General features: G+C 44.5%; 5 protein-coding genes across 10 annotated transcripts in view; 3 read left to right on the plus strand and 2 right to left on the minus strand.

The window, feature by feature from the left end:
- The window catches only part of pnisr (PNN-interacting serine/arginine-rich protein), a 7315-nt gene extending 4465 nt beyond the window's left edge, over nucleotides 1-2850 (minus strand). The window contains exons 1-6 of one of the 3 annotated variants that reach the window (XM_030371261.1): nucleotides 2563-2850; nucleotides 1965-2076; nucleotides 1644-1826; nucleotides 805-1043; nucleotides 259-421; nucleotides 1-3 (exon numbers count right to left, since the gene is read on the minus strand). The exon at nucleotides 1-3 is cut by the window's left edge and continues 185 nt beyond it. In XM_030371261.1, coding sequence (XP_030227121.1) covers nucleotides 1-3; nucleotides 259-421; nucleotides 805-1043; nucleotides 1644-1826; nucleotides 1965-2052 — 676 coding nt within the window. In that variant the 5' untranslated portion in view covers nucleotides 2053-2076; nucleotides 2563-2850. Of the gene's footprint in view, nucleotides 4-258; nucleotides 422-804; nucleotides 1101-1643; nucleotides 1827-1964; nucleotides 2077-2562 lie in introns of all 3 variants that reach the window. The other 2 variants (XM_030371259.1, XM_030371260.1) reach the window with 2 other exon arrangements.
- Nucleotides 2851-4165: 1315 nt separating this feature from the next.
- Nucleotides 4166-32886, minus strand: usp45 (ubiquitin specific peptidase 45). Of its 4 annotated transcripts, none has more exons than XM_030371264.1 (18): nucleotides 32610-32886; nucleotides 32083-32191; nucleotides 31313-31482; nucleotides 31046-31146; nucleotides 30150-30250; nucleotides 21341-21492; nucleotides 18987-19082; nucleotides 17652-17782; nucleotides 12453-12540; nucleotides 10150-10231; nucleotides 9763-9854; nucleotides 9146-9202; nucleotides 8783-8914; nucleotides 7878-8595; nucleotides 7438-7535; nucleotides 6800-6886; nucleotides 6194-6338; nucleotides 4166-5673 (listed from the first exon to the last, which is right to left on the minus strand). In XM_030371264.1, the coding sequence occupies exons 2-18, from the start codon at nucleotides 32183-32185 to the stop codon at nucleotides 5543-5545; spliced, it is 2484 nt and encodes an 827-aa protein (XP_030227124.1). In that variant the 5' UTR covers nucleotides 32186-32191; nucleotides 32610-32886; the 3' UTR covers nucleotides 4166-5542. The 4 variants fall into 4 exon arrangements, 3 of the variants coding, with proteins under 3 accessions (XP_030227124.1, XP_030227123.1, XP_030227122.1); XM_030371263.1 differs by having other exon boundaries at nucleotides 7878-8598; nucleotides 32083-32185; nucleotides 32610-32884; XM_030371262.1 differs by having other exon boundaries at nucleotides 7878-8598; nucleotides 32610-32884.
- A 1-nt stretch (nucleotide 32887) lies between these two features.
- tstd3 (thiosulfate sulfurtransferase like domain containing 3) lies at nucleotides 32888-35116 on the plus strand. The gene is made up of 4 exons (XM_030371267.1): nucleotides 32888-33401; nucleotides 33509-33682; nucleotides 33903-34062; nucleotides 34324-35116. The coding sequence occupies exons 1-4, from the start codon at nucleotides 33266-33268 to the stop codon at nucleotides 34385-34387; spliced, it is 534 nt and encodes a 177-aa protein (XP_030227127.1). The 5' UTR covers nucleotides 32888-33265; the 3' UTR covers nucleotides 34388-35116.
- Nucleotides 35117-36559: 1443 nt separating this feature from the next.
- On the plus strand, nucleotides 36560-42206 carry zgc:172323 (Filament_head and Filament domain-containing protein). The gene is made up of 11 exons (XM_030371268.1): nucleotides 36560-36911; nucleotides 37533-37692; nucleotides 37944-38093; nucleotides 38642-38761; nucleotides 38862-38957; nucleotides 39207-39341; nucleotides 39449-39559; nucleotides 39682-39792; nucleotides 39937-40061; nucleotides 40182-41726; nucleotides 41828-42206. Exons 1-11 carry the CDS (start codon nucleotides 36685-36687, stop codon nucleotides 41925-41927), a joined length of 2880 nt encoding a protein of 959 aa, XP_030227128.1. The 5' UTR covers nucleotides 36560-36684; the 3' UTR covers nucleotides 41928-42206.
- A 5573-nt stretch (nucleotides 42207-47779) lies between these two features.
- prdm13 (PR domain containing 13) lies at nucleotides 47780-53567 on the plus strand. Its single transcript, XM_030371269.1, has 4 exons — nucleotides 47780-48042; nucleotides 49432-49563; nucleotides 49663-49783; nucleotides 51407-53567. The coding sequence occupies exons 1-4, from the start codon at nucleotides 47869-47871 to the stop codon at nucleotides 52873-52875; spliced, it is 1896 nt and encodes a 631-aa protein (XP_030227129.1). The 5' UTR covers nucleotides 47780-47868; the 3' UTR covers nucleotides 52876-53567.
- Nucleotides 53568-71202: the final 17635 nt, after the last annotated feature.

Genomic DNA, 71202 nt, shown 5'->3' on the forward strand with positions numbered 1-71202 from the left:
CTGCTTTTGTTAAAGAAGGGCATCAGATTGCAATGAAACGTCTTTTGCAAGATTTGAATACAACGCCTTTCTTTTGTGTAGAATGCGTTCAGAACATTGTGTAAAACTCAAACTGACTGGCAATAGTGTTATCCATTTAGTTCCTTATTTTGAAGTTACGTTTCTCAAAACTAAGCATTGACCATCCAAGGTATATATGCAGTTGAGGAGGAAGTATCCAGCAAAATAGCGGGCTGTACTGTGTATTTAGGGACTTACCCAATGCTGCTGCGGTCTCTTGCTTGACGGCAAGCTGGATGGGGGACCTTGGCCTCTCTCTGAAGCCAGGGGGTCTGTTGTCTCGCCTATTCTGGGGAGGACCCTGCCAGTAGGGAGCATGGAAGCCTGGAGGCGTGGGGCCGAAGGAAGGTGCAGCCCCATGCTGTAGAGAGAAAAGCACACGCTAAAAATTAAAGTTACATTAGATACAGAAACTTCTGCACTACAGTAGCTGCGTAGTAGTCGCCATATCCTTAAATATGGGGGTGGGTTGGGAGGTTGTTACCATATCACTGGAAATAACTTGCATTGACAATCTAAATAAAGAGTAAATAACTAATAAAGAAAGATGATAGCACTTTACCCCACCATGCCGGATTCGTCAACAAGCGAACATTCTCTGCACAGCATCAAGACAGCACTGACTAGAACTGCCCTAGACACCAGTACCCGGCAGTTTTCAAAACCGGATCCCGCCTTTTATACTTAGCAGGCTCACTAAAAACCAAAATGCTTTCAAACGATCCTACCGGGGCTTCTGCATACCTGATAATCAAACTGGTTCATGGCCATGGGGGCCATGGCGTAGCTGTCGGGCTGAGCCCCATACCCATGGCTGTTCTGGGGGTAAACCCCGTGGCGGGCTTCAGAGCTGAACTCCAGGCTGTCCTGGCTGTTGCTGTCCTCACTGGGGTTCACCACCTCCATCGGCCCCGAGCCGGGGGGGATCCACACTTGGTCAGGGGGCGGAGGGGGTGGAGGGGGCTGGCCCTGCATTCCCCATTCTGGGAATGAAGGGCAAGACAGAAGCGGAGGGGTCGGCCTCACTGGGATTCTGGAAACTTTAAGAAATGTACCCAAAGTCAAAGGTTATTTCACATTACCCAAGCTTGCTACCGTAACACTCCCATCAACACAACACATACAGATATAAATACTTTTCTTCTCAGTCTCAACCGCTGGCTCGGCCGCAAAAATAGTTAGGATATCATGTTTTAATTACCATTCCACCCTTACAGTTGCACTAGAGTGCCACAAGGACACTAGTTATTATGATATAATAATAATATATAATAGCCTGTTTGATTAAGTTAGGGTGTTACCGCTTACCTACACACCATATCTAACCAGCATTTCTCCCTGTCCGACCCACACAAACAATGTCACTGTCAATCTACCAAATCAGGTATAAAGACTGGTCCCCTATATTTACTATGATCTATATTGCAACAACAAATGTGCTTTTGGCATATTATTAAAACAAAGTAACCGTAGCCATCGTCTGCTAGTGCCACAAATAGTGAACTGTATCTTTATAAGGGCTGGGGATATCAAATAAAGTAAAATAAACATAACTTTATATGATGCATCATATGTATTTTTACCAGGTTGCCACATTCTGCCAAATGACTGGTTGCTCGGGAATGGTGGTCCATGGTTGCCCTGTGGGACGGGGTCTATGCCGGGGACCTCCTGTCCATTGGGTTGGATCGTGTTCTGCACCTCGGTTCCTGTCGAATCTTTCTGGGCTATCCATGCTTGGGCCAGGGCTGCCCAATCGACCTGACCTGCAGCACAACACAAATGGTGTGGATTTTAGGATAAATACTGACATACATGCTGCATCGTTGTCGATCAAATAATGCTCAAATTGGAAACCCCATGAGTATATGACATATTGTACTTATCCTCGGCTTTTGGCTTACTTGGATCTTGTTGGTGCTGAAAGGACTGCATCCATTGCTGCTGGCTCAGAGGCCACTGCGGCCACGGCTGTCCTCCCTGATCCCACATCTGTTTTCACGGCGTAATGCTCTGCTGCGTTCGAGTGTTCAGCAGTGGAATGATTATTCAATTATATTTGCATTTCATCCAATTTTATTGATGGCGCATGTAGGTTTCAACATACAAGCATGTTTTTGTTTTTTTACTAGGAGAAAGATCATTAGCGATTGCTACGGATTACATTCGTCAACAGTCCATACCGCAAACTACCTGATTCAAATTGAACACGTCTGTTTAATACTCAGATATTTAAGTATATTAGAGAACAAATACCTAAATAAACTTGATATTAGGGGAAACTACGTCTGGGAGCACAAATCCCCCTGGACACAGAAGAGCTAACATTACGGGTGCTAAGCTAAACAACACCAGTATAAGTGGGAACAAGATTAGCCGTTAGCTTACTATCTAGCATCTACTTGATTTATATCGGAATATCTTTATATTAGTAATCCTTCATGCATTTGGACCACGAAGTGGCGATGGCATTCGGGAGCGGCGAGATTAAGCTATTCCTACCTTTTAGAAACAGGTTTTGCTGCACTGGTTAGATTGAAAATCATAGATCGAAAGCAAAATGGCTCCAACGTGGGCCAGCGCTGTCACTACCCAATCCGCTGAGCTGCCCGGTCCGGCGTACGCATGCGCAGGAAAACAGCGCCTGTGAGGAAGTGAGAGCTATGGAGCGGTGTCTGGGACTAACTGTGCTAACCGCGTTCTAAAAATAGTATAGATATATAATTTGTGGACTTCTTTATGTTGTTAAGCGTAAGTATTCAGAGAATGTTATGAAACACATTCATTACCTTGGGCCAATTGTTGGATAGGCAGTTAAATATAACAGTCAACAGAATAGTGAATAAATCCCAAACATGTGTTAATTACTTTTACTTATCAAACATGCTGTAGTTACGGATACGTAAGAGGATTATATCACATGTGAAATATTGTTGAGTTCTGATTTAAATTCTGACTTTAACTTAGACCTCAGAATTTGTCCCTCATCCTCCTCCGTATACAATAAAGGACTTGAATAAATGTAATTCTAAAAACTAACATATTTGAAAATCAATGGAATGAATGTCGAAAACATCAATGTGTTAAGTGTCTACCGATGTGTCTAAGCTCCATGTTTGGTGTGGTATTGTCCAAACTGGTGTCATGGACACCAAAGGTTGGGGTCCATGGTCCATGCACGCTGAAGAGTTTGACGAGAGAATCCACATGGTGACGTCACGGCAGAATGTTTGCCCTTGTTTCTTTGCTGGAGGCTACTCCTCCTGGCTCATCAGCGACGCCGACCTCGAGTATGGTTCATCTGGAGATAGGACGAGGCGGGAGATCAAATCACATGGGCTTCTTGAGCAGAACAACCCCAATCGAAACGAAGCACCAGCAGTGAAACGGCCCTCATTTAAAAAATAGACATTCCTGAAACAATGTTATTTTGTTGGTGGCGGCAAGTGACACCCTGATACTGCGCGCCGACAGCGTGACAACAGATTCAGCGTTGAGGTCGGACAGATCCGATGTCTTTGGACGTTGCCCTTTTCTTGATTCCACACCCACCTTCCCTTCACCAGCCGGCGACATGTCCCAAAAAACAGAGCTGCTTCGCACCTGTCAGGCCGAATCGCCAGTCACCATGGACTGAATATGGCACTGTGGGATGCAGAGAGACAGCAAGGAAAAACCGCACCCAACACACGCAATCTTCTATAAAGGGCATCAGTGACATTTAGGCCAACGTTGAGGATGAGGCAGATATAGTTCCGCACAGGCTGGAGTCCAGTTATCCCCAGCCGTGGACATAAGGGTAACCTAGGGGTAGGCCTACGTGTGCAGGTTACTGGAAGAATGTTTATATCTACAGAACAAAAATTACGACATAAAATATGAATATTTGTTGAATTTCTCAAATAATAGGTTGATTGTTGCTGATCGTTAGTCAACACCAGAAAAAGAGCAATGTTTCAGCTTCTTCCTACAACTACAATAGAATGATTGCTAATTGATTATATATCATATTAGTTAAAAGGAAAACATTTAGCGTACATAGTAGTATTAGTGAAGTTGAACATCTAAATAGTTACCAGTTACCAAAAAAAATACATTTAAAATATGAAGTTCATAAATACGATGTTTTATTTTATTGTATTCACGTGATGTGACACACAGCAACTGTTTTACAGTTACATTGAATTGAACAATCCAAAAAAAAAAATTGCGCATGAACGGGTACAAACCCTGCACGAGTCTGCCACCACACGTAAATGTCGGTATCTCACATTTCCTCTTTAAAATCATGGTCTTCCTTGTACCATGCATGTTTATTTAACCTGAAGCATAGGCACTGAGTTGTGGGCCATTGGGAAATAAAAGTTGACTGTTTTCTATGCATGTATTGAAGAGGTAAATCACCTAAAAAATCGAATTGTTTGTCTATTTAAGATTAAGCAATATACATTCAATATACAATGAGCCTATGCACACAACTTTATTTTGGTAAGGCTTAAGCTGAAATACTATTTTTTTTTTTTACAATACATTTTTTTTACTCTGTAACCATAGTTGTGCCTGAGCTTTGAACTGACATTGAGAGGAACGGCAGGCTTGCTACTTGGGATACTGATACGATCAGAGTTAAAACCTAGTGCAGACAGAAGTGCTTTGTTAGCCTGATAGAAAGGAAAATCCTTTATTTAGTGTGAACCATCATGCATCAGATGGATGCCCTTGATGGAACAACTATTAAACATGTATACCAAAAGCAATGGTTTTCTGACAGATGTTCTTATGATACAAAATCCATTTTTGGGCAAGCTAAGTGATAGTCATACAATCATACATTCCAATGTACAAAAATCTGCAATACATTCTACCATACCTTGCAAATAACCACTTCCTTTTGCTGTACTTATACTTCTTCAAGTCAATACTCTTTTCTTTCTCAATATACACACAATTCTTTAAATAAATGTCAGAATACCTTTTGAAAACAGCTGTTATTTTGCAAACCCATGCATGTACGAGTTCTATGCAGGCCTTGGGAGCCACCTAAAGGTGTATCACTCTTTGCACTCCAGTTCAACACCACTTTATGTCCTGTCAGATAGAAGCATTTACAGTTCTTCAGCCGGCCAGTCCTCACTTGCATCGCAGATGAAGCGATAGTTCAATGCATTATATAGTATTTTGTAAAAAATAAAAATAATCTTTAAGTTACTCCACTTCACATTTAAAACATTGCATCACTGTTGCATCACGAAGAGACAGGTATCCACCCCTTGCTTGTAAAACTGCTGCAGGAAAAGAAGAAGCCCAAAGAGTTGATTTGTAAAAAAAAAAAAACAAGTCCCTCCTCCTTCAATAGTCTGCCGATTAAGTACAGTAGAAGGAGCGAGTACAGGCTGTATGCTGACAACAGGTAAAAAAATAAAGAAAAAAAGACAGACATGCAAGGAAAAAGAAGAAATGGACTGGAAACGTTGCGGGTTCGTTACAGCATTTCCTCGTAGAACAGCAGGTAGGCCTGAGAGTTGAGGACCCTGGATTCTGGGACCGTCTGCACTGTGGTGTCGCTGACGTACACCCACTGGCTCTGAGAAGGGCCGGAGGCTTCTCTTGCACCTGGCCACCCACACACACCCACACAAAAACACACTTTATTATCAGGGTATGGTTAGCTAAAATACATTGTAGGATATGACATCTACAAGGTTTGAATGTAAAATGCAGGGACAGCGAAGAATCAATGCAGGGAGCTGCAGGGGACTGAGACATGCCTTGTTTCCTAGATATGGACATCTTCTACCAAAGAAAGGCGTTTGCGTGAGTGGAGGCTTTAAAAAAGGGATTTTAATGCAAGTGTTTTTCTATAATGGCAAGGCTACACAGTGTTGATTAGAAACCTTTACAGACACTTTTTTGAAGTTTACTACTAGTGCTGGCCAAGTTTGTGCTTCGCTATTAGCCAGGTGCTTACAGATCCCTGCCTTCTCCAACATTATTGGTCCAAACAAATAATGAAGCGTAAAAATGTTAAACATCCAGATCCGCTAGATTGAAGATCGTCTAAATCAGATTTTAAATTAGTAATCGAAAAAGATTAATTGAAAGCCCTGATTTGTGAGACTAGTGGGACCCTTACCTGACGCATTCCTGCGCTGGTGTTCAGCCCTCCTCTGGGGCGGTCGGACCCTGACGTAGGCCGTGTAGTGGCCCCCGCGCATTGACCCACTGTGCTCCACGATGCCATACAGGCTGTAGGGAACACGCTCCCCAGAACCCAGGTTCTGCCACGACACAAACCCCCACAACCACAGGAACAAAGGCAAAGACACGGAACAACAACATGATCAACAACAGTAGCTTTAATCATCAATACTTAAATTAGTCAATCATTTCAAGGGATTTGGTAGCTGGATTAACCTCCATTTAAAACGCGTCAAATAATGTTTCTCATGTAGTGTTGTATATTGTGCTTCATTGTATTTGATTGTATGCTGCTGAAGCCTTGGCAAGGACTGTCTCATAAAAGAGAGTAAAATAAGGGTGAAATAAAATAAATGAATAATAAACAAACAATAATTAATGCACTGTAATTCTGAATTCTCACAGTTGTGCCAACCATGTCGTATTCCTCCGATCAACTTCTTCATGCTGCAGGAGCACTTCTAATTCAAAACACATGGATGTTTTTATGTTTTAGAGTTGTAGGCTGGGGTGTGTGGTGCAGCGCATTGCATTGGGGAACCTTGCAGGTAGCAGAGCAGAAAGGAGCCAGGTCCAGCACCAGGGGGAAGTCCACGTGGCGGTTCACCTTGCGCAAGTTCATTCCGGCCTTTGGAGGAGAAACACACATTACACTAAATGTCAAGCCTACTTTTAAATTGGGGATGTGGGGATGAATAGATTTAATGTTAGTATCAGGATTTTTGGACTGCTATACTCGTCAGGTTGACTAAATTTTATTTTTAAACCAGCATTGTCAACGTTTCCTGCAAATGAATGGCATAGTCCTGCAGATGGCGCTATAGTATATGGTCCTGCTGCGCACTTTACTACATTCAGTTTTGTTGTGCCATTTAAAAAACAATGACAAACACGACTGACTGTAGAATCTGAACCCCAATGTTACACCCGTAAATTAATCAACACACAAGATAAAATCACACAACAAACTAATTATGCTATCGCAATACTTAAATAATCACAATATATATCCGTGTGGTTGGGATATTCCCATCCCTACTTTTAGACTGCACTAGGAATATATTGTAAATTAACCTTATTGTATTAAGAGTTAGTATGCATTCATGCACACACCACATGACAAAAATAAGCGTCTTTAGTTTGAACATCATTAATGCAGTGCGTCCTAACGCCGTCTACCTGGTGGAAGCGTTTCAGGTGTAGGGTGACCACCGGAGGCAGCGAGGAGATCAGGATGTGCTTCCTAGCGCTGGTGTAGACCTTCTCAGACCTTTTATCTGTGCAAGAACATCATTTTTACAAAAGGCAAGTCTAGTAAGTAAGCGCACAACTTCGCACATTTATATGAGAAATCACATTAATAAGCTCTTCCTGAAGATCTTAAAAGCTCTTGTGACTTGAGGAGGACCAAAACCCCTGTAAACGGAGGAACGGTGTGTCGCAACCATGCTTAATCAGCAGATAACCCTATCGGCCAATCCCAGGTTATGCATGTAGTAGCCTCTGTTTAGCCTACAGAGGGAGTCCTCTGCACAGCAAACCAATCTAAAAGGTAGCACCGGGGTTTGGTTGTCCTTCAAAGCTCTGGGGCCTAACCCCATGACGCTCAGCGCTCTTACCGGCCGAGCCGCTCTTGCGCAGCGTCTTCTGCCTGCGCTCGGTGCAACTCTCACACAGCAGCTTGTTGTTGCCCATCAGCAGCTCCACGGAGGTGAACTGGTGCAGGCAGGACTGTACCGAGCACTCCTTGGAGCTGGGTGTGTAGCTGTGGGAGAGGGCCTGGAAAGCCCCCTGGGGGAGCGGGTGATGCTGCTGCTGCTGATGGTGGTGGTGGTGAAGGTTGTCTCGGGCCAGGGGCGCCGCTTTCTCCACGGTGTCCTCCGCGGGAAAGCGGGCCGCCGGGGAGCCCTCCCCGGGGAAAGAGGGGCCCAGGTTCATCTTGGAGACTGCGCTGACCAGCTGCTCCACCGCCCCGCCCGGCCGGGGCAGTGCGACGGAGCCGGTGGGGGAGGGCCTCAGCGGGGGGCTCGGCGACGAGGGAGAGGGCGGCGCCGGGCCCGCGCGGCCATACCTGGAGGGGGGCCGCGGGGTCCACTCGCTCTCAGAGGCCTCGCTGTCGGCGTCGTTGCTGCTGTCCTGAGCGCACGGGTCTTTGTCGCTGGAGTCCGAGTGGCTGCCGACCGACCCCACGCGGCTCAGGAGAGACCCGGCCCCGACCACTGGCCGCGCCGCCGCCGCCGCTGCCACCGCCGCCGCCAGGGGGGCCTCCTCCTCATCTTCGTGGGGCCGGTCGGCTCCTTCCTCCTCCACCGATCCTGAAGACCTCCTCAGCGGATGCTTCTGTTGCAGAATGATCGAGTCAAGACAATTGTAATTGAAGAGCCCTTCAACACTGTTACAGTCTCCAAGGGCTTCACAGGGCAAGGGGCAAGGAAGAACTCCTTGCACAAAGCTGAGCTAGCACCACAGTTGCACTCATATACACGCAGCCGGGGCCACCATGAAATCCAAGTGGCGGAGGTACCTGGCTGCTGGGCTTCCTAGTGTTCCTGCTCAGGGCGGGGGCAGCAGCGTGGACTGCGTCGGACTGGAGGAAGTGGACATCCTGGTCCCGGGGGCTTTTGCTCAGCCTGCCAGGGTTGGACGGTTTGGAAATCTGACCAGCAAAAAGAGGCAGATTCAGGTCAATGGAAATGCAGACATGGCCTATCAGAAAAGTTGCATATCAAACAATGCCAAAAACAATAATCCTTTAATAAACTAAAAACTAAGCAATGCACACAATATAAGCATATCTGTGTTAGTTAAAGAATGTATCCATCAATATGTATTCATTTGGTTTAATAGTTTATCAATTATTTTTATTGATGGGTATCGTAAGGCTCACCCTTTCTTCAATGATGGGAAGAGAGATGTCGATGAAGGCCTCTTTCACTGTAGAGATCTATAAAGGAACCAATCACAAAACCATTCGAGATAAGGGAATGTCTGCTTCTTATGATAGCAGGAGACATTTTGAAAAAAACACAGGATTGTACAAGCCTTGACTTTTTACAGCCCTTACCCGCCTAGATTTCAATTTATCTATCTATTTAGTTTGAGTTCAAGTTGGTCCTTGCTTTTTTTCCCAGGGTTTTTCATGGGCAATACCGTGAACACAATGACAAGTATCCGTAACAATTACAATTGGATGATTCTTCATTTGAACCCATTCAAGAGTTAGAAAAATTGAAAATGGCATATGCACAATGGACAAATGAGATGCACCAAGAAGGCTTGGATAACCAAGCAGTCTGCAAAAACAGAATAGTTCATATAGTTAATATGGTGGACGAATAAAGACGATACAAGCTTGACAATATGCTTATTTAAGGTCACAATGTGTTCGATTGAGCTCCTTCCAGTCAGTAGGCAACAGACTTTCAGAATCCTGGGTGCTCTCTTCACCCATGGAGACATTGTTATCAGGTTGAAATATTGACCTAATCTCCAAACTCGACTTACATGCCCGCATTCCTCACACATGATGGTGTTGGTTAACTCCCCCACGAAGATCCGGTCCACAAAATTCAGCTTCACACCCTCCTTTCCATACGCTGTATTGAAGAACACTTTTAGTTAGCCATCAAGCTAATTACCCCAAAGTGATTCTATTTTCTTGAAGCAAAAAATAAAAACGAGAAGCACTTTCCATTTCAATGAATGTTTTCTGTTCTGTTTAAAATAGTCTTTCACTAACTGTGGAAATATACCGTTATTTGTGTAGTACATGTACATTACTTAAATTATAAAGATGTTCCAAAAGGGGTCAATTCTGAGTTGTGTTCGCCAATACATGCCAACAGAGGGCGCTGTTGATCCAAGCTTTGGGTAGGAGAGGGGAAACACTACCTTTAACATGTCGTTTAGTCTCCTCATCTGCAGTCTTCTCTGTAGGGTTGTTAAAAGCTTTGAGGATGCTGGCCTTTACTCTCTGTGAATGCCAAACACAAAATGTACACGTGTGTTAAAAACAAGTGCTTTATAATATGCGCAACATTGATGTTGGTCAAATTTGCAGAATCATTAAAACCGCAGACTTGGGATTGGGTGAGTGATTTCCATTACACCCATGCGTTACAATATCACACTAGGATTGTACTCAATTTGACAAGTACACCTAGTTAAAACCTCATTAAAAGTAAAATAAACAATGAGCATGTCCAGTAACATTAACATGCAGAGTTCTCATTTGAATGTGCATGTGTATGTCACAGTATAGGGTAGGATTAGCATTTTCTCTGTGTGTGTGTGTGTGTGTGTGTGTGTGTGTGTGTGTGTGTGTGTGTGTGTGTGTGTGTGTGTGTGTGTGTGTGTGTGTGTGTGTGTGTGTGTGTGTGTGTGTGTGTGTGTGTGTGTCGTTTGACTGGAATCCTCTTATCGGAGGAGACATGGTCAGTGAGTGTGTTGGCGAGGGAGCTGTGAAGAAGAACACAACCGCAGTGATGCACCAATCAATAGATAATTGGCCGTGGTCTGTGACCGTCGCCCCTAAACCAGTGCCCTCCCCCCTCTCCCCACTACCACCACCGCCGTCCTCCAAAACAACCCATTATGCAGGAAACCCACTCACTGGACTGGCTATTTAGGTCAAAAATGCCTTGTTAATCCGAGCCCAGCCTGCACCCCAGTCAGACAGTCAGAGGATCAGAGCGCACCCCCGCGCTAATTAATTACACCCCCCCCCCCCCACACCCGCCCTAACTAAAGCAACAGCGGTCGCTGTCCCACGCGCTACCCAAGAGGAGGGGGCTGGGGGGGAGTAGGTTGGTGGGAGAAGGGGCAGAGGGGTGGAAACTCAAACCAAGACGGGTTAAGAAGGACCGGCCATGCCCTGAGAGAGCTAGACCCATCGTCTCAGCTAATTGGTGATAATTGACTGTGTCCAAATTAACATATTTAGATCCTCTGATACTAATGGCCAATCAACACAAACACTTAGGGGTGCACTTGGGTCGCCGACGCCCACTGGAGATCTACCGGCCACACACACACACACACACACAAAGATTGTGAAACATTGTGGCCATATATTTTCACATGATAACCCATTAAATTACTTGGGTTGCTGAGTGATCAACCCAGCTAAGGCATTGCTACCTTGCAGGCTCTAAATATGTGTAAATATATCTACTTTATACAATTTCTAGAATGTTCAGAAATGTGTTATAGCGGAAGCTTTAAAACTGGTGTGGTCTGCGGTAAAGACATTCAGGACTCACATAGCCATCCGCGAGTGAATGTTCGTTGCAGTAGAATGTCTCAGTGAAGGAAGAGGGGTAGACTTCACCTCCTCCCGCTATTCCTCCTTGATGGGGTCAGGAGAGAGAGTGTGTGTGTGTGTGTGTGTGTGTGTGTGTGTGTGTGTGTGTGTGTGTGTGTGTGTGTGTGTGTGTGTGTGTGTGTGTGTGTGTGTGTGTGTGTGTGTGTGTGTGTGTGTGTGTGTGTGTGTGTGTGTGTGTGTGTGTGTGGGGGGGGAGGGGGTGAGGGCGGGCGCCTCCAGCACAATGGAAGCGGCCCTGCAGCTGTGGGTTTCCCAAGAACACACAATGGTGCCGCTTGCACCACTTGCACGTCCCCTAAGTGGCACAACTGTCAGCGTTCACAAGTTTTAATTTGTCTGCGGCCGGGCACCCCCCCCGCCCCCATCCCCCCCCCCCCAAGGCACCGGGCTGACCATGCACACACCCGCCGACTTCCCATCCCGGGTTCACCCAGCCGCTGGTGGGGCCACAGAGGCCAGCTTTGCCCCTCAAAAGGAGCCCTCTGGGGGGTCCCTGGTCGGCTGGCTCACAGAGGGGCGGGGGGGGGGGGGGGGGGGTGAGGAAGGGTTGAGGGGTGACCAAGGGGCAGGGTTTTGCACACTTGCCAAAAACCCACAGAAGATAAAAGAAAACCTGGTACCAGGAGGGGAACGCATGAAAACATGCTGGTTGAGAATGAAGGCGTATGACTGACTGTGTGTCTGTGTCTGTGTGTGTCTGTGTCTGTGTGTGTCTGTGTCTGTGTGTGTGACTGTGTGTGTGTGTGTGACTGTGTGTGTGTGTGTGACTGTGTGTCTGTGTGTGACTGTGTGTGTGACTGTGTGTGTGACTGTGTGTGTGTGTGTGTGTGTGTGTGTGTGTCTGTCTGTGTGTGTCTGAGTGAGTGAGTACCTTGGTCTCCTCTACTCGTATAGAGTCCAGTAGATAGTGCAGGAGCTCCTGGCTGTCCTGCTGCTGATAGCCCTTGAAGCGTGGAGCCCTGCATAGAACAATAACACACTTAAAAGCCGGGCAAACAGGAGGCCATGAAACTACAGGACAAAAAATAACACAAAAACAAAATATAAAAAATGTTACGTTCATGACAAATGGATGATAGAAAACAAGGTTCTGACAGAGACAAATCGCCAGTCTAATGAGTAAGTGCCTTCCACCTACGACCTCCACTTAATGAACAGAGAGAAAGCACACACACACACAAGGAAATCAAGCTGCATGCACAGAACGGTACAACAGGGTTAGAAAAGGCTATCATGCCACCCGCCAGGGGTGGACAGCCCGTCTTGTCAGCCTTGCGGTGCTCACACATCAGACGCTCTGCAGCCCTGAGATTCCAGCCAGGTACTGAATGTCTCGCACACAGACATCAACAGTAGTGTAGGAAAACAGCGATTTAATAAAAATAAATCAATATTAAAGTCAAAATGTCCCTTGGGACATGATTTCCTATAGGATCCCATTATATTCAGAATGTTGCTGTGCTGTTGGTTATCCAAGGTCCGACCTCCATGTTACCTACTCTTGATCCTAGTTAATCCCCAAGTAAAATTACTCAGCGGATAATTGCGGTCATGTCAAAATGACACCTGATCAACCACTATCCTTGACATGAACCCCCAGCCTAATCAAGCGGACTGCAGTCTCCTTGGCTGTCCATGGTGGACAGATGTGGGGGGCAGATGTTGGGGGCAGATGGGGCCATTACGGCTGTAGCCACGACAACCTGTTGGCCAGTGTCATCCACATAACCAGAGAACCGGTTGGCCCGACCCTTACAGAGGAGGCATGCCACTGGTTGGTGATGCCTTCAGTTAACACAGAGATTGCGCTGGAAGATTTATAGATGGTACAAAAATCCAACCATCTTCAGACAGAGCCTCACCCACCAACCAACAATGTGATTGATCTACTCATTTCATACCAAATACCTGTTATGAGGTGGTTGTACGTATACTAACTTACAAATGTTTTTATTTCATAGTGACTCTTACATTCTTTGAATGCATTTTGCACTCACTAGATTTATCGTGTTCATTTTGTGGGTGCATATATTCAGCGCTTTTCACAACACCCAAGGCACTTTACATACCATGGTTGTGTGTGCTTGTCAATCCACCTCATCCAACACCATTTAAAGAGCTGACACAAAACCGAGTATCCATTATAATCCAAGCCTTGTAAAAAGCCTGTCGATGCTAAACCTGCGTTCATAAGACTGGTGCATTCTCAATAGGCTGTTTACAAGGTCACTGGTAGAATTTCACGATCGTTGTTGTTTCTAGTATCATTGTTGACACGCTGAGGGTCAGGAGGTCATCAAGTCGTTAAGCGAGCAATCGTCTCCTTCCCCTCACTCAACTCATTCCATTTCAAATGAGAGCATGCAGAGGAATGTCTCCTTAGACTAAGTTATGGATTATTTTATGCGTTATGCGGTGGGAGATGCATATTCGGTTTATTTCCCTAGTGTTGCTTTCTTGTTATATTATTAAGAATTCATAAGCACAAAAAGAAACACAAAATTAGTCTTTGAGTCTAGAGAACCGCTATGGTCTGCACATGATCTGTGCACACCATTGCATGGCTCATGTCTGAGGCTGGTACAACATTTGACACAGCCTCTGCATAGGCCAGTGGCAAGCGAAGTGCAGAGAGAACCAAATCCCGGACAAAGAGACAAAGAGAAGGAGCGAGAGAAGCTGAAGTGGGGCTGCTGGGAACGGAGCAGTCTGGAAGCTCATCCCAGTGGAAGGGCAGAAGCAGAAGGGCCCTGTAGCACTGTTCCCAATCTGGCCCCGGCCAACACAAACAGCTGCGCTGCTAACACAATTAATAGCCGGATGAGTTAGTACCAGACACAAGGTAACAACCCCCCGCCCCCCCGCCCCCCCGCCAACCTCCAGCCCCCCAAACACACAAACACACACACTTTCAGCCCATGCAAAGATCACAATAATTAGTGTGACAATCACTACCGATTTGATGGATACTGGCAAACATTGACAGACAAACTTCTGCTTTACCGATTTTACTACTTTACCAGTCCTTTTTACCTTTTATAGATTCAATGAATGCCATTCATCCTAAGTTTTCAAGATCATGGGTAAGGATTGGAAATCTTGTCATAAAAAGGTTAACATTTTCTCTATGCCAAACTGTTTCACACGAAAACAAAGAGCCACCAAGCGATCCTCTGAACATCCTCCAAATTTCACATCTCGCATGGCAAAGAGCCATTAAGGAAAAAATTTGGCAATTTCAGCACTGAAGGTCTTCAATGGAAGCTCCAACAGTTTATTGTTAGCAATAACATCATAATTTATTTCTCTTTGAAGCACAAAACTAAACGGAATGGCCAACAAGACCAATGGAATCGGCTTGTTGATATAAAAGAAACACCAACACACAAACAGATGTATTAATTTGAAATATTATTGAATAATTAAATTATATGGAAGCCATTGACCACAGCACAGGCAGCGTTCGTTATCGAGTGTGTGCTACAGGAAATGTGCAGGCTTTAGCGCTCAACCTGAAGTAGGAGCAGCCCTTCAAACTGTGTGCTGTATGTAAGACTATTTTTCCTATATTTTTGTCGATGTATGCTCTCTTGGTCTATACAGTGTGAATACGAATAATTATTTCATCCATTGTGCTACTTTATTTTCTCATGAAAGATGTGGATATATTAAGCCTCTACAAAAACACACTACAATGAAGGAAAGAGAATGGACGTCCTTCTCTGTAGCTTAAGTATGAAAAGGAAAGCATAGACGAAAGTGGGGGTAGAGAAAAATGTGTTGGCCCCCTTATGCATGTAATGGAGCATCGAAGAGATGCATACGAGAAGGACAAGTTGTTTTCACTATTCAATAGACCATCATTTCGCCAGACCCTTTCTCCCTCATGCCACAACTTAATAGACTTCAGTCTCCTCATTTGACTTCAGTCAAATGAGGTCTGGGTACAAGCTGGGACCCTCTCTGGCACCAGAGATTGTGTTGGTGCTGACCATACCAACCACTGGGCTTGGCATGGGTCCGAGTCCAGACCAGTCCAGCTGGCATGGAGCGAGAGGGAAAGAGAAAGAGGCCTGGCATGACCCATGGCAGCATGCAGTGGGTACCCAGCTGGTCGTGGGGGAATACATGATGTGCGTTTACTCTACATGTGAATGCAAATGCACTAAAACATGTTCACATGCTGTCACACACAGACACCCCCACCGATTCAGACCCGCACGCACACACACATGCCCTCACACAGACACACACACACACACGTTCGTGGACAAACAGCTCAAACTAATGCATTCCAGCACAAACAAATGTGCGCACAAACACACACGAAAAAGGAAAACCATCCAAGGTCAGCGTGTGGGAGAGAATAGGTCCCCCAATACAACAGTAACTTTTGACCCATCTCATGAAGTGGGCATCGCAGGTCAGGGCTGGACTGTGTGTGCCATGGAGGCACATCGCTGGTCGGAGGTGGAGACCGTCTTTAAGCAAACCGTGAATGAATGGAACGCTAAACACGTTTTTTACATTGCAGTTACTGCAAACATGATGAGGCAGCCCTGACTCAACGATCATGATCATACTGTACATTTATTAATGATGACGTTTTTTTTTTAAGATTTCGTGGGTTTACAATTTTTCATGGCAGGCTTGATTAATTTTGAGGCACTTTTGAGATATGTGTATATGTCATGTATTCCCGTGTTTCGAAGTGGTTGCCTATTTACTCTTGAACATCAAGCAATCCCATTCATGGCTGTCCTTGAAGAATTGCTGGTAATGAGTTCTCAAGACTTGTATGCATTGAAATGCATGCAAGCGGAAAGGAAGAAAATAAAGCATGTGTGTACGTGAGTGAACCACGCCTTCCATCTGCATGCATGACTGAGTGCAGTGTGCGCCGCAGGCTGTGGTGGTAGCAGGTGAGGTGGTAGCTGTAGAACACACACACACACACACACACACACACACACACACACACACACACACACACACACACACACACACACACACACACACACACACACACACACACACACACACACACACACACACACACACGAGTTGCAGCCGATGACTCAAATCAAAGCCGCGTTAAGAGATGAAGCCAGTCGTCCCGACAGCCAAGAGTGGGATCCAGCGACCTGCACTACTGCACAGCGCAGGTTCCATGCTCAGATAAACACATGCAAACCAAACCAGCAGTGCACCACGTTCAGACAGGAAGCCAACCAGCCAAGCAACGCAATGCACTTTGTTCATGAAAGGGAGCCAGCCGGGTTGTCAGCCTGTAGCGGAGCGGTTAGCACTCCGAGGCGGGCCGGCGTTTCTGCCTGTCACTGCGCCGCACAGAGCCTGCCGGAGATCAATCATGACACAGGTGGTGCAGCGTGAAGGTGGAGGTGGACCAAACGGTGGAAGAAAACAAACGACTAGCTGCATCCATTTGTGTGGCGCGTTAACGTTGCGGTGCGCTAACGTTGCGTGGTAGCTAGTGGTGCGTTAACGTTGCGGTGTGTTTACGTGTGTGTTGGTCCACGGCTTTGTGTCGCGAGAGGAGGACCAAGAGGGGGGCTGGCCCAGGTGCTAGGTGGGCTGCCTTGCTGCTGGTTAGAGTGGACACCAAATGGGCATGTAAGCTGCTGCCGCATGGATGAAGGCCTGCGGGATCATCCGTTTGAGGCAACCTCACCATTACCCCTTGTATACAGAGCAGCATGTGTCTCGCTTCATAACGGGTTATTTACTGTCCAGGGAAAACCACAAAAAAAGTACAATTATGCCCGTTAGTGAATTTGTTATTTCATGATTATTTTTGCCTTTTACAGGCTAGCTTCTTCCATGATTGGGGATCTTAAAATGGTCTTTAGTGTCCTCCCTCCAGTGATGAAATCATGACACGTGTCATTGATATGAGACAGCCTATCCGATTATAAAAAATTAATGCACACGCTTGGGACATTATTCACCAATCAGAATCAAGCATTCAACAATGCTGCAATACAACTAATATGACGAGGCAGGCCTTGTGTGACAGGAAGAAGGTTGCACGTGGCACCATGGGACTTACTTCTGGCACAGCTGGTTGAAGAGGATCTTGGGGCTGATCGGTCCTTTCCCGGGCTCCTTCATGGTGTGAAGGAAGAGGAACATGGCCGACGTCAAGGGCTCTGGGCTGGGCAGCGTCACCGTCAGCAGACTCTGGAAACAATTGAAATACAAAAACTGGAAAATGATGATATACTTTAAATTTCAAGGAAGTTACGTTGACATACAACATGTCATGTGGTTATTCATCACACCTTGGTTAATCTTGTTTGCATAGCAATATTAATCATAGAAGTAGATGCCGAATCTGCAAATATTTATTATTTATCTGAATGCAACCTGTCATGATAAAGATTTCAGGGTTACAAACATCTAAACGTGGAAAAATAGAATAACAGGCAAAACTACCGGTAGGGGTGCAACGGATCCCACAACTCACGGTTCGGATCGTGTCATGGTTTTTGAGTCACGGGTCGGATCATTTTCGGATCAACAACAACAAAAAAAGATAACCAGACAATTCGACTTTAAACAAAATCTTGAAATGTGGAAAAACAAAATAAAGTGGAAAAATTAGGTATTAATCCTTGCATAGTAAATATTAAAAAAAAATGCTTCTGTCCACATAATAAAAAAATAATTTAAGTGCAATCTGAGGCATTATTCCTTCTTCTTTTTAACATGGATAGTAAATAATAATAAAAAACGGTGTCCAAAGGAAGCACAGAGAACCGGGAGAAAAGACTACAGCCAAACATAAACATCATATTTCCGGTTCCGGTCCGGTTTCCGTTTCAATGGGGTTTACGAAACGACAAATAAAACATGACAGAAACTGTATTTGGCTACGATACTTGATAAGGAACATCAACGAACACCACTAACCACTCGGTGAGTTGCACATTTTTTAAAACAAACGTTTAGGGTTGTTTCAAGGACAGGTTTGTGAATGCCCAAAGCAAGCCATTCTGAAGCAGGCAGGGGCGAATCGAAATGAGACAAATATCTGAGACAGGACCAATAGTCAACATTTCGGTGTGTCAACCACAATATTTCATCCTAGACAAACCAGAACGGGGGCTCAATGTGCCAAATACCGGAATTGTCCTTTAAACATGCGCTGATGACGTAAACGCACAACTTTTTTTCTTCTTTTTTTTTTTTTTATCAGCCGATCCGCGGATCACTTACGTCCCGAACTGTGAGGGTTGATCCGTATGGATCCCGGCTAACCCGTGAACAGTTGCACCACTAGCAACCAGGGTATATTTTTATGATATCTTGCTAGCGCTGGCTGGTAAAGAAGGCTAAATGGGATGGTAGATTAGGTTTCACTGCCTCGGAGTGTGTACTGTACCAGGTTGCTCTCTGCAGGGGGGCAGATCCTCATTTTGTAGCCCTTCTCCTTCAGTTCTTGGATAAGGTCAATGAGCATGTGGGTCTGGGACAAGTTCTAAGGACAAGGGACAGCATTGAGTTAGTCACAATGGATTGTTTTCATGCTGATTGCAAAATAAAATTATCAATTATAAAGCAATTATAAATAGTTCAGGACAAATGTATCGTAAGCAAACACAAGTAGAAGTCCTCTGTTGTGCAAGCCTGATCAGATATAATGCCCCAAACCAATAATTTAATAAATAACAATAATGACAATCAACTAGAAACTGCATTTCCTGCAGAAAATGCAGTAAGTGCTGTAGTACAAAGTGAGGTAAAAAAGATTGGGCGGGAAAAACCGCCCGCTCTGGCATCACTGCCTGAACATCCTCATAAAGTAGCCCAATCCGGAGGGAAAAATTGCCCAATCTGGCAACACTGCTAAAAGTCTTCACGGTCCAGCGTCAACCTAAATCAATGAGACCAACCGAAAACGAAGCCGGTATGAAACTAAAACTGTGATACTGAATAAAGTATAAATGATATCGAAATTCTGTTTGGATATTATTGAAGATACAAGTGTGTAGATTTGTTAAATGGTTTGAACGAAGGTATGCGGTTGAAAAATGATTGAGTTACGATGTCTTAAGAAATAGGAGTGTCAGAATGGGCAGACATCTTCAATGAAAACAGATGAAAACGAAGCCAGTATGAAACTAAAGTGTGTCGATTTGTTAAATGATTTGAACAAAGATAAACGGTTGATTTAGTTACGTCTTAAACAGTTGAAGTACCAGAGGACGGCTCTGCCATCCTCCCATTAACACCCCTGTTAAAAAATATATAGTATTTTAAAAGTAGAATATGCTAAAAAGTATAAAATATTTAAATATTCTAAAAAGAAGCGAGCGATTCCAAGCTATTCTGAACATTTTAAATCTCTAGGTGAAAAATCGAGGAAGGAGATAGGTCCCAAATTTGTAGAGAATAATAAAGAGGAAATGAAGAATAAAACTTAAGAAGATCAATAGTTTAGTGCTGCATGCAGCACTCACCTAAATAGAAAATGCATTTCCTGCAGAGACTTGCGTTACTTTCAGAGTTGTAAAGAGTAGTCCAATTGAGTGAGAAAAACTGCCCAATCTGGCAACACTGACTTCCCGTCCTCGCGCTCTAGCCTCAGCGTAAATCAATGAGACCAACTGAAAACAAGCCGACATGGAACTTAAACTGGGATTTTGTGATTACCTCTAAAGGAGGCCTTCAAATGAATGTGGATGCAAGTGTTAGAGATGTGAATGGAGTATCCTTGGTAGGGGTTTAGACCCAAGCAGCCATTGTCCCTTCATGTTACACAAGCATTTTCTTCCTTCCCTTCAAGCAATGTTTGTTTTTGTAGAATCGTGTTTGCCTAAGAATTGCTGGTAATGAGTTCTCAAGACTTGTATGCATTCAACAAGTCTTGAGAAACACTGAATGTGTGTGTGCGTGCAGGTCTGAATCGGTGGGGGTGTCTGTGTGTGACAGCATGTGAACATGTTTTAGTGCACGGTACAATGACACAGAGAGACAGGTCAAGCAATGTATAAAGTATGCTCACAGGAAATACAATCAAGAAGAAGACCTTGAACAAAATGGTGGGAAAAAACACCACATTGTTGCAAGCAAAGCATGCCGCCAGCACAACACAACACAACCAGTGGGTGAATAGTGGATCCATGCTATGTGAATTCCCTGTGCGTCCAATGAGGGCCACTCGTATGTGGGCAGGTGAATGGCCTTGTTCTCAATAACTGCATCAGATACTACCCAATACAACCATCATGAGTTTGAGCAGAAGTATCAGCTCTCTAGAAGATAATCATGGTCGGGTTTCAGGCACCATTCATAATTTTTTCCAAAATGTGCATTTAAAGTTTTTACAGCTACATTCGTCTCATTAAAAAGTGTGACAAGCAAAGTAATGCTAACAAACAACAGGACTGCCTTTTTGGAAATCATTGGAAGTCCGAAGGGACTTTTTGTGCTGAGCACACACTAAACAGGTAAATGCATGAGGATCATTTATTCGTGACAAATGTCGTTTTTTAATTAAGTCACGTATTTGATTGCGGGTTCACCTTTACAATTTTCATAAATTCCGGGTTTAAAAATCAGGACTGGGTTGTTGAGGAGTGTAAATCGATTAGTGTGTGGTGTGCATTGTTGGCAATATTAATCTGGTGGTAAAGATCAATGTATCGATATGATTCAGTGTTTGAATAATGCCCAGAAAGTACCCTAGGCACAACCCTAGAATCAACAGCCGAATGCTGCCCCTGTAGCACCGACCTGCATTACGGCATTGAAGAAGCAGGTGTTTCCCAGGTTATTGATGCCTTTCACAGCAGCCAGCGTGCTGTTGAAGGCGCTGCTCTTCCCTCTGGCGGGATCGACATGGTCAGCAGCCTCCTCACGCAGCTTCAGGATCTTAGGAGGTGTGCCTGAATGAAGGAAGGAAATAACAGTTTAGTTTTAAGGAGTGACAATAATCTGAATACGATTTTTTGCTATTTTTACTGAGGGAAAGGTTTTTTTAAAACTGATACGTGTTTCCATTTTTTTTATTAATCATATGCGTAACAGAGTGGGATTACGAGATTAAACATTATTCCAGAGACGACAGCCTTTAAACCTAAGGACAGCGCTAACTATTAGCCTCTGCTCTGTCAGCCTGTACAGTGTTATGGATTCTTGTTTTGAGGAAACTAGCGTTAGCTATAAGTTCTTGTTCCCTAATAAAGAGAGCCAACCTACTTTCTGTGTATTCTGCGTATACGGTCAAATATTATAAACAAACCCTTAAAAAAAGGAAAGAGAAATAAAAAGTGAAAACGTAAAAATAAGCTTCAAACACTGCACAACAACATTTCTGTGAAAAATGTATCCCTCTTAGAAAAAAATAGTTTACATAAAAGGCTGTCTGGTTCGGATAAGGCTGTGTAACAAGAAAACCAAAACATTCAAACTCTCACAGAAAGGCAATGGGAACGCAATGTGAACCGCAGCATTCCTTTAAATCAGAGTTAGACTATGGCTGTTGTGGCCTTCATCAGGCCGCAGACCCTAGCTTCATGACCAGGTCTCAAAGAGGTGTTGCTTGGTGTCAGATGTGCACTCCCTGTGGAGGCTGAGGCTGGGGGCCAGGGAGCAGCTAACTTTGGAGATGGAGGCCCAGAGCGGGGGGGGAAAAGGCAGAGGCTGAAGGGCTGCGAGAGTGTGGTGCTGGGGTGGCAGCTGGACAGAGAGCTAGGTCATCTGGGAGAGCAGATGACAGCTGGAGGAATCTCTGCTGCTCGGCAGGGAGGGGCAGAGGTTGTAGTGGTGGATGAGAAGAGGACTCTCTGGAGCCAGCTGTTAGTCCTGAGCCCCACGTGAAACTAACCCCAAAGCAGCTAACTCTGAACTACTGATGGACTGAAACAGGGAAGCGATGGTAGATAATTATTTAAGCCACTGTCAAGGTTAGCCAAGTGTTATACTTGCACAGCTGTAATTACACTTCATTCATTAGGTGTGCGATTAGGAATAGTATTCATATTAATTATAGCCATTACAAAATCAGTGATTGGATTATTATAGCGAACACCATGAGCCAATATTGGCAAGTACTTTAATGGATGGATATAGCCACGTTAAAATGACTAATCTATTTATTTAATCTGTCCAAATCAACAAGTTAATTCAACAAAAACATTGGCTAATCCATAGACCATCTTTATAGTCAGATAAGTATAGATAGTTAAAAAAGTGGACAATAACTACTTTGAAATTATCACATGTACACCGCCACTCAACTGAATCAACACGTCTCCTCCAAATCGAATCTACTGCATAACTAGCCAACCACAAGCACCATAGCTGCACTGTGAACAAGCTTGCCTTGGGTATGCAAACAAGGCATGGTCTGAGCCATGCAAATAAACGATTAACAAATTCACCCGGCTCATCCCTTCTAATTGAATTCTCATCAGGCCGGCTAGTCAAGGGAGAGACAAGTGGTGTTCCGTCACATTAGGCATTAATGAGCAAAACAAGTGAGAAGACCCAAGGCTGTAGGGAGATTAAGGAGACAGCACCCATCTCCCCTTTGCTCCCAACTCAGAATGCTACATTTTACACTACTTAGCATGTCTTTCATGCTCCAAGAGACTGCAAGCTGCCTAATGCGTGCTCACACCCATCCACATCTTCACCTAGAAACACTAGCCTAGCTTCGGTAGCGTTAACAAATGATATGCTAATATTATGTTAATGATATGTTAATGATATGATAATACCAGAAGGTTTACAATAATAACTACCTGATTACAATGACCAGGTGGGCACCTTTAATGCGTTACTTTCATAGTTTGTGTTTAAGAGAAGGAACTAGCATTACATACTATGTCCCCATAGCATTGTAGTATTACTATTGTAAAGTACTTGATTTACATGATTACATTTGAGCTTGAATTTCATCTATTTATTTCCCTTCTTAGGAACATCCTTGGTAGCTATATTCAATGCTGTATAATAACTGCATAGTTAGTAATTTTTGATGTCTTTGTTGTTTCATGGCATGTTAATGCAATAATATAGATGTCAGATGTATTTATTCAAACTTTTGCCTATAAAACAAATACTTTCTGAAAGACAAAATAATAATTTAAGAAATATTGATAAAAAGTAAATCCTACACACTCCACACCCTCTTGTGCTTTCCTTGCACCCAATGTTTTACCATTATCACTACCATTATAACCATCATATTAATACCTAGTAGCATCTCCTCAATGGGTCTCTTCACCATCATCATAATTTTTGGACAGTGTGACAAGCACAAAAGTATGTATGGCAGAGTTTCATTTCTGAATGTATATAAGCACTCCACCTCATTTCCGTACACATTTAACCGAACCCGAGTACTTCTGAATGTGGAAAGGGATGTGTTGAATGGGGTTCAGCCCAGCAACACTTCAAGTACATCAACCTTTCAAGAGGGCAGGTTGGCTGTTTGCTCCCAACCCTGGACCCTTTCAGTCCCTCCACCGTTGGTAGGGTGAACCCAACACATAAAGCCATCATAATCTGCAATGTAACCCTCGTTTGCCTTTAACGTTAAAATGGCATTGACCTTTGCATGTTTTCCTTGAAATCAAGAAACCAGCCCTCATTTACAAGACATTACACTAGAATCACCATTACTTTATCAGCAGCTCATTCCCGTACTGGCCTTTCTATTTTGAGCCTTTTCTTCTTCCTCAAGGCTGAGAAGACCTTAACAAAGTGCGTGCGTGCAATCTCACACACACACACACACACACACACACACACACACACACACACACACACACACACACACACACACACACACACACACACACACACACACACACACACACACACACACACACACACACACACACACACACAAAAAAACACACACACACTGGGTCACAGGGATTGGAAAGTGAATGCATTTAATTTGTAGATTTGTTTTCCTTTGTCAAACACCTAACCATTAACCATCACTTAAGTCAAGAATCATCCAAAAAAAATCTTTATAACCATGTTGCCTTTTCTGATGTTGCCAAGGCTATGTTGAGGCCATGTGTGATCCTTGAAATAAATAACACAATAACATTTTAAACAGCATTTCCAATATTTAAGTTAGTATACATCTTATCAAGTATGGTTCATGAGCGTATTATTCAAGCTTGGAAATCTGGTTATTTTATAGACATGTATGAAGGTAGTGTCCTTGACCTTCTCACAAAATCTAAACTTTTTAAAGGTTCCATTCATTCACATGCATTTGTTGAACTAGGGGTTTTTAATTCTTCCAAGTCAATGTACTTTTTCTTCAGAACTACAGGGAAATATGGGGGTCGGCTTAGCTCAGGAGGTAGAGCAGTTGTCTTGTAACCGAAAGGTTACAAGGCTAGTTCGATCCCCAGCTCCTCTTAGCTGAGTATTGATGTGTCCCTGAGCAAGACACTTAACCCTATCTGCTCCTGACGAGCTGGCTGTCGCCTTGCATGGTTGACTCTGCCGTCGGTGTGCCATCGGTGAATTAACTGATGTAAGTCGCTTTGGATAAAAAAAAACAACAACTTGCTTTTACCGGGGCACAATCGTTGCTACTGCATAACCCTAAATATGGAGTGCTGCCAAACAGGAAATAGAAGTATATTGTAGTTGCAATACTATCCAGATTAGTCAAGCATGTTCATGATCTGAAAAGGTGTAAGCATTTATCTATCCTCCTCCTACCATCTCACTCATGCATTCAATGCACGAGTTTTGCTCAATTACGCTCAAACATAAACTACAAGCCCAGCTTACTATTTGCATTTCTAATTATCGACTACCGACCGTATTGGGGACAGGCTTCTATTATTTTACACACATTTTTACCACCATCAACAAATAATAGATTACTGTGCCCCACCACTACTTACAAAATCTCTCTGAATGTTTCTCTGACATCCCGAACAAGTCTTTCAATGCCGCCAACTTTAATCGACGGGGGACACACGTCCCCTGGCAGGCCTTGTGCTCAATAACAGGACTGGGGGGGAAGGGGGGGGGGGTTCAGCTTGCTGGGATGACTGGCTGTTACGGCGGTCTATCCAGTGGTGCCAAAAGCATCTGGCTCACTACACTGGCAACATCTGGGGGCCGATGTCTATCTCTTGCCAGTGCCATCAGGGAGCAACCATATGTCAACACTCACACAATGCATCGAGAACAAGCAGCACAGAGGCCGCTGCATCCAGGCTCACAACACAAACTACTGCACTCGTGAGGAGGAATCGCATGACGGTGGGTTCACTTCTGGAGACAGTCTGTGGAGGGGAAGATCCAGATAGGCGGAAATGAAAGTGCAAAGGGTTGAGGCTAGGTTGAGTCTTATCCAGCCTAGAAACTGGAAGCTTGGAAAGGGGTCCAAAGGATTCTGAGTGGGATGGGGACGCCTATGGACACACTGTGCATCTGGGACCATCACCCAAGGTAAACATTACTCTGGGCAGCCATCTGGCCTCGGAGAAGGACACGGGCAGCGAGGAGTTTGTTTGTGTGTTTGTGTGTGCGCGTGTGTGTGGGTGTGTCAGTGTGGTGCCGTAACAAGCATAAGCATATGGAAACACAGATTTTTCCTCTCCCTGCAGCGTTCCAGGGCCAGGCAAATGTCAGCACGCCCTGCGTCCACCACCTGGCCCTCCTCGCTCAGCCACCCAATATGGGCTGAAGGGACACTGTGGAGCCTGTCCCTGGGGACCCGAGAAAGCATTCTGACACACATACATAAATACACACACACACACACACACACACACAAAATGGATAATAATAATTAAAGACTTCTGACGTGTTTCCCAGTGGAGCAGAGTCAGTTGGTGTGGCAGTGCATGGTGCATGATGTCCGCGTTCTCATTTACAGGGCAGCAGTTTGGAGAGCCGAGGCCAGCTCCCCGCATGCAGCACAGAGCATGCAGTCAAGAGGAAGGCCATGGATGTCTTAATAATTTGTTAATTTGTTGTGACCGTGGGGCATGAAAATCCTGTTTCCTTGCCATCTGAGGCCAAGAGATTACGAGCGCAACGGCACCGCGATTGCACGTGCACCAGGCATGCACGGACCCTCGTGCTCAAGCACGCACACACACGCAAGGCTGCACAGAGCTCCCGCTGCCCACTAACTGGCCTACTTCTGTGTGCGGTGGTGGGGATAAAGACAAATTCACCCTTGATTACCTCTGTGAAAGCACCACCAGGGGACAGGCTTCTTAGTGACTGACAAACAGGCCCCGCTGACAGCCCACCCTCTGGTACAACCACTAGGACTAAGCTATCTGAAGAATTTGTTAGCGCATTAGTCACCATGGGCAATCTTTTCGAGAGCCAAATATGTCATACACAAAGCTTTTTCATTAGAAAGCTCATCTTCCTTAATGTGTTGTCATAGTGTCCTTGAGCACGACACCTAACCCCCCTCACTGCTTCTGAGACGCTGGTTGACGCCGACATGGGTAGCCCTGTGGAACAAGGACAGGCATAACATCCATAGCACTTAAGGCAGCCTTAGGGAGTGTTACATAGATGTGGCTCAATCCATTTAATTACACTACGAAACCATTATGATATATAAGGATGTGTTCAAACAATGCCATAAGACAATAGCAAAATATACAATATCAAAGCAATAGAGGAACCCTATACAAACCCAAATTATTAAATATCTTATAACATAAAATACAGCCAAAAGGAACTTTAAATCAGGATGGACAAATTTTATAATATAACATTAAAATAAAATAATTGAAAGATAATTGAAACAAATATTTAGAAATAGGATTGCTTGTATGTTTAAATGAATAAACAGCTTCAAGGATGGGGCAAGGACACTCCTAATGTGAAACTCAATCCATGCAAAATATGATTGTTTCCTTTATAATACAGGAAACTTCACAATTTAGTACAAAACTAAAAATAATAATTTCATTAATAATTTATGAATTTTGGCAGGAAACCATTCCGGCTTCAAGTCTGATGTGTATTGCCAGACCAATAATATACTAAAAAAAATAACCTTCGAAACATCTCCGTTGTATAAAGTAAGCAAATATAGCCTTATTTTAATTTAGACACTCCAAACAGAAAAAAGGATTACGGTACTGATGAGAGCTTTTACCAGTAACCAGGTAAGAAAATTGGCAGAAGACCGCTATCGACAAGCCCCGATGCCTATTCAGACGCAATGCTTTCTTTGAGCTACACAAACACCCCAGCTGTGTTACATGCTGGAGCCTGGCTCCCAGGGGACAATTCACTTTCTACTGGGACTCCGGTACTTGAGCCGAGGCCTTGATGGTTACAGAGCATAGTAAATAGGTTTTCTTTCTTCCCTAAGCTGTTGTTGTGCCAAACTATTATGGATTCTGACGAATTCCCTGCTGTGGTTTCTTTGTGCTTGGGCAAAAAAGGAGAGCACGACAACAGCATGGGACTCAAACCTGGCCTTCAGCATGAAATGCAATTTCAAAAGCGCCTCGACATTGATGGTCCATTTTGCTACCACAATGGTCAGCGGCTTCTTCACCCAGGTCGCCGGCAGCGGCCGGTATGGTATAATCAAACAGCAGAAAAGGTGACTTTTGAGTGACTTAAAGTGGTATACAGGGTATGGCGTGGATAGTGACTGACTGGCCAAGCCAACAGACTGGCTCCATTGAGCAACCGGTTCTCTGTTGGCCTAACCTCCGGAATATCTGAAAAATAGCGCTCAAAGAAATACAAACAAAAAAAACCTACAACGTCTTCAGCTATGGGGAATAATTATTTGCTTACGGCTTCAATGTTGCGGCAAGGTCACAGAGAATAAAGATTCTTAACAACCCCTCTTTATGTGCATGTGAATGGGAGTATGTGTTGTAAATTCTGCCATTTGAGCAACTAAACCCCCTCAACTTAAACCCGAATCTATAGGCCAGTTACAAGTAATTCTACTGATATTCCAGTGATAAATTTAAATATTTATCTGATGTCTGAAATAAAATAAAACAAAACAATATATTTCAAATATAAGTTTGATTTTTCACATACCTACATGAATGCCTGTGCCTCTGTGTGTGTGCATGTTTGCACATTTATGAGTGTGTGTGCACATCTATGTGTGTGTGTGTGTGTGTGTGTGTGTGTGTGTGTGTGTGTGTGTGTGTGTGTGTGTGTGTGTGTGTGTGTGTGTGTGTGTGTGTGTGTGTGTGTGTGTGTGTGTGTGTGTGTGTGTGGCACGTGTGTCAGCCTACTCCAGCTGTTAGTCTCCGGCCCCTTCTACTTGTTGAGAAACCGGAGCTCCCACAAGTGCAGCACACGGGCCCAGGGGTGGTGAGCCACACAAGAGAACAGAGAGAGGGACCGAGCAGAGGGAGGAAGGGGAAAGCAGACAGCGACGGAAGGCCAGAAAGAGACGAAGAGCTACAGAGCAGCGTGGCTGATCCCTGCCACAGCTGCTCTCGTTCTTCAGGGAACCCAGCCGCGAAGCGCTGCACTCAAGCGCCTAATTCCTCTAATGAGTGCAGCCATGCAGAGAGGAAGAGAGGGGGGGGGTGGGGGTCACGGCTACTATACCGCCTGGCTGTGCGACTGATAGGTGACCAAGACCTGGTCAGGCCTGGGACAGAACACCGTTTTCATCCAGAGAAATAAAAAGACAGCAAGACACGGATGCATAATGAAGAGCGAGCACAGTGATCAGACCTAAGGGGGCTTGACATGCCGGGATAGACCAGAATGCCAGCACAAAAACAGGATAGAGAGCAGGGCCTGGGGTTGGAGGGCCTTGGGTGGCCAAGGGCATCTGCTAGATGACTGGCTGGGATGGGGTAGAGGGGGGGGGGGGTTCAGGTGGCCATATTAAGGTAAAAAGCAGCAAGGTTGACAATACACCCCCAGGGTACTGTCAAAGTAGCTGCATATGGAAAAGAAACAAAATAAATGGAATCAAATCATAAAGATTTGAGGGGCTTTTCTCAGATATTTAGTTGTGATACTGTAAAAGTATTCGGCTATATTGGGCCAAACAAAACATGATTTGAGAGACTTGTGAGTGTTGAACCATAAGCTCCAAGAAGAGAAACTCTCCCTTCATTGTACTACAGGATACTAGTAGATACATACAGAACAATAAACATATAACACAATAGTCTCACATAATGCAAACCTGAGATGTCCCTAGAACACAACATTAGGGGCACAAGTGGAAAGAAAGGGGGTATTCGCTTTCCCCACCAGGGGGAGTATATCTGGTCAAAATTATATCTTAACTACAGCAGGGGTTCAATTATGACCAGGGTTATTATGACTTTCTCTTCAGTGTACATGGTTTATTTCAGCATATATTTGTATGCATTTTCTGTTTATAAATACTTGTAATGACAATTGACAGATACCCATCTAATTGTAAATTATACGTTATTCGATTTGAAGGTCTAATATTAATATTAAAAAATACTTAACTTACCTTGTGGATGGGTTTGACAAAAAAAATGATTGGGTGCTTGATAAAAAAATGTATTGTGTGCGTGTATGAATGCCACCAAAAAACTATGCACAGTACCTGATGTTGCCTTGACAGAGTGCTTTTGTAGAAAGTCCAGGGTCTGAGCCAAAGCTTTCTTGTTACAGTGAGTGGAGAGCTCTTCATTGCATTCAAAACACCTGTTTAAATGACGCAGCCCCAAACAAAGCCAGAGAGGTTCCCATCAGTCAAAGACAAAGGAGACATTTAAGATTAAACCAGCACTATCTACTTTTGCACTCATGAAACTGAATAAAAAGTTACAAAATAAAATCTACCAGTGGGCAGAGACTGAAGGGAAAATATGAAAATAAAGGCTAGCTTGCTGCCATTTATCATTTGGAAACCATATTCATGTGCCGATAATATGAATTAAGGAATTTCTTTGTAAACGCCCAGATTGATCCAGGTGAACACAACGCTCATAAAACTCATAGTCTGATATTTATTACAACGGATAACTCCGGGATACCCGCGACTGATTCAGCCACAATACATTTTCTACAGCTGTTTGGGCAGTCGACTCATCCACTAATCGACTTCACACAAAGTGAATAAAGTGACTTAAAATAAACGACAGTAAAACTTAAATACATTAACTTGTGTGTGAACATGACTTCTCCCTGAGACACTTCAGAATGATTTTCAGTGTCAATGGTGGCAAAAAAAAAAAAAAGTCAATGTCTCATGCTACTTCACAACATCATCAAACTGTTTATTTTGTTATTGTTTTGATTGAGAGCTGCCTAGTGGGAAAAAATGATGTACTATGTCTTTAATAAATAAAAAAATCCAGTGCCTGGTGGGTTGTATGGGAAAATGATAACCAGTATCAGCCTCTCTTGGTCTATGAATATATGCCTTGATCAATACATGTCATGTTGGTTCATCCCTAAAATCTTTCAGATCAAGTTTCAAGACAAGCTTCTTCTTACCAGGCCTTCCAGGTGCTGAGACTGATGGTGATGCAGTGGGACTCTGAGTGGAGAGCGTGGTGATGCTTGGTAGAGTGCTGGGTCTCTGACTGGTTACAGCCCTGAGGGTGAAATTAATTAAGTATGGAAAACAGATAAACCACAATGAGTGCTGTGAATTTCAATAAAAAAATAATTGCATTCATATTCTGTTTTGTCATTTCATACCTAGATTTACAATTGTACTCAATATATATATATATATTAGAAAGGAGCACCCTATTTTACCTGATATCCACACTTGAGGCAGACCAGGATGTCATGGGAACATGCAGGCTCCCCATCGATCAAGGCTCTCTCCCTGAGGCAGTCAGAGCACACTGACCACATGCTGGCGCTCACCATCTTCTTCACTGAGCTCAGGTCTACTGCCTTGCTCACATGCTGGCAGGTCAAACCTAAGGATCAGGTTAATTTAAAAAGATTTGAATAACATTTTTTAACACTCACATTATCATTGCACTGAACTTTTGTCACAAGGCAAGCCAAAGTTCTTAGTGAAGAAGGTTCCGGTAATGACCTATCGTATTATTGTCGGAACAAATCAGATGAAGAAAGGAACAAAAAAATGTGCAAGCAGTGCTTCAAAGAGATGAAAGGCACATAAGGCAACCTTGCAGAATGGCTGTTGTCTGCTGACAATAACCACAGACACAAACCAAACAGTTATGTTTGGTTTGTGCAGAATTTCTCTTGAAAATAGTACTGCAATAACCCCTACACTAACCAAAGTACTTTAATTCATCTTACATTCAAATTTTTGAAGCAAATTAGTACTCAATGCAAAATGATGAATATAAGTTACAATAAAGACATGGCAGTATCACGAAGGGTATATTTGTTTTGCATAATGCTGCCTTTTATCCTGACAATGTATGAAACCCATCAATGTGTAAAAACATTACATTCACAGTAATTCACGTCAGGCTCGTAGTACATTAAAGTTGCCACACGAAGTGACATAAATATCACATTCAACACTTCTTGGCCGACCATACCGCTGACTTCATCCGATGAGTCCTCATCCCGAGGCTTCCTGGGTCGATTAGTCCGCTTGGTCATGTCGGCGGCTCTCAGGGAGAATGGGTCTTTTAGCCGCATCTGGAGCTGGGAGTATGAGGATTTATACATGATGCAATTCTACAACCAAAGACTCCTTCAGCCGCATCTGGAGCGGGGAGTATGAGGATTTATACTCGGGTCATTCTAGAACTAATACCACAGTCAAGAACCGTCAACAATATACAACTAAAACTAGCGAGATTCCAAATGGTTTGGTAAATGCATGTTTCATATCCTAATGTTGGTTGATGTGCAGCCGAGGGGTTGAAAGGTGGGCACTGGGCAGTGATCAAAGATGGTAAGTGATCTGTGGAAGCTAGTAGGACATAGGGAGCAGGACACATGACACAAGGAAAGGCCTCATGTATCCGCATTAACTTCTGGAAAGCGGACAGGTATCGACTTTCCTAAGTAAAATATTGAATCAAACACATTTGTCATTGATAATACTCTGTCAACTCACCCCTTTACTCTTGCTCTGTCTTATGGGCCAATACAAGATAAGTATTTAGTTTCCAATACTTTCTTGCTAGTAGCCACACGCTAGCTCAAGGCTTGCCAGAGACAACCCACTGCGTTCATCAAGTGTTAACATTAAAATGCGGGTGTTTAGTTGGTGTATTCAGATGGTATCCTCACAAAAAGCTGTTTTATTGACCACACTTTGGTTCGTTCTGGAATTTACGACACTGTTCCGGACGGCTCGAGCTGGGGCCATCAACAGTCACGTGGTCCAGACTGTCAACATGTGACGCTATACGGTGGCCCGCTTTGCCTTTACAGCGAAAGTATCGTAATTTAATCTAATACTTGTTTAGCCTAATAACAGCTACTGTCGAATCCTACGACTTCAACATCACTACGCAGTGTGTTATTACCTGCGCCATTATACTATTTGGTACTACTGTGTAATCATCAAACTATAAACCTACAGTGTAATAGCGAATGGATTTTTGCCCTTCATCTAACCGTAGTTAAACGCATGCGCATTACGTATTTTATGTGACGCCTGATTCGGTGCAATAGTGTTGTTCACGACTACAAGTCAAACTACAAGTCTTTGTAGTTTGAGGGAAAGCAGTACACATTTCTACACATATCTTATTTTTTATTGATTTCATGGCTCTCAGGGGTTGTTGGAGATACGCTGGTGTAATACCAAGGTTGTTGTTGTTGAACAGTGAGGGCGTTCATGTTGCCTGTCTCTCAACAAGACCACTGGGAAGCCTTCCTAACACTCGCTCCTCTATTTCAGGTAAATGTCCAAGGAAACGACTCAGACCGTTTGTAATGTGCTACCTGCTGTTGTCGTTTTTTAAACTGGGGAGGAATGTTTGACTGTCAACGTCTGTTTAACCCCAGATGTGCTGCCTACTAAATGGTCAATACGCAATTTGAGCTCCACAACAAACACAGATGTGAGCTACGATCAGCTCAAACAGGATCTTGCTGGTCGGACTGCTGTGGTCATAGATGTCCGGGAGCCGTGGGAGCTTAGGGAGTATGGCACCATCCCAGGCTCCATTAACGTTCCTCGTGAGTGTATATATTTATTAAACCAACTTATGATGCTCCTATTATAACATTCAGTTGTTTTGGTCCTAAGGAAGGTTGTTTCTAGGTAGGTGGGTAACGTTGGTGATAAACATGCTACTATAATTTACATTATCAGATCAATATAGGACGTGAAGCCTGTATAGATGTCTAGAAGTACTAAGGTCTGTTTTTTTTATATGGGCTTCAATGTTCTCCACAGTGGCCCAGGTAGATGCCGCCCTCCAACTTAACCCTGAAGACTTCAAGGAGAGGTATGGAGGTGATATGCCAGAGCCGGCTGATAAGATCGTCTTCTCCTGCCTTGCTGGCATCAGGAGCAAGAAGGCGCTAAACACGGCCGCACTGCTGGGATACAAAGAGTAAGTGCAGTTTACTACGTGACTCAAATGCCAGCTTTATTGGAATCAAGGTCTAAACATTGACCCTTCGCACAGTCACTGGTACATAGAGTTGACCCTATGGGAGGTGTATATATACACTCTGTAAAAGCTGAATACAATCAGATACAAATAAATAAAAAATACTCCCAAAATGGGAATTTACACACGATCTCTAATATCTCTTATGGTACGAAAATATTAACAAATGATGTTCTAACTTCCTTTCTTTTATCTTTTCAGTGTTCTGCATTACCCTGGTGGATGGCAAGAATGGGCACAAAATGAGCAGCTTAAACCTAATTGATAGTGCGTGAACTGCAGTGCCATATGGCAATTTCCTTCATGCATCGCTCACCAATGTTAAGGTTTAACGTGACTATGAATGTCCGTGGCCAGGACTGTCCGGGCACTTCACGAATGCCTCATCTCAGTGACTAAATTCTGCTTAAAATGCCAAGAAAATCCTGTTTCAATATGACGGAATACACTACGCCGATCAGTCTATATGTTGGTGCCTCAATACTGAAAATGAAAGCGTATTTGGCAAAGTCATTATTTGCTTGCAATAAAGCAGTAACGCTTATTTGATTTAATAATTTATTATACATTTTTAAACAATCTACTGTCAGACCAGAGGGTTCATGATCGTCGTTGAAGCTTTCGACAATGCGAACTGCTAGCTCCTTTTGTCTCATATTTATCTGTACTCAACACTCAAAAAGCAATACTTTACAAACTTTACAAATGATTTTGTATAAGAATCTACTAGTACACAGGTTGGTCATTATTTCAGCTATTGTTTTTGTTTTGATATGTCTATATTTAAGCATTCATTCTTAACCAGCAACTGCCATTTTCAGAGAATCTATGCAAATGCCTATCGCTTTAGAATTGATCTGAAATCATTAAATGTGAAATTTTGATTCAGTATTTTGAGTTAACATATGAGTCCTATATTTAATTCTTAAAATTAAATATAGGACTCACAAATTCCTTGTTGCCAGTATGATTCAATAAAAAAAATTCAATTGGATGGTTTGGTTTAAATGCCTTGTTTATTTTGAATAAACAGTGACATGTATTTATTAAGGTGACTTCAACTGAAATAAAATATATAAAAAGAAAAAAAAGTGTTTATTGGTTGTTTGAGAAAAGCTGGGATGATTTATTGAATTCAATAGCCATTCCTTATAGTCGCTGCATCACAGTATGAATTTGTCACTGACTTGCAATAAACAATTCCAGGTGATTAGGTCATCCTCCATGGGAATATGACAAGTCTCTTTCTAGTTGAAGCAACTGACGTGTATAGGTTTCTTTGTTAGTTACTAGACTACAGCACTCTGTAACTAACAAACTGATCACCCAGTGGGAAGCATTATAAACCTATATGCTGCTAGGTGAGTAAAGGCCATTAGACCGATAGTTAGTCATATTTAGTGACGTCTATCAAGTTTATAGAATTGGTTATTATTATCGTCTCATATTTTAGGTAGATGATTGAGGACTAGGTAGGATTTTTCATAAACATTAATGAAAAAAGGGAGAATATGGAAAAAATATGCATTTGAAAGGATGATGTATTGGGAAGTAATAGCCAATGATGTAATTTGGATATAGCGTGTGGGAACGCAGTTCACGTCCCTGAAACATTGAGGCTTCTCATGAGTGGCACCCTGATGCAAGAAGTGAGGTCAAAGGGAGAAAACGACAACAACAACACGTATCTGCCTTGCCTCCTTGCGTGTTGGCAGTACATTCTGATAGAGATAAGCCTATGTATAGATAGCTGGATTAACTGACCCTTTGGTGGCCATGTAGGTGTCAATTAGCAGCACTCTGGAAAGACTGGACCAAAAAGGTCTCTCCTATCCCTTTCAACTGTGAAACTCCACTATGACCCTCCAACCTTCCCCATATCCATTCATTAATTTCCCACAATGAGGCCGTTAAGTTTTTTGTACATGCTTCTTTTCTTATTTTAAAAAGGACTAATGAGTACTAAGTCTTGTTAAATCTCCCCAGGGTTCTTTGTCTATACCTGACAGTGGGCTCTTCAGCACATACTGACTTTAGTGCTGAAGAGGCAATTAAGGTTCCAATCAGATGACATCACGCCACAGCCCCTGACGGCACCCTGTCTCCCTCCCAGTGTATACTCTTACGATTTGGAGAACTACAACTCCTGCCATACCGTTTTGGTTGTATTGTGCTTGTAAAACGATTAAACGGGAAGCAGAGGTCAGGCATGATACCTCAAATATAGAAAAGCAGGCCCTATACCCTGTGCTACATCCCAAAATGTTTGCGTTCATCAATCTTAACACAAGATCATCGCGGGTAGCTGCTAGATATCTGAATGGCATTTCGAGCTGCTGCAGAGGTAAGAGATTCCACACGCACTGGGTCATGTTCCGAGCTGGCCTTGCTGAAAGCCGCTGGGCCCGGCCTTGTTGGAAACTATAAAAGCTCGGGGTGAGGTCTGCCTAGGTTCTAAAGAGGAAGACTAAAGTTCCAGACCTAAAAGGGAAACAAAATCCGCCCACATTCCCTACTGTGTACAAGGGGCCAAACGGTACAACCACCACCACCACCACCACCATGAGTCACAGTCCGGAAAGGATCTCGTCCTACCGCCGTCACTTCGAGGACAGCTCCAGCTCGTCCTACCAGGTCCGGGTGTCCAGCCCGTCCCCTACCCGGAGAAATGGCCGCACCGCTTCTGTCGGTGTGTCCCGCTGCCCTGGAGCCGGCAGCACGCGCACAGAGTCGATGGGAAGAAGGACCGCCTCTGCTGCACGAAGAACCACCCGTGTGTCTGGATCTAGGTAAGCGCGCTCAGTCCACAAAGACTCTATATCTAGGTAAGCTGGCTCAGTCTGCAAAGACAGGTGTGTCTGGATCTAGGTAAGATGGCTCAGTCCACAAAGACTATATCTGGAACTAGGTAAAATGGCTCAGTCTGCAAAGACTTTATCTGGAACTAGGTAAGCTGGCTCAGTCTGCGAGGACCGGTGTACCTGGATCAAGGTAAGCTGGCTCAGTCCACAATGATAGGTGTGTATGGATAGTCCACAAAGACCACAAACATAGTGGGCTGCTTGGGCCTGATTGTTGTATACCAGGATTTACCTTTATGTTTGATGTAAGTTTTATGTTACTATAATATATAATCACATAAACATGAGAGAATTTGTAAATGTAATATAGGTATACTGTAAATTGTGCTTTATAAAAATAGCAAGCACAAACAGATTGTGTTTCATGAGCAATCAATACTGCACATCTAGGTTCAACATTCTATTTCAGGACACAACACAAAATTAAATTGACATCATCATCAACCAGCCATGTAGTTTCACACACAAGTGAGCAATATCTCTTCGGATATGGATTTGATGGCTCTGACTCATGGGTCAATCTGAGTTTTGTTTACTATCTTTTTGCAGTGCTAGCATGGGCACCGTAGCATGCATAGGTTTAGACGGAGTGCCCGCCATCGACCTGGACGTGGCGTCTGCCGAGAACCAGGAGTTCCTCAGCACTCGCAACGGCGAACGCCGGGAAATGATTGTCCTCAATGACAGACTGGCTGTATACATCGACAAGGTTCGCTCCCTTTGTTTGTCAAACAGCCAGGGTTGTGGTTCATCCTATCAAGGGAACTGGATTTTGTCTCACTCATAAAATAGCATAAGTATGTAATGAATGAAAATTAGCATCTAATCTATCTATACACTAATCGAAATAGTAAATATACACCTCAATGCACACATTGACAGGTACCTTTATGGTCACCCTAATATACTGTCCCATATCCAAGTTTCGATTGGGTTTAAAATAGCTCGTGTTTTTCGCAGGTTCGATCGCTGGAGCAGAAGAACCAGTTGCTGGAGACTGAGATCGAGGCCTACCAGAACCGGTTCCAGAAGCCGACGGGTCTGCGCCTCCTCTATGAGGAACAGCTGAAGGAGCTGAAGAAGATCGCTGAACAGATGAGAGTTCAGCGGGTGAGAGAAAATGTGTCAAGTCAGAACGTCGCTTTCATTTGTTATTTACACATTTCAAATAACCAATAGAGCGCACCGGAGGAATGTATTTGTTTCTGGCAAGGTTTACGCCTCGCAGAGCTTCAGTAGATTAACCAAGTAGCAGCACAAGAAGTCAACTTGGTGCTTTCAAGGTTCCCTGCCTGGTAACAGGCCTATTTCTGGCAGGCAAATGGAGAAGTGCCTCAGTTCGTTATGGTGCAATGGAGTACAGCTGTCTGCAGTTATGCTTTATCCATAGATTAGTTGGCTTGATTACACACACACACACACACACACACACACACACACACACACACACACACACACACACACACACACACACACACACACAAACACACACACGTAGAGACAGACACAAGCACACACAAATACAAAAACACACACACACAAACACACACATTAGATTAGCTCAGATGAAAGAAGCTTGATACAGTAAAGGCAGAGTCAGAAAAAGGGTAATCGTAACATTTCTCACACTGGTGTATTGACGGTCTCTTGATCTTCAGGACATTGCCTTGGCCTCTAAGGAGTCCACATCTGCTAACTTGGCATCATTAAAGATCAAGTATGAGGAGGCATTGGAGCTGAGGAGGAAAGCCGAGCTCGACATTGAGAACTTCCGCCCAGTAAGCTAACAGACACGGACATCCATCTCCAACCTTACTAATTACTTAATAAACCATTATACTCTGTAGAGACCTAATGACAATACTGTGCTATCCCTAGGATGTAGACAAAGCCACATCCTCGAGGATCGCCTTGGAGAAACAGCTAGAGCAGCTGGAAGTAGAAATTGAGTTCCTGAAACGGGTCCACCAACAGGTTAGAACTTCAACCTTTCACACACACCCTTTTCCAGAGCGCAATGTAGTATATGCATGCACAGGAAATTGGGGAGTAGGTTTAGTGCTTAGTGCTCTTGGTTGATCATGGATAAGGATTTACTTCAGGGCCCTGAAGGTAAGAGGACACCCCAGCCACAAACTAGATCATTCCATTTGCTAATGGCCTCATGAATAACAGAATACCTTCACTTCTTCACTATTCCCATTATATTTCTCCACTGCCCAGGAAATTGAGGAACTTTTGAAGCAGATCTACTCAGCCCATGCATCAGCCGAGAGCGCCTTTGCCCTGCCTGACCTGGCCTCAGCCTTAAAACAAATCCAGAAGCAGTACGATGACATTGCTGCCAAGAACCTCCAGGTACGAAAGTGAAACACACAATTAGATAGATGTGCATTCAAGTGTTTACATATTGTGTACAACTATAATCGTGTTAGGTTTCATATAAGTTATGTTTCTTTTTACAGGACATGGATGCATGGTATAAAAACAAATTTGAAGACATAACCAACAAGACCACAAAGCATGTGGATAAGGTTCGCGGAATCAGAGAGGGAATAGCTGGGGCCAAAAAAGATGTGAGTCCTGAGATTAAACACCCTAACCATAGTTAATCACTATTATCGGGAAAATAATAGTTACCCAAAATATTTTTCTGTAATTTAATATTAATAATAATAATCCTGTATAATCTGTGAAGATCCTCAACAAAGAGAGAGACTTGGATTCCATGAAGACAAAGAATGATGGTCTTGAAGCCCAGATCCACGACACACAAGATAGGTACAAGAAGGAACTGGAAGAATTGCAGGTGAAGAGAAGGAGTTTTACGTGTACCTTAATCAATGAGTGAATGCCCACAAGTTCCTCACAAACGCAGACACACACTTCAATACATGATCAAGAGAAAACAGTTGAACAATTGACTTACGTTGCTTTTGTGGCTGTTCGCCAGGCCCGGATTGAGGCCCTGCAGCATGAGCTAAAATCCACCAAGGGGAAGATTGCGCTGCACCTGCGTGAATACCAGGACCTCCTGAATGTGAAGATGGCTCTGGAGATTGAGATCACAACATACAGGTGGGGGAGCAACCAGTGGCTACTGTATGTGGTGAATTGGTGCACAGTGTAATGTACAGACTTTTAGAAATACATACTGTAGCAGACAATTGTATCACATGTTCTTTTTCTTTCTTACAGAAAACTAATTGAAGGAGAAGATGTGCGGCTCGCTGGTATGATGCTCAATGTGTCGTTCATGAGCAGCAACTGCATGAGCGCCATTGGGGCTGGGACAAGCATGGGTGGAGAAAACATGGGCAGCACTGGCATCGGAAGCACAGGAACCAGTGGCAAAAGTATGGGGGGAGCAGGTACGGGTGGAGCAGGTATTGGTGGCGTAGCAATGGCTGGGGCTGCCGTGGGTGGAGCAGGAATCAATGAGACTGGCATGGGTGGTGCTGGCATGAGGGGAGCAAGCATGGGTAGCAATGGCATAGGTGGAGTAGGAATGGGTGGCGCAGGCATGGGCGGTGCAGGCATGGGTGAATCAGGCACTGGTAGAGTGGGAATGGGTGGGGCTGGTGGTGGAGCAGGAATCAGTGGCAGAGGCATGGGTGGTGCGGGCATGAGTGGTGCTGGCATGACTGAAGCCAGTATGGGGGGTGTAGGCATGGTGGGAGCTGGGATGGGTGGCACTGGCATGGGTGGTGTAGGAATGGGCGGTGCTGGAGCCGGTATTGGAGGTGTGGGCATGGGTGGCACTGGCATGGGTGAATCAGGCATGGGTGGTGTAGGAATGGGTGTTGCTGGAGCCCGTATGGGTGGTGTAGGCATGGGTGGTGCTGGTTCCGGCATGGGTGGGGCCGGCATGGCTGGTTCCGGCATGGGTGGGGCCGGCTTGGCTGGTTCCGGTATGGGTGGTGCAGGCATGGGTGGTGCTGGTTCCGGCATGGGTGGGGCTGGCTTGGCTGGTTCCGGTATGGGTGGTGGAGGCATGGGTGGTGCCGGCATGGGAGGCAGTGGCATGGCTGGTGCCGGTATGGGTGGTGCCGGCATGGCTGGTGCCGGCATGGCTGGTGCCGGCATGGGAGGCACTGGCATGGGTGGAGAAACAATGGGCAGTGCAGCAATCAGTGGCACAGGCATTAATGCAGGAATGGGTGGTGCTGGCATGGGAGGTGCTGTTATGGGTGGTGCCGGTATAACTGGTGCTGGTATGGGTGGAGCTGGAATGAGTGGGTTAGGCATTGGGGGTGTAGGCATGGGAAGTGGGGGGATGGGAGGAATGGGCGGAGCCGACATGACTGGCGCTGGAGGAATAGGTGGAGCCAACCTGTCTGGCGCTGGAGGAATGGGCGGAGGCATTCACGGAGTCAGGTCAAGGGGCATGGATGGAGGCCTGGACAGCAGTGCCGGGGGCGTACATTCAGGCACCGAGGGCCAAGGAGGAATGGGAGTGGGTCGTGTGGGGGGCTCGGGCCCTGAGGGGATGGGCCGTGGGAGGAGTGTAGGTGGGGGCAGGGGTACTGGCTCTGGAGGAGCTGATCTCTCAGGAGTAGCCAATGGGTACGCTAGAACTGGGGGCGTGGCGGGAGGCAGTGGAGGAATGGCTACCATGGGCGGATTGAGGAACATGTCTGGAGAGTGCCTGGATGGTGCCGGTTCAGGAGATCCTAGGAAAGCCATCGATGCCTACGCAGAGCAAGCTGTAGAGTTGACCGAGAGAAGGACCGTACTTATTAGGTATGTGACGATAAAGGCTAGCCACTGCTCTCCAGAAATAAGATGTATTAATCTCCGAAACATAACCACTGACATTATCCCACTGGTTCTTCCTCACACAGGACCGTAAAAAACGAGGACGAGGTGCTGGAAACTGACCACCATGAACAGACCTACATCATCAGCGGGGCTGCGGACGACTCTGACGATGACCAAGCGTGATTTAACCATTTGACCTTCTTTGACCATTAAAAAGCTAACCCACCCCACCCCCCTCTTTCCACTGACCAATGACCATGTCTGGAGCATGACCTTCGCCCTTTGACCTGGACATCAGGAGCATGAAAGACGCCCTCACCAGCCGAGCTGCGTCTCTTCCTATTGGGCTGCAATGTGTCCCACAAGGGACGCTCAATGTTTTCTCTACACTTTGCTTCGGTTTGCACTCCCCTTTTCTTTTTTTTCCTTCAATGAGCTGCAAATAAAGCCATCAGCATTCAATGAGGTTGTCCCATGTCCTATTTGAAATCTCATTTATACATTGCTCATTATGGATTTCAGGCAGTGATGTTATATACAGCTTGTATACAGCCAGCTTCAATCGACCAAATAAAAATAGTGTAGCGCTTGTTGGCACAGGATAGTAAGTGATGTGGCAGGGGAGGACAGAGCCAAAGAGGGGAGATCACCTGGGGCTTGAGTGGGATCTTTTAAGACTTTTTTGCGAGGGTGAACAGGCCTACGAGGCTATCCGTCTAGCCGATGGTTTCCTACGGCAATAGCGCATAGCCGTTTCCTGTCCCCATTCCATCCACATCCACACCTTTCCCTTGTACCACTGATAGGGAGAGATCAGAGCTGGCCAGCAGATGCCATCACACTCACCGGAGGGAGGCAAGGGATTCCTGAATTGTGACATGGGGTGGGGGGTGGGGGGGTGCTATGGAATGCAACCCCAATGCAAACAAAACAAGAAAAGGTTAAACATTATAGTGGCAGTGGGATGAATAAGGGTATTCTGATGTGCACTCTGGATTAATGTATTTGCGCTTCTGAACATGGGCCTGAATCTATTTTGTCAAAGGTACAATTGTATAGATATAATTATATCATTAATATAGTTAATTATATTATAGTACACATTATATATATAATATTACTCATATCTGTTTTTTATTTTGGGATATTTGTTAGAATAATAATCATCAGCATGCACATTTTTGCACAATACTGTCTGCATAGTGTTACGATATAAGATGCTAATCTGTAACGAGATTTTAACAAATATTCAAGATAATTTAAGTGGTTATTCTTGCAGCCCTGGATTAGAATTATCAGACAACATGAACTGCATTGAAATACATTCCCGTCCACACGACAGAAAACAAGTCATAGGATTAGAAGCTGAAACAATCAATAAGCGCTCCTCCATCAAGTCCACCATCTCACCCCACCCAAACACGCAGACACAATTATTATTCAAACCTAGAAATGTCAGTCGGACGCTCTAATGAGAAGCAGCCAGACGTCCGCCTCTCGCTCTGCCCCCGGTTCATTAGATTGTACTCCGCGACCGCTGCTTATTAATGTCCATCCAGCCTAATATGCACTCAGGTCTGGCGATAATCACGAAATTTGTGAGGAAGACTACTAATCTATATAATAAGATAGGCGTCTATAGCATTATAATTAACAGGCAAAGGAGCGTGAGAGTCCCCGTGTTTGACGGGAGGAGCCCTACACGGCTCAGGAGCTATCCATGGTGCTGTCATTCCTTTTCTAGTCTACCCTTTTCTCTTTTTTTTGTTTCATTGTCCAAGGCCTTTTCTTTGCGTTTATTTCTTGATTTGCGTCTCAACAAAAGATTGTGAGAAAACAAATAAATGAACAATTAAGTTTAAAAAAAACTAACGCAGGGTCAATTCCCGTCCAATTTGACCAATGCAACAATTCTTTATTTATTAAAAAATAAAAAAGGAAAATAAATAAACATATAGCCTATACAAACAATTGTAACACATTAGTGATGTTGTCACTTTAGAATATTCAATATATTTTATTTCTTTATACATAGGCCTCTTTATCTATCTATGTATAGCCTATCTATGTTCTATGTATCTGTGTATCTATCTATGTATCTATATCTCTCAATGATTATATCGATGTATCTATATCTAAATCTCTCTCAGGCAAATGAGTTACATAGATATCTATTCTTTGCCTGACGAACTGAATTACGAATGAATGAATGTACTTTGACTATAAATTGCTTTTTTATATTTAAACAAATAAGACCATTAGAAGTCAGCAAACAATCATTCTTCTTGTAATAATAACAAACATGTTTTCTTTCAGTTAAGGTTACATGGTCCTTGGCGTGGTATGTTATAATTAAGGCTTTTTGGCAAAAACACGTTACATAGCCAATTAGGTCACTAACCTTCATCCTACGAGTTAAACCCGTTTTTACTTTGACTGAGGGAAAGTTGCGTTCCCTCGCCAAGGAGGGCAAAAGTTGTGACTCTTTCAAACCTGTGGTTTTCTGTCACTTTGTGGATGCTCTGAGGGCCTAAATCCCAATTAGGGTCGGATGACACGCTGTTCTATTCATGCCGGGCCCTTCTTGCATACATTTGCCTAGAAATGAACTTCTCAAATAGATTGCGTGTTAAATGCGTTCAGTAGCAGAAGAAATCGAATAGAGTGACAGTTTCTTTCTGAGGCAGTCGAGTGAAAAAAGGTATGAATTTATAAGGTACACCGAAACATATCAATTTAGACAACTGTGCACGCCTTTATTCCTGCCCTTTCAGCCGGAACAATTGACTTTAAGTTAGGGAAATTCGCTTAAAAGGCTTCAGCGTAAACTTCGGAGAGACTTGGAATGATGAAATGCTTGTGGCCCACCTCCGAAAGGAGAAGGCGCTGAAGATTACAACACGCATGAACTGCGTTGAATCAATCGCCGTTTAGTTGTCTTCTCTCTAATGCGACTTTGAATATTAGTCTGGGTTATCATGTCATCTGGTGGGAGTCCCATACAAGCACAATTACTATTCAAACGCGCCAGCAATGACCCACCCGCTTTACCCCGGCTGGTTTGCAGGCCTACTTAGTGCAACTTTCATCTTCCTTGACTTTTGGTTTACCACATTAAATGCAACCGTATAGGTCCAGCTAGACATATCATGCATCCTTAACAAAAATAATTAGGATGTTAACCATAGGTCTACATACTACAAGGTTAGGAATAGCATTGCCAATACAGGCATATGGTTTCTTTAAATTACTTGTTATTGTATATAAATCCAAAGGAAATTAAATAAAGGATCGGTTATAGGTAGACCCAAAGACCCGTGAGAATAAATATAGAATCACTGCGCTTTGCATCTCCTGAAAAAGATAGTAAATTCATTTGGTCGACATAAAAGATTTGTTTTCTACTGAGCTTGAAAAGGTCTTTAATGATACCCTATTGAAACTAAAGCAGAGAGGTGGCTATGGTACCCCGAAAAAAGGGGGCTCTATAGTCGGGGGACTTGAATGGAGATCCCTGGTGGGGCATTGGTCCCTGATATTTACTGCGCTGCTGTCGGACAGGTTGCTCTATGGCTCATTAATGGCCTACCAGTTAAGTCGGATCCCCTCCATTTGGATGATAAAACCCTCCGTGCGAGGGAGGCGTTAGCCAAATGGGAATCTAGTCCGTCCCCCATAAACAACGTCTCGGTAGGCCTCTGCGCTCCTCCGATAGTCGTTCTTTAAGTTCATTAAAGAGATGAAAAGTTCACTTAAGAGAATGGAACTCTTGGAACGCTCTGATTGACTCCGCCATGGCGCTCTCGAATAAAGATCAGATCAGGTAATTAATGTGACTTTTCCAAAAAGAAGAACAATGACGACGGTCAAGCCATTTAATTTCATTTAATTTTCCATCCCATTTGCCCCGAACACTGCTTTCCCTCTGACACCAGGCTTTAGACTGTCCGCCGTGCTTCATTGAGTGCATTGGAAAGGGCTCCACTCAACTAACTTTTTTTTTACAGGGTTTGCCAACAGAAAGGAAACGTCTCCCTTTTCCCCTCTCAAGAATAATTAATTTCACTTTGTGAAATTCAGGACTTGAAGCAGTACCCCCATCCACGGGACGGGAGTGAGAACCGACTGTATATAAGTGGTGGTGAGGGTGACCAGGAGAAGCGATCGGGGTACCAGCGAGTGATGGCAACACGTTAATAAATAACCCTCCGCACAGCCGGTCTTTAACTCGCGCCTATTGATGAGATTGTTCGCGTGTCGTTCACGCCCTTTGACTGGAGGAGCGGAGACAGGAGCAGCCTCACAAAGTGAAGCAGTTGGATACTTTTAGTAGCAGTACTATGGAGAGAAAGAGAGATAGGCCTATAGAGAGATAATGGAAGTATGTGTGGGTGTGCGCGACACACACACACACACACACACACACACACACACACACACACACACACACACACACACACACACACACACACACACACACACACACACACACACACACACACACACACACACACACACACACACACGGCGAAAGGGCGACAGACAGAGAGAGAGAGAGCGAGAGAGAGAGAGGTAGAAAGAGAGCGAGAGAAAGAGAGACACACACAAACACACACAAACACACACACACACACACACACACACACACACACACACACACACACAAAGTTAGTAAGAGAGGGGAAGAGAGTGGGAGAGAGAAATAATGAGTGAGAGAGAGAGAGAGAGAGAGAGAGAGAGAGAGAGAGAGAGAGAGAGAGAGAGAGAGAGAGAGAGAGAGAGAGAGAGAGAGAGAGAGAGAGAGAGAGAGAGAGAGAGAGAGAGAGAGAGAGAGAGAGAGAGACTTTCAGAGGTTATTGAAGACATGTTCGCGGCCTCAATTTATCCCCGACAGGTTCTTGTTCTCACTTTCTCTTTTAATCCCTCGACCGCAGAACATCAAAGAAGTCAAATTCGGTGCAAGTGATTATTGTTCCATACAAAAATTATCAAAAAAAAAAGATGCAAGACATTTTTGTATATTAAAGATACATAAGCAAGAAATAAAGTAGACATATTCAATATACATCGCACAGTTCCACAATTCTTCTCTTAAATAGGCCTAAGTAGATATTTGCTTTCAGTGTCGAGCCCTTTTCCTATTGACACGTGTAAATGAAAAAAAATAAGTAACACTTTAGATATCACAAAATAGACGTGGGATCAATAAGAAGAAATCCGTTATGCATAAGAAAATATTTATATATTATGTTTAGTTGTATTATATACATTTTATTGAAGTTTATTATTATTTAAAACTTTAATCATTGAGGCTTGGTTACCCGTCATCAATATAGTGCAAATGTCAAGAAACCGTGCAGGAGAAATGGAAAGATGGTCCTGCTTATTTTCAAGCTGTTGCTATTTATTCTGGTGGTTCTCCCTTTGAGTACCTGCCCGATCTCAACCCGGCACACGCCGAGAGTCAATAGAAGTTAACAAGTCCACTAAACATTCCTGCTCCTTTGTCCGAGTAGGGAAACAAAGAGGAGAATAAAGTGCTTTGAAGTATATAAAACCCCAAAAAGAAGGCCAGCCAAGTAGATTTAAAGTAGCCAGTGATTTCCAAAAACTGGTTTGAAAGGGAAGAATGAAAAGAGTAAGAATTTATGGATAAATTATACAGTGGATTTGTCAGTTAAAATATCGGAACTGTCTGGCGGACAAAGCCACATGCTGAGGATTAATGATGGCTCCAGACCTTTGATTCTGAACCCCCTTTTCTCTGCCCTTGACAAATTGGATTTTGGGGATGGGAAGGTCGCTTCGTTTATTGTCTCTGGGCCGTTTAGGAGCAATTCATTATGTTCTATGGTGAGGGAAAGTCTCCATGTGACCACCTCGACCCGTTTTTACTCCTCACAGCTGTTGAAAGAGGCAAACTCTCTCACACGCTGCGCGCACTCCCGACAAGTCCCCCCGTCCCCCCCCGTTTGCGCGTCAACACGCAGAGAGGGGATACCTTGTTGCTGCGTTAGAAAAAGCCGGGTCGCATACGCCACCGCGTCACTTTGCGGGCGGAGATTGGCCTGTGCTCATCTCTCTGACTCTCCCCCTTGTCTCGTTCAGTCAACGCTCGGGCTTCATGGTTCTGATCTCGGCGCACGCACAGCCAGCCATGCAAGCATCACGAGCCTCTCCTATCAGTGTGTTTGCGGACTGCTGCATCCCGGCCGGACTCCGCATAGGACCGGTGCCGGGCATTTTCAAACTCGGGAAGTACTTGTCGGACCGTAAGGAAGTTGGACCCAAGAAAAAGGTAAATTACAATGCAACTTTATCCCTTTCTCCATCTCTCCCCCCCCCCCCCGCCCCCACCCGCCCAGCCCCCCTTCCATTCATTCTTGACTTATGCATTGCTTTATTGGTTTGATATATTATTTATGTGACCTACTAGGGAGCAGGTTTGTTACATTAATTCTAATTAATAAATACCCTCATTCCATTTTCCTTATTTTGTTATTAATTGACGGTTTAATATCCAAAAGGCCTAAATAGCTATATGCTGAATTATAATATTAACTCCTTGAGGCTCTATTCAAGGAATATGCACCAATTTAATAAGAAACTACAACGACTGTATGTGATACAATAGGCTGTAGGCCTATATAGGCCGATATAATTACACAAATGAACGCCATTTACATTGTTTAATACATCTATCATCGTCCAATGGGCCTCATCTTATTAATTGGTTTTGGCTGTCAAAAAATGTGAAATAATTGCATTTTATCACTAGTCTAGGCCTAAAGCCGACTTGTCAGTTTGTCTGCTTGTAGTGAACCGTCCTAATGGGATTCTGCAGGATGTATCCATCCCTTGCTATAGAGACAGGCAAGCACTATATTATTTCAATAACGTATTTCAGCAAACGAAAGCCACCGACACATGACTGAACTACTGGATTCCAGCTAAAACAAAAAGGGGCTTATTAAGACTTACATTTAATACATAAACAAACCCGATGACAGGGAAGGAATTATTCGGTTACATTACATATATATATACCAGCAATCTAAATCGACGAACAAAAAAGGCGAACAGTATTAACCAACGTAAAAAAAAAGAAAAAAAGATTCGTAGGCCTATAGAACCAATGATTACATAAATAAAAGTACATCGAATAAAAGGAGAATTTGCAGCCATAACTGCTTTGTAAATGCCCCGTGTTATTGTGCGGGCTGACAGCGGTGGTGATGGATGCGTCTAAATGCAAGGCCCCAGGGGCCGGGCGCGATCATCAGGTGCAATCTCTGTGTCAAATGTCACGCTTCAATCTTTCCTCTCCGTGAACAGTTTAGAAACGCTCTGACACTCCTCAAATTCGTTTCCCATATCAACTCAATTAGGCCTGCGTTATTCGCGTTAATAAATTATCAGTGTTGCCTCACGGCGGTGGGATAGAGACGCAGTAGGACCTGCATGGTGAGGACCGTTAGAACATAAATGCATATCCGTTAAAAGAAAAGCAAAAATACCTTTCAGAAATAATTTGCCATATATAATAACGACAGAACCCAGCCTTGCTTTTATGATTGTAAAAGGTGAATATTTATTTCTGTATTTGTTTATTTTTTATTATTTTAGTATTAGTGGTAGGCCTATGTGTTTCCGATTCTAACGACGCCTTCTTGTCTGTGCGCATTAGATCCGCATCATACGTGGGGAGTTCGTGGAAGAGTCGGGCTGCACCGGACCAGAGTGGATCGGGTTCATACGCGCTGCGAGGAACAGCCAGGAGCAGAACCTGGAAGCGGTCTCGGATTTACCTGGCGGACAGGTGAGCGGCTTTCTGCCATGCACTGTGCTGCACTGATCGATTTGGTTCATCCTTTGAGAAATCCTAGTGACCTAATCTCTTTATTTATTTATTTTAAAGATTTTCTACCGTGTGCTGAGAGAAATACCAGCCGGTGAAGAGCTGAGTGTGTGGTACTCGAACCCGCTGGCCCAGTGTTACGACATCCCGACCACAGCCACTCCCACTCACGACGAAAAAGGTATGTTACAAGATGATCCCTGGAGCATGATGCACCTTGTTTAGAATCATTATGGCTGAACGAACAAAAAATTGCCTGTTCTTCATTTCTTGGTTACTTTTGTTGGTTTTTAAAGGCCTTAAAGGATGCCTAGAACTACAATCGACATGTTGAGAGGTCCATCGTTTCACGGTCTGGTGCGTCAATAGTGTGATGCTCGATCAATTGCATTTCAGTCTCTCGTGCTCACTTTTCTTTGGTGTCTTTCATTATGCAAATCAAAGCTTTTCGATTGAAGGCCGTTAACTGTTGAAAGTCTATATTAATGTCACAGAATATAATGCAATAGCCTATATAATGCACTACCAATATAATCATTATTATTACTATTATATAATAATAATTTATAATAGGCTAATTATTATAATACAAATAATAATGAAAAGAGTAGCTAATAGTTTAATCGACACATTAAATACGAAACATAAAATATGCTAAAGGATATCATGCATTATTTTTTTTAATCGGGCCAGAAGGAGTAAGTTCTTGTAAAAAATCGCATTGTTTACGTTAAATTTAATATATTTCGTTTGTACTTGCATATTAACGTCTTAAATCATGATGAGCTAACATGGACACCAGCTAAAAGCCGCTTAAGTTTTTTTTTTAATTAGGCCTACCAACGAACGCCTCAAACCCAACTATCAGCCATATTATACATATAAATACATATGAGAATAACATACATTTTAATTGTAATCTATACATTTATATCTATAGTTATATATATATATATATTAAACGGATATACGTTTATAGAGCGAAAATGTAAATTTATGTTATTCATTTATCCAATAGGCCCCAAAATAATAAGGGCATTGAAGAAACCCCTGGATAGACCAACATAAAGCACACATCACCCCAGAAACGAATAGCAGTCGAGCAGCAGATGAAGAAGAGGGTTAACAACTGTCCCCTCACATCATTAATATTGATGTATTCAAAAGCAAATAAATCCCCCCAAAAAACAAGTGCTTCACGCTTAATTAGCTGGGTGCGTCAGGTATTGTTGTCCCATGAATACCAACTTTTATGTGGGGTGTATATTGCTCTCCTGATTTGCGACTGAGCGCTGCTGTGCGCGCGGCCGCCCCGCTCCGCCGTGCGCTCCTCGACATACGCGCAACCATTATTTAGGCGTCAACAGATGGGACCGTCGCCATTGTTTCTGGCGACTTGCGATTTCAAGCCACAGCTGCTGTCACTTCCACGGGAATAAGCGCAGGCGCGTAGACGGATAGACGGACGGAGAAAGTCCTCTGTATTCAAAGCCTTGGATTTTACTGGGCGACAGATTGCGAAAGGGCGTTTGCTCTTTTGATGGCAAAATAATCCAAACAAAAACAAACAATGGCGTCCAATGAGGATTACAAAATCATTACATGTATATTAACCGCTCATTACTCCACGGGGGGGGGGGGGGGGGAGCAAGGTTTGCTTGATGAACCATTTATCCCTTATATCAAGCAAATAGAGGATCCCCTCCCCCCGTCCATGTTCTTAGGGCATCACTTAAAACCCTATTCCACATGTTTTCTGTGATGTTCGTATTATTAACACCACTGTTTCCTTGTGTTCCACCAGGTGAGGAGCGTTATATCTGCTGGTACTGCTGGAGAATATTCAAGTACCCCAACACGCTCAAGGCCCACGTGCACTTCCACTGCGCCCTGAGCAACGGACGCGGCTTCACGGACCAGGCCCGGGGCAGGTCCCCAAAATCCGGAGACATACCCAACACCTCCACCTCACCCAGGGTCGTCCACAACAACACGTCCATCTCAGAGTCGGGACGGAGATTCGTGTCTTCCTCCCCGTTCCCAAACAAAGTGGGCTTGTCCAAGAAGAGCCCCGAGGAACAGGACCGGGCTCTGGATATGAGCGTCACGTCGGCCAGGAACCACGGACACTTCCTCGGCTTCGGCGCCACTACGTCGGTGCTGAGCAGCATGGGCTTCCACCCGGGCGTGCGCTCTGCGTTCAAACCCATGGGCGTCTCCAAGGCCCCGGGCGCCGACCCCTCACGGGAGGAGTCATCCAGCGGGAAACTCAACGGACTGGGGTTCAGCAAACAAGTGGGCCACGTGAAGTCAGTGCGCAACGTCAGCGAATCTTTAAACAGCAGTAGCCATCCCTCCAAGTGCGTGCCGGCCATCGAATCCATATCCCCGATGGTGCCGTGTGCCAACCCCATGCGGGGGTTCCCGCTATTGCACCACATAGACGACACCTCTGCGTTCAAGCACGTTGACGGTCGGATGCATACGGGCCTGTCTCCCTCCCGCTACCCACAAATGGCACCGGGGCTCCATTTCGAGAGGTTCTCATTGCCCCAGTTCGACGGGGTCAAGCCGTACAACGCAGACTGCAACATCCCTCTCATGCCCTTCACGGTGTACAACGGGGAGCTGCTGTACAGCTCGCCTTATTACCCCTTAAAGTTCCACTTCAGCAACCTCCTGAAGTACCCCGAGTCCATGCCCTACTTCAGCGCGCCGTCTCTCAACCAGGACATCGGTCAGATCACCAACATCGACCGAGAGATCGCGATGCACACACAGCAGCTGTCCGAAATCGGCGTGGAGAAGAACAGGACGAGGATCGAGTCGGGGACCGCGGGCCACTTGCAGGGCTCAACCGGCAAGCCCAAGAAGGGCCACCTGTGCCTGTACTGCGGGAAGCTGTACTCTCGGAAATACGGACTGAAGATACACATGAGGACACACACGGGCTACAAGCCCCTCAAGTGCAAGGTGTGCTTCAGGCCGTTCGGGGACCCGAGCAACCTGAATAAACACATCCGCCTGCACGCAGAGGGGAACACGCCGTACAGGTGCGAGTTCTGCGGCAAGGTGCTGGTGCGCCGGCGGGACCTGGAGCGCCACGTCAAGTCCCGGCACCCAGGGCAGACGCTGAAGAAGAACGAGGACAAGGTGGACGACATGTTCGAGGAGGACGCCGAGCAGAAGAGCGACAACGACAGCGACGTGGACGTGTGCTTCACGGACGACCAGAGCGACCAGGAGTCCGGAAAACACAACGATGAGTTATGAGCGTGGCGTCCCCTCGCAACGTCCGACTCTTCCGTGTAGGCCCATTTGGGAGAATTAAAGAAAAAAGCGATTACCATTAATCCCCCCCTTTTTGTAATTTATGTCGTCAACCCCCGTGATTAAATATTTATGATTGAAAACCCTTGAGATGTAACATGTGGTTTGCATCTGCATTCCATGAGACGAGATGTGGTCCAAGCCCATGATAGGGTCTGATTAGGGTCCTAGGGTCTGGGTAGTAGGCCTGCTAGGAACACGTGGACATGCATTGTTAATATAGGCTATCTTAACGTTCACGGACCTGCAGAAGTATTCATCAGACTGCGACAGTTGCACTTTAATCCTTAGTCAGGTCTTACAGTAGTGTAGGCCTCTTTACACCAATAGGAGAGAGGGCCTCCTTCGGGAATTTATCTCGAAAACTGATCTGCTCCCTGTATTTGGACTGCACAGCATCGTACTTAAATTTGCACTTTCTTTGCGAGAAGCAGTCAGCATTCCTGTCTCATAAGTGAACGGACTGCGTGTATAGGGAGAAAGCGTGGGGCGCCTGCCCCAGAAGCCTATGTGTAAAGTGTACAGTATGATATTTACAGTTCTGTGAGAGTGCTGTATACGTTTGTTTATAAGTGATTTTCATCCTGTTTACTAAATTGTTCGTTTTTGAATAAAAAACTGTTTTAAAATACGTTCATTGGCTTCCTATTGGTTATTTTCATAGAAAGCCTACGCCATGATCCAGGTCTATTATATTGCTTCGAATATTAGATTAGGCTTTATAATATGTGTATACGTTTAGAAAACAAAGTTGATATGAGTAGGCTACCATATATTTTTTGTTTTCCCTGCAGGTTATTAACGATTAGGCCCGACACAGAAATATCTTCCAGTGTAAAATCTCTTATTAAAAAAAGACACCGCTTTATTAGTTTCCTTGTCTTTGAAGACTTTCAGACTTTCCTATCAAAAATAGTAACATTATAGCGACATAACTTAAATCTCTATCGCTCACCGAATTCAGTCGTTGAACCCCCGTCGTTGCGAGCGGCCACATTTGGTGAAAAAAATTAAAAGCTCATAATAAGTGTACCTTAACATGGCTAAAGCAGCTAATTTAATTTCAACTCAATGCAATATCTTAGATATAGGCATTATATATTATAATATGCATGTACTATGTTTTGTAATGATTCATGAAAATGGTAGAAAAGCCGAGGCATAATCGGAAAAGACACAATTGGAGTAAAAAAATAGGTCAGGGTTAAGGTATACAATATAAAATCCATCCTATGTAATAAAAGGGAAAGTCAGCAACAGGACAAAATCTAAATATTGAATTCCAAAACATTTTCCAAACAACTCGGTTCCTAATTTAAATTCACTGCACTTATTTCCCCCTATTAGAATAAAATAATGATATACTATTGTAATTATATTTCATGTTCCTTGTCACATCAAGTCCGTATACTTTCAATGGACCAGACCAGCTGAAACGCAACTTGTGCTTGGAGAAAAGTAGGCTACACTGTGCAACACAACAAGCAAAAACCCATCCAGCAGGACATAATGCATATACAACCGTTTACAACACAAGCAGTCGTTATAATTGGCCATACAATATATTTCTTTCACCGATTGATAATTCTCTCCATGAGTCTGTGATGGCCCTGTTGGGTGACTGGGAGAGAATCAGAGCATTGTGTGTTAGGAAACATGGTAATTTCTTTTCATAATCACCTGTTATCCTGTGATAGCATACACTTTGTCCTCCTCTCCAGGTTTTTGTGGTAGAATATATTTAATAACCAAGCAAGATTTTTTGTACTGCCACAAAACACAACGCGGCAAATGTATTGAGTAAAAGGATATAAATGCTGGCCAGAATGCAGGTTCAGGTGTAGAAAAAAAACTATATTTCTCCTCATTAATTTTGAGTAATAATGGGACACTTGTTCACGGAGGTGCAACTCACTTAGATATAAATACAGACACACAGCTTTAATTCCCCAAATGAATAAATTAGCCAATCTCATGTCAGCCATGGTAAACTTTTCTAGCAGTCCAGTATATCTGTTGTGTCTCAAAGGAGATGTGAGAATAGTCTGCGAATGAGGAAGGTTATTTCTTCCCAGTATTGATTAAATAAAGGCCTATGTCTGTCAGACTCCTGCACATTATATTAACTGCACAATGACAGTAGAGGCATTGCGGCTGAGTCTGAGGTGACTTGGTTGACATGCACACACACACAAACACATGCACACACACAAATACAGACACACACACCAACAAAAACCCAAACAATAACACACTCAAAGAAAAAATCCAAACACACCCACACACACACACACACACACACACACACACACACACACAAAAACACACTCACACACACAAACACATGCACACACACAAATACAGACACACACACCAACAAAAACCCAAACAATAACACACTCAAAGAAATAATCCAAAAACACACACACACACACACACACACACACACACACACACACACACACACACACACACACACACACACACACACACACACACACACACACACACACACACACACACACACACACACCAGTATGGATATGCAGGGATCCGACAAGCCTGCAGGGGTTCAGTGCTTTCAGGAATTAAGTTCTTAATATTGATTAATTTCATTTGTTGGGCATTTCATTTGAAGTTATAGATTTACTTCATTCCTCTTTTTAAAGAATTGTCTTTGCAGAATTGCAATTCATCATCATGATAAGAAACAATGCTCTATGCGTCCTATTCCATCAGCTTTAAAAAGAACAATGTGGGAACTACCTTCTCGCTCCACTGAAACCATTGTGTTTGCAATGGAGATAAAATGTAAAAGTCAGATGACTCCTTGACGCATGCTATTGACTCTTTCCTTTGTTCAGCCGCGTCTACTGAAGAATTCTGATGGTTAACGAGAAGGTAGCTGACAAACACCCTTCTAAAATAAAGAAAGAAAGCAAGGAAGATGTAAATGCGCCCAAGGCGTGTGCGTGTGTGTGTGTGTGTGTGTGTGTGTGTGTGTGTGTGTGTCTCTGTCTGTCTGTGTCTGTGTAAATGCCACTGTGTTCAAAGTGTGTCCGCAGATGATGGATTTTGATAGTGATTCCCTGTGATCCCCGCGAACAGAAATGACTCCCTTTTGGAAGAAGAAGTCGTTTCGTTTTAGTTCCAGGACAACCGGAACGTTCACATCGATCACACTGTTTCGGATGTGACCGGATTACAATGAGGGGGATGTAAATGGACCCTTTCCACAGGTCGTTTATAGTAGGGTAACGCATAACTTCCTGTTCCTGTAATTGTAACATAAGGTCAGGTTTATTTATGCTCGTCACAGCACCAGCATCAATATATATGAACTTGACTGATGTTGGTCTTGGCCGGTGATCTGCCATACCTAAATCAAATGGCTACAACTGTTTCCTCCATATTGTGAAATGTATGGAAAATCTTCCTTCACAAGTAGTTTCTCAGTAAGGTTTGGGTGCACCCCCCACAGTGGCCTCCCCTAATTGCACCTAAATTACGTGTTTCCACCTAGCGGTGCGGTACAGTGCTGTGTTGTACGGTTAGGCGTGGCTTGGAGTGGGAAAGATCGGTCATGGCTTGCATTTCCACCGCTGACAGTACCCTTATGGTAGGATGGAGTTTAAGCCGGATGGCAATAGCCGCGGCAGCTACTTCCGCCTCGTGACATCATAGTAGCGCGACCCAGTGTAGCCTTCTAATAAATTCAATGAAAAAGAAGAACGAAATACATTAAAGGTCCCAAGGCATGCTAATTTATGGATGCTTTAATATAGATATTAGTAGGCCCCAAACACAGTATTTGAAGACGTTCCCGAAATTCAGCCGTGGTGCCGAATTACAGCCACTATGAGCCAGTCCCACATTGAGATTTCCCCAAATGCGCCTTTTCGATGTCTGTAGCTTTAATGCAAATGAGGAGGAGATAGGTGGGTCAAGGAGGAGGGTGGGGGTGTGGCCCTGAGCAGCTTGCAGCCACGGTACCATGCGCTCTGTTTACAGTGGATGTATCGCAATGGCGAGGCGAACACAGCCTTTAGCCGTGTTCTGTAAATATTCTAGAACACACAGGAGTCCTGGAGCCCTATATCTAAATAATATAAGTAAGGGATAATGCCCGACGAGGTGTCCATTATCAGGAATTAATGGACGACGTGGAGGCGTGAACCGTCCGACGCGAAGCGGAGGTTCCTTTCCCCCAAGTCATTCTCAACCATGGCTGAGATAACCCCACTACGAGTCTCGTTGTGGAAATACCAGAGACGGGAGTCCGACGTGTTATGCGCCATAACCCCAACAGCAGAACGGTTATCCAAATAACAAGGAAGTGTACCACATTTGTGTTACAGTCCTGGAGCTCTATATCTTAATAATATCATATAATACATAGATATCTATACTATATAATACATATGATCACGTCCAAAAGCTGTGTGCGCCTCCAGACGATATTATGAATCACAAACGATTTCGTTGGGTTCTCCAACGTCTCTGGTTCTTCCACTTCAACATCAATCTGAAGTAGACTGAACCGCGCACTGCCGGCTGCCTGCTGACGGCTCCCCGCTGCCGGGCGGTGGTGCTTCGCGGCGGTGGTGCCTCGCGGCAACCGGCAGCAGGCAGCATGTCGCAGTTCATGTACTTCAGGGAGTCAAAGCCAAAGTTCCTTTCCCCCAATTCCTTCTCAACCATGGCTGAGATAACCCCAACTACAGTCTTGTTGTTTTAGCACTACAGAGTGGGATGTGATTAAGGACGATAATTTAAACACGCACACAGACTCGGTGATTTGCTACATCGACAAATGCATTGATGACGTCATGCCGCGGATTACTGTACGGACATTTCCCAATCAGAAGCCCTGGGTTAATGGAGAAGTTTGAGCCAAACTTACGGCACGGACTGCCGCCTACAACTCAGGTGATTTGGAGGAGTACAGCAAGTCCAGGTATGCGCTCCGGAGAGCTATTAACAGTGCTAAGAGACAATACAGGGACAGAATGGAGTCCAACTTTGAGGGCTCCAACTCAAGACAAATGTGGACCGGACTCAGAACAATAACGGACTGTCAAGGGACAAGGAGTGTGACTGAGGAAGTGTCTCCATCCTTCCCATCCCCAAGAAGTCAAAAGCGTCCTCCAACGATTACCGCCCAGTAGCACTCACCTCCATTGTCATGAAGTGCTTCGAGCGGTTTGTCAAATCATTCATCACGTCCTCCCTCCCTGACTCACTGGACCCCCTGCAGTTTGCATACAGGGCAAACAGGTCCACAGACGACGCCATTGCCCTCACCCTCCACACTGCCCTGTCCCACCTGGACCAGAGGAACACATATGTGAGAAAGCTGTTCATTAACTATAGTTCAGCATTCAACACCATTGTGCCCTCCAAGCTCGCTGTGAAGCTCAGGGACCTCGGGCTCAACACCGCCCTTTATGACTGGATCCTGAGCTTCCTGACGGGCAGACCCCAGGCAGTGCGGATAGGAAACGCCACATCATCCACCCGAACTCTCAACACTGGCGCACCCCAGGGCTGCGTGCTCAGCCCTCTCCTCTACTCCCTGTTCACACATGACTGCGTGGCCACACACAGCTCCAAGACCATCGTCAAGTTTGCTGACGATATGACCTTCATCGGCCTGATCACCGACGGCGACGAGACGGCGTACAGAGAGGAGGTGAGAGCCCTGACATCTCGGTGCCAGGACAACAACCTCCAGCTCAACCTCAGCAAAACTAAGGAGCTGATTGTGGACTACAGGGAGCGACAGGGAGCCGAACACGCCCCCATCACCATCAACGGGACGACAGTAGAGAGAGTCAGCAGTCTCAAGTTCCTCGGGGTCCACATCTGTGAAGACCTGACCTGGACACACCACACCGATGCCATCACAAAGACGGCAAGACAGCGGCTCTTCTTCCTCCGCAGGCTGCGGAGGTTCAACATGGACTCCAGGATACTTTGCAACTTCTACAGGTGCACCATAGAGAGTATCCTGACCGGCTGCATCACCGCCTGGTACGGCAGTTGCGGAACAACTGCCGTACCAGGTGTACAGAGGTGGTGAAAGCTGCCCATCACATTACCAGGACGGAGTTGCCATCTATGGAGGACCTCTACACTCAGCGCTGCAGGAAGAAGACTAACCGGATGATTAAAGACCCTCACCACAGTCACACAGTAACAAACTGTTTCAGCTGCTCCCGTCTGGTAGACGCTACCGCAGCATCCGGTCTCGCACCACCAGACTCAGTGACAGTTTCTTCCCACGGGCCATAAGATTACTGAACTCATAAACTACATAGCTCACCACTATGACACTTTATAACTTGCCACTTTATACCAGTCGACATCTGGATAAACACGTCTGTTTACATTTTTCATTTATTTAGTTTTGCATTCAGGTCTCTGCTCTACTACTTGTGTTCCTCTTATACACTTACTTTTTATGTGTCTCATTGGCGGGCCAAATTCTCTGGGTGGGCAAGGCAGAGAAAGGGGAGGAGCTTAGTTCCTTTATGACATATGGGACCACATTCCAAAGGCGAGCAGAACACCTAGTGCTCGTTTTACACCGAACGCAAGTTTTGGCCACTGGGGGACCATATGCAGGCTAGGGAAACTCATATTTATGTTAGAAAACCTCATAAAGTGAGATTTTTTTATGCCATGGGACCTTTAAAATAAGAGCAACAATCGAGGACATCCAAGAAGGATGGAAAACTTTTGGCTGACATTTTCTTCCATAAAAAAAGCCTTCGCCATTGTCCAAAAATACCTTGCAGATACTGCATATAAGTTGATTTGTGTTGAAGTTAGTTCAATTATGATTTTTTTTTTTATTATTCTACTGTCCATACCTGCTACCCCAATTATCTGGCCATCTGGGACCGTTCATGTTAACCGTTCACAATCTCTCTGAATAAGTTAAACTTCATCTCTAGTAGCATTCCGTATTCTGTTCGTCTGGCTTTAAGAAACATAACCTATCTCTTTGTAGTAGATCCAGGCAACTCCACAAAGGTGTATGCCTTGCTACATGAATTCATCAGAACCTCTGAGCAGCACCAGCAGGAAGCAGGGTGCTCCGTGAATGAGGCCAGCGGAGGTTAGCCTTCAAATCCCAGGACAGTACCGGTGGATTTTGTAGCAAAGGTTTGTGGTCCTGCGTTCCTTTGCATTCTCATCTGAGCAGCCAACAGAAATCATACATACACAGTACAACAGAAATCACGGCATAAGCTTTATATAAAATCATAAATTACACGGCACACAAAGAGCCAATAAAGCAAAACTAAATACAGGGAAACAACAAAAAACATACCTCGTTGGCTGCATGCTATTTACAGGGACTTTGAAACTAGATTATTTTCGGCGACGCGTATCACAAGCTGTTCACCTTCTCTCATGCCGCTTCTCTAACTGACAGAGATTCTTCTAAAACATCAGCCTTACAAGTGACGTCATTCAACAAACTATTTAAATACAATTTTAAACCCGAATAACGAACACAATTATTGAATTACTAATATAAACAAAAATGAATTTCCTTATGTCTTATAATATGAAAATAATAATTAAATTACAGAAACCTTTTAATGATAACAGTTACACCTTGTGTGTTTCCCGTTCTCAACTAGACACACTCTATATACAGAGAACATCAAAAATCCAGATTTCTCTCGCTCGTTCCTTGTGCCCTGTGGTCACAAAAAACCTCCCTCCCCTATTCCCCAAGGGGTTAATGTGTTTGTGTGTGTGGGTAGGGGGGGGGGGGGGGGGGGGGGGGGGGGGCTATTGCCACATCTCCTGCCTTGAGACAAAAAGTGGGCATCTGTCCATAGTGGAGTAGGAGGTCTCCCAAAATACAGTCTTAATAGACTCTAATTAGATTGATTATTTAGTTGGCCCTCACTCCACGCCTAGTTACCTAAAGAAGATGTCACAGAGTCTCCACAGTGATAGGAAGATTTCTAAGTCAAACAGGTAATTAGTGTGGGAGGGATGAAACATGGAAGGGTTTGATTGGAGAGTGCTACATTGACCTAACAGCCACTCTGTGTGATGCGGGCTCTGTGGGAGGCGGAGCCGAAACATGATATGATATCATTGGTTTGGAGCATGAGCCTGACAGGGAGCATAAGATCATGTCATCACATTAATGTTTTTACAGCCATTTCTTTGGATGGGAAATAAAAAATCTTTTAATATGTGTTCCGAATATTCCTCTAGAGATGATAGAGATGGCAGCCTTGCTCACTAAATGCTTAACGTTGTGGTACTTAAGCGTCGTCATTGTTTCTTGCTGTACTGTCTTCAGCAAATACAGAGCTGCAGCAGAGCCACCAGACCAGCTTCAAGTGGTAACTGTAAGGTTTCATTGTGCCAAACATCTTTTGCTCAGACCGCTTCTACTGTGAAAGGAGCAAAGTCCTGGAACATGTCTAGTTGTCTGTAAGCAATAAATGTGTTTTATTTGATCTAGTTGCATTTAGTTTATCTTATTTTTACCTTGTGCTTTATTGTATCTCCCTGTACTCAGTTGACCTTCTTTTGTGCTCACTGTTGGGTATTATCTTCTATCTTCTTTTTTTTTTTGCTACCTTGTGCTTTGAAGGGACGGCTGTAAAAAATTAGCGTCCACTGAAAGAAGAATAATGCATGCATTTGACAGTCCCTATTTGCTGTATCTATCCCTATCAAATACAACACAAACCAATCATAATTTAGGTAGGCAGTGGGTTCTGACAATACTCACTGCACCTCAGCAGGACATAAGACTTCATCCCTGGGTGTTAAAGTGGACTTGAACCAGGGCTGCCGTGAGTGAATAAAGACAGACGGAATAGCATCCATCCAGTGTTTCCAAGGAGGAAATAAACAACCAGAGACCTCAGTGTAGGAGGTCAGGCTAATTATGAATATAATTCACAATTTTATATCCTCATTTGTGCCTGGAACCCTCTATTGAAAAGGTTTAGTCCATTTTTGTCAGAGCACCTCTGCCCTTGATGGAAAGGAAGGTCAAGGATGAGGCTTCTTTGACAGGCAGAGGGTGTGAGGTCCCCTCTCTGGTCTGGGAATCATTCATGTTTCAAAATATATATATATATATATTGAAACATGAAAATATAATAATAGATAATTATATATATATTTATATATAAATGCACTGTACATCCTGCGTATACATAGAGCAGTGGGTTAAAACCCTAGTATTACCGATGGAAATCTTCCCCTGCTCTGAGCCCTGACGCCTTCCCTGAAGGAGACGGGAAGATAAAGGTCCCATCCACCTTTACTTGGTTTCTGAAGACATTTTCCCTTCAAGGCCACACTTCCCATTCTGCCTCAAACTCAATTTTAAGGATGGAAATGACATGGCAACTGGATGATAAATATCAGGTTGGGTTTTTCATAGAGCTGTCAGTTAAACGCGTTATTAACGGCGTTAACGCAAACCAAATATTAACGGCGTTATTTTTTATCGCGCGATTAACGCAATTATTTTATATTAAAAAAAAATTAAAAAAAATGTTTTTGTTTTTTTTTTGGCTCAAAACAAAGAAGCAGTAGCCTGACTGCTATGTTCAAATGACATTTGTTCAAAGCAGTCCTTTAATTGCAGTATAGGCTCTTTTTTTGTATCGACCTGTTTTGATCAGTGTATATGCCAATGTTGTTATCAATAAAAAATCATTTGCACAAGGCAAGCCGATGCACTTCACCATGTTGATAAGAGAATTAAAATGAGAAGAATTATGGGACAAAAAAATCAAGGGATATTTAGCATAGAAAAAGAATTTGCGATTAATCGCGATTAATTAGAGTTAACTATGACATTAATGCGATTAATCACGATTAAATATTTTAATCGCTTGACAGCTCTATAATCGTTTTTAGTTTGAGCAGCACCATTTTGTACTTCACATTGATTGACTCACACAGGACCCACTGATCCTCATATCAGCAACCGCTGAATGCCCCTGATAGGAAGAGACGGGCAGCATGTTCCTCCAGAGCAGGTGAACCAGGGGATGAGGGCAGGTGATCTACCATCACACAACTGGTAGTGGACACAACAACGGTGTGTGTACGTGTGTACACGGGAAAGTACACGGTTAAGCATGCTCTCTCTCTGACACACATACTCACACACAAACGTCGCACACACACACACACATACCCAGCCCCCCCCGAAACACACACACACACACACACACACACACACACACACACACACACACACACACACACACACACACACACACACACACACACACACACACACACACAAAAACAGACATACACAAACCCCAACACACACACACACACATTCTAAAACTGTCTAACACACACACACACACACACACACACACACACACACACACACACACACACACACACACACACACACACACACACACACACACACACACACACACACAGACACACACACACACACACTTCACTGTTTGTCAATCTCTCCAAGTATTTGTCACCATGGATAAATGTCCTTCTAGCGAGGACCGTAACCCTGGACAACGAATCATAAGAGACTGTTGAGCTGCAGGCTAGTCGATCTCCAAGCGCACACTAAAGGGTAGTGCGCTCGCACACACACACACACAACCAAGCACACACATAATACCTGCATGCAGACATTTCAGCAGGCAAACATAGCAATACAGACCATGTTCGCCAATACAGACACATGGTTTTGGAAGTCAGAATAGAGAACAGCAAAAAGAAAAGTGTGCACCACATAATGGAATACAGAGGTCTTTTGGTAAGAGTGGACAGGTTCAGGGACCAGACAGGACTGACTTATTTTTACACTGAACAACAAGAATCTGTGTGTGTCTGTGTGTGTGTGTGTGTGTGTGTGTGTGTGTGTGTGTGTGTGTGTGTGTGTGTGTGTGTGTGTGTGTGTGTGTGTGTGTGTGTGTGTGTGTGTAAAGATTACTCTACTAAGGTATGTCAAGCCATAAGGTGTATCAAATGTGAAAGTCTATGCATCCCATTTGCAATCATTAAGCTCTGTGGATAAGATTTTGCAGTACTACTAAACAAAGGGAGAGAACGAGCGAAGGAAAGAGAATACGATTTTTTCAAAATAAACTATTAGACAAAAATATCCCCCTCTGCTCCCTCCCTCCATATGTTTCTTCTAATATCGAGAAGGTTTTGCATTTCACCGCAACAGTGATTGACAGGCAAGATGGATACTCCCCACCAATCAGGGAACAGATGCCCTGATTGGTCAGAATGGAGTCAGGAGCGGTCTAAAATCTAAATTGGCCCATCAAGAGGCAGGGGTGGTCATCTTGGAACAGACAATCTCACAACACATTTCAAACACCCATTGCTGATGGATAGCTGTGACGTTTGTGCACACTGATTACTCAATGTGCAACAGGTGTGCAGCCTCACAACAGCCCCGGACTCTAATCAGACTTGGCCGGATGAGGCCGCTTAAAGCAGCCATCATCCACACACAGTCCCACAGCCATCTTTAGCTTATTTAAAATGTCCTGGTCCAACAACACAGGTACGGCCCCCTCGCCCCTCGGCCCGGACCAAAGCGTTGGGGTTGTGAATGCAGCGGTTAGTGAGACCACACTGTAGGCACACCAGCTGTGGCCTACTGGTATGCCCTCCATCTATCCATCCCTCCACCACCTCTGCAGCCCAAACACATGCTAAGCAGGCCACTGCCCCTGGTGCAACCCCCCCCCTCTCTCTCTCACATTCAGCTGCAAATTAGCCCTGGCCTCTGTGATGTTTGATGTGACACATAATGAGGATGGATTCTCATTTGCACAGGTCACTATGAGCAACTCCCAAGTGGCACGCGTAAGTAATATCAATAAGATGCATATGAATCACACATTTGCACACGAACACGCACGCAAACAAACACACAATTTGTTTTGAAAAGTTGGACATCTCTCCTCAGAAACAGGTAGAACAGAACAGCCCATACTGAATCCTAGTATTTCCCAATTGTAACTGAAATTATTTTTATGAAGCTTTATTACTTTCAAGCTTCAATTATTATAACAACTCTGGTTTGGTCCCACCTAGCAAACATACAAAAATGCAATCACATACATGGTCAAGCAATAGCACACACACACACACACACACACACACACACACACACACACACACACACACACACACACACACACACACACACACACACACACACACACACACACACACACACACACACACACAAAGAGAGAGTGACATGCAGAATCTCTGTCTTAACAGGAGACGGGCCATCTCACGGAGACATCTAGGACAGTGGATGTGGAGTGACTGCTGCTGGGCTGCAGGCGGCCTGTTAGTCTGGAGCAGGTAAACCAGGAGAAGAACGCAGGTACACACAAGTGCACTTGTGGACAAACATGCAGGTGAAAACACAGCATCACACACGAGACATATACGTACATACACACACACACACACACACACACACACACACACACACACACACACACACACACACACACACACACACACACACACACACACACACACACACGCACACACACATAAGTTAACCATAGAAACAGATAAATGGACACAAACATGGTTTAGCAGCATGCAGCAGCTGTAAACACCACCACAGAACAGGTCTAAAATGGAAAGGCTGGATAAGGAATGTGGGCATAGTCAGGCAGAAGACAAGAAAGCCAACCCTTTTGCTTTTGAGACTCAGCTTGAGAGCCATTCGAGTTGCTACCAGGGAAACTGGCCAAACCAGTCGCCACTGGCTGCAACGAGAGCCAACAGGCACATTATCCTGGACGGAATACAGTGGGACCTGGTGCGCTTCAATCTTTTTTTTGTTTTGGTGGCACCTAGCAACAATTCCTAGCAAGCATTCAATGAGGTTCGACTGAGCTGCCGCCGCTGGGCCCGGTTCACGACTACCTGCCGACCCGGCCCGGGCTCAACGTATCTCGGACCGGCTGGACCTCCACAGACACACGAATGAGTCCAGGGCATTACGCATTAGCGATCGTGCTTCTCATTGACCCGGCGGTCAGTTAGAGGTTTGGCTTTGATTGGATCCCACAGGGCTGCACCCAGCATCTATCGACCGCCCCTAAATGGGAACAACTACTAAACCGTTAAACACTCACACACACACACACACACACACACACACACACACACACACACACACACACACACACACACACACACACACACACACACACACACACACACACACACACACACACACACACACACACAAACAATTATTCTCTGCCCCAGACGTTACGGGGTTTTGAACACACATTTGAAGATGTATTGCTTTGACTTTAGCATGCAACCTCTAAGGAGGCTTTGTTAAGAAGATAACCCAGACGGAGGATACAAGTAAACGTCCAGCGCTTTCGGAGCGGTTTCCCTCTCACGCCGTGGCTAAAGAGGTGTTGACTGTGACCCATTGATGTCCTCATTAGACGCAGCCTACCGAGCACCCAGGGGACTGCTAATGCACTGGTCATTATGTGGGGGGGTGGATGGTGGATGGGGGGGGCACCGACGGCTAATACTTGTGTGTTACTTTTTTCCTTCGTAAAAAAAATATCGATAGAACCACGAGGGACAACAGGCACACAAACAAAGAGCGACATGCATTTTCAATAAGAGAACATTTTTGCTGAGCCCTGTGCTGACTTTGTGTGTTGCTGAATCGGTAAACAGGAAAATGAGTTTTCTTGTTCGCAATGCGGTGATACAAGCTAAAGTCGTAGAAGACCATGGTCATTCTTTATCTGTCAGCATGAACATGTTCAAGGCCTGTTTCTTTTGACATGAGGGCGGAAATTACTTGAATTTGATGATACTTTCATATCAGTTATATATTTATTTTTTGGTGTGTGTTTTGTAATTGTTTCTTGTCAGTCGGTATCATTGCCAAGTCACCCGTCTACCTCTGGCTGATGTTTGCTTGATTGGTTCAGCACATCTTGTTCTCTATTTAAAAGGCTGTGAACGCGTGAAAAGTGAGGAGATGGCGGCCATGTTGCTCCAATGCGGACGGCTCAAAGTTCCCAAGGCTATCAACTGTTTACATGTTTCAAATAAAAAGCCTTTCTTTAGCATACAATGGAAGTCACGGTAAAGACTGCGTAGACTAAGCCCAGCCAACATAATTAGTTGCCTAGGGACCTGTTGTCAGGTAGAGCTTTCTGGTTCAGACAATTCAAAAAGACTCCTCCCGCCCCCCTCCTCCCCCCGAAGCCCGTCTTTCATAGATTTCAAGGGTAGCATCCGCATGAGACAATCATTAGCAGACGTCACAAAGGAATGAATATCTAAACTCCTTGCTGCCGCTGAAAGACCACTGATACTAACTGAAGGGAAGGAGCACCGTGATGGAAGAAAGAAACAGAAAGCCCCTCCTGAAGATAGAACTGCAAACAAAGACAGAGATAGAGACCCCTGGACTAGAGAGACAGAGAGTGAGGCAGAGACAGAGAGTGAGAGAGACAGAGAGATGGAGCGAGACAGAGAGATGGAGAGAGAGTGAGACAGAGAGAGAGAGAGATAGAGAGAGTGAGACAGAGACAGAGAGTGAGAGAGACAGAGAGATGGAGCGAGACAGAGAGATGGAGAGAGAGTGAGACAGAGAGAGAGAGAGATAGAGAGAGTGAGACAGAGACAGAGAGTGAGAGAGACAGAGAGATGGAGCGAGACAGAGAGATGGAGAGAGAGTGAGACAGAGAGAGAGAGATAGAGAGAGTGAGACAGAGACAGACAGACAGACAGACAGAGAGAGGGAGAGAGAGAGGGAGAGGGAGAGAGAGATGGAGAGAGAGGAGACAGAGAACGGAGAGATAGAGGAGACGGAGTGCGAGAGGGCAAGAGAAAGAGAGAGACGGCGTATAAGAGAGAACAGAGACAGCGAGCCCGGAGCGAGGAAAAGGGGCCTTGGGGAAAAATAACCAGTGCAGGGGACACATTAAGGGAGAAAGGGCCCCGCGACAAGCCTCCTTTGGGGTGCAGTGGGCTGTGAGACAGGTCCATTCAGCCCCTCGTCCACGCACTGTGTCCCACCACGCCTGAGTGCCCTCACCGGGGTAGCAGCGCTGGCCACGGACCCCAGAGTTAACCAGTCGATTTCGCTGAAGCGCCAGGGGAACGGGTAGTGAGCAGAGGGGGCAGGCGGTGGCGGTGGGTGGGGTGGTGTTTGGTGGGCTGGGTGGGGGGGGGGGGGGGGGGGGGGGGGGGGGGGGCGTGGACGGACCTGCCACACCAAAGGGATCACGCCGGCCAGCCAAGAATATTAATTGTTTTTAAATGAAGTGGAAGTCTCTTTATTGGGTGTCTGGTGTTGGTTTGTTATCTGCGCACTGAAAGGGCCCCCTCGCTCTTTGGTCTCACCGCCTTTGAAAGGAGCAACTGACTCTGGATGAGGTCATTGATCAGCAGGAGCTGCTTTCTCCCTGTGTTTTTTTTTTGTGTGTCCTGCCCCCTTTAACCGCCCCCACTATTGTGCCCCCGCCAAATCCGTCCACAATGTGGCCGCGGTCAATAAACATATCTGCTAATGCCTTGTCCCGGGTTTGCTTAGTAGCTTCTGTTTAACAATTGAGATAATGCAATAAAGCGGCCATGTTTTTTTAACAGACTAAGCGGCTGAAGTGTACTTCATCCGGGAGGCGATCTGTCTGTGACGCTACGGTGTCATAGGCAGTAGTCTGGATCAGAGTGTGCTTAAGATGGGGGTGCTGTTACCCCCTACGGGGACGTCAGGTGAACATCATCGAGAAACATTTAATCCAAAGCACCACTTAACCACTGGATCCCTTTTGCTGAACAAACTTTTTTCTTCTTATCTTTTTATGACCCAATCGATTTTGCAGAAATTTATATTTCATGGTGGAGAACAAAATTATATAACGAAAATGAGTGGAGGACAAGGTTTTCAACCTGTTTTCATTAATATTTTAATGTTGATGTTTCCATTCCCAGATGACACAGACTCACTTTTTGAGTTAAGATGAGAAAGGAAACCCCTACTGCTGACTTCCTACGAGTGAAAAACATCTTCTGTAATCAGGCGATTATATTTATATATTTATTATATATTTATAAGTAAAATATAAAATATCCTCTTGTGAGGAATCCTGAGCAAATGTACTTCCACCTGTACGTTCCATGACAGGCCTACAGTGACTCGTCTAGCTTAAAAGCTGGGTGCATTGTGCGGTGTGCGTCCTTGCCTGCATTTGCCCACCCACTCCTTTGGTCTGCACTGATCACTGCACTGGCCAGGTTGGCCAGTGCGTGTGTGTGTGTGCGTGTGTGTGTGTGATGGGGTGTGTGCGTGGAGGGGTGCGGTGGGGTGGGGTAGGGGACTGCGGACAGAGGAAATTACAGATAATTTCCTCTGCTGTCTCCCTTTAAAAAATGGGGGTGGTGGTGGCGATGGTGTGTGTGTGTGTGTGTGTGTGTGTGTGTGTGTGTGTGTGTGTGTGTGTGTGTGTGTGTGTGTGTGTGCGTGTGACAGGCTCCTAACAAAGGCTAGATAGTTCACGACAGGAAGACGGTGCTAGGATTTCGCGACGCCGTGAATAAGGTAAGATATTAAGCCAGCGGAGAGAAGAAAAAGATGCTACAGGTTGCTGGCTAAGATCCCTTTGTGGGAGTATGTCTTTGTGTGATGCTGTCTAGCTCATGAATAGCCCGTCTCCCTCACACTCTTCCATTGAAAAAATTGGCTTCTAAATACATGCTATTAGAATATTTGTATGGATGACTAATAAGTTATTAGTTGCAATTACTGGTCATCTATTAGTCCGGTATAATAGACTGATTAGGCAGTGGCCCTTTTAACTTCTGAAGAAGTAATTTGGGGAGGCAGCCTACCTTTGACGAGGCAAAGAAAGGGCTACCTTTATTCGGACCATATCTCGCTATTGTACTAAGAGACATGTTATAATGGGATCGCTGGGGACGGCAGCAGATTGATAAAATCAATGGCGAGCAAATAATTTTGGTGCCATTGTCTGCATAATTCACAGGAACACGAGATGAGAGGCGGGCAAGAGGGCACTTAAAACAGGACGAATGGTGTATCATCTTGTGTGCATTATAAAACCTAAACTTGATGTAAGTCCTTTGGCGAGGGAACACGGACGCGACAGACGGTTCCATCAGCGCTTTGTCGTCCTCGTACGAAACGAGCACCTTATTAAAATGGACGCCTCATCTCAGGCATGAGATGTTCCCCAAGGTAATGTCACATCTACCATGTGGGAGACCTGGGTTTGAACCCTTGGAAATTGAAAGCACACCTTTCCAGCACAGGTAGGACTGGTCCTTTGTCAAAGACGATGACAAAGTTCACACTGAGTTTTCTCAGGGACGCGTCATTGTCCCGGAATGAGCTGGCGAAGATGGGAGACTTCGCCGGTTTGTCATTAGAGAGAACTGTGCCGAACAGTGCAAACTGAGGCTATGCTAAGATGTTAGAACCCAGCGGGTTTTCATCCTATAAATAAAGACATTAAAATATGCAAAGTGAGTGGGGTCCGAAACAGTGCAATATTCAGTTTAGGTTTACCAAAAGGTTAATCAGAAAGACGACCATGATATTTTGCCGTCCAATGTGTTCCATTCTGCAGTAAAACCAGGACAATGCCATGTTTACACAGTAGGACGGTCTCTTAACTAAATGGAATAAACAGATCAAATTGAAGAGTAACTATCGTGATGAACATCTGATCAATAGAGAACATAATATCTCAACAGATAGAGGCCATCTGACGTCTTCAAATGCCTGCTCCTTCACCTGTGGTCTCAGATAAGGGCAGAGCTTTGTCGACATGGGACATGTTTCCATGGGCGATGATGACACCTCTCTACCATCATGGGCAGACAACACATGCCGCGCACCCTCTCTCTCTCTCTCTCTCTCTCTCTCTCTCTCTCTCTCTCTCTCTCTCTCTCTCTCTCTCTCTCTCTCTCTCTCTCTCTCCTCCTTTTGTTTATTCTAATGTGGTCTGGAGGGAACAGCTGGTGGTGACACAGGATTGATTATGCTGTTCCCACAGTGACATATTCAAAGGGCGGCCGAGGAAGACGCCATTGTTGCCTGTGATCTGTGGATGACAGGCCTGCCTGTTGCACCAGCTCTGCACTGGCGAGCGCATGGTGCGGAGGGGAACAGGGCACGCATTGGGGGAGGGGAGTGTGTGTGTGTGTGTGGGGGGGGGAGATACA

This window comes from Gadus morhua, chromosome 11, assembly GCF_902167405.1.
Source record: "Gadus morhua chromosome 11, gadMor3.0, whole genome shotgun sequence".
Classification (NCBI taxonomy): Eukaryota; Metazoa; Chordata; class Actinopteri; order Gadiformes; family Gadidae; genus Gadus; species Gadus morhua.

What these genes read in the sequence shown, in the direction of transcription:
- usp45 (XM_030371263.1), bottom strand. Translation starts at nt 32,185, where the DNA reads ATGCGGCTAAAAGACCCATTCTCCCTGAGAGCCGCCGACATGACCAAG. An exon ending in ACCTGAAACGCTTCCACCAG is followed by an intron (nt 6,887 to 7,437) that starts GTAGACGGCGTT and finishes TCTCCTCCAAAG; the next exon opens with GCCGGAATGAACTTGCGCAA. An exon ending in CCAGCGCAGGAATGCGTCAG is followed by an intron (nt 5,674 to 6,193) that starts GTAAGGGTCCCA and finishes GTGGGTGGCCAG; the next exon opens with GTGCAAGAGAAGCCTCCGGC.
- tstd3 (XM_030371267.1), top strand. Translation starts at nt 33,266, where the DNA reads ATGGCTCTCAGGGGTTGTTGGAGATACGCTGGTGTAATACCAAGGTTG. An exon ending in CACTCGCTCCTCTATTTCAG is followed by an intron (nt 33,402 to 33,508) that starts GTAAATGTCCAA and finishes GTTTAACCCCAG; the next exon opens with ATGTGCTGCCTACTAAATGG. An exon ending in GCACTGCTGGGATACAAAGA is followed by an intron (nt 34,063 to 34,323) that starts GTAAGTGCAGTT and finishes TTATCTTTTCAG; the next exon opens with TGTTCTGCATTACCCTGGTG.
- zgc:172323 (XM_030371268.1), top strand. Translation starts at nt 36,685, where the DNA reads ATGAGTCACAGTCCGGAAAGGATCTCGTCCTACCGCCGTCACTTCGAG. An exon ending in ATTGAGATCACAACATACAG is followed by an intron (nt 40,062 to 40,181) that starts GTGGGGGAGCAA and finishes TCTTTCTTACAG; the next exon opens with AAAACTAATTGAAGGAGAAG. An exon ending in AGAAGGACCGTACTTATTAG is followed by an intron (nt 41,727 to 41,827) that starts GTATGTGACGAT and finishes TTCCTCACACAG; the next exon opens with GACCGTAAAAAACGAGGACG.
- prdm13 (XM_030371269.1), top strand. Translation starts at nt 47,869, where the DNA reads ATGGTTCTGATCTCGGCGCACGCACAGCCAGCCATGCAAGCATCACGA. An exon ending in CGGATTTACCTGGCGGACAG is followed by an intron (nt 49,564 to 49,662) that starts GTGAGCGGCTTT and finishes TTTATTTTAAAG; the next exon opens with ATTTTCTACCGTGTGCTGAG. An exon ending in TCCCACTCACGACGAAAAAG is followed by an intron (nt 49,784 to 51,406) that starts GTATGTTACAAG and finishes GTGTTCCACCAG; the next exon opens with GTGAGGAGCGTTATATCTGC.